Source organism: Eleutherodactylus coqui, chromosome 4 (genome assembly GCF_035609145.1).
Source record: "Eleutherodactylus coqui strain aEleCoq1 chromosome 4, aEleCoq1.hap1, whole genome shotgun sequence".
NCBI lineage: Eukaryota > Metazoa > Chordata > Amphibia > Anura > Eleutherodactylidae > Eleutherodactylus > Eleutherodactylus coqui.
The window spans coordinates 267,525,410-267,589,222 of NC_089840.1; the positions used below are offsets into that span (position 1 = coordinate 267,525,410).

General features: G+C 43.9%; 1 protein-coding gene across 1 annotated transcript; it reads right to left on the minus strand.

Moving 5' to 3' along the window:
- Positions 1-1,069: 1,069 nt before the first annotated feature.
- On the minus strand, positions 1,070-57,931 carry LOC136626681 (killer cell lectin-like receptor subfamily B member 1C). Its single transcript, XM_066601700.1, has 6 exons — positions 57,853-57,931; positions 46,336-46,413; positions 29,756-29,854; positions 20,097-20,245; positions 19,887-19,999; positions 1,070-1,193 (listed from the first exon to the last, which is right to left on the minus strand). Exons 1-6 carry the CDS (start codon positions 57,929-57,931, stop codon positions 1,070-1,072), a joined length of 642 nt encoding a protein of 213 aa, XP_066457797.1.
- Between the last annotated feature and the right edge of the window lie 5,882 nt (positions 57,932-63,813).

Genomic DNA, 63,813 nt, shown 5'->3' on the forward strand with positions numbered 1-63,813 from the left:
CATGTTATAGTGATACATGTCAGATTTCCAAAATTTTGCCTGGTCATTAAGGCACAAACATGTTTGGTCATTAATGGGTTTAGACAGTTTTCAGTCTATATCTATAGTTGTATTTGCACTTGTTATTCAGAAGGTCAGTACTAGAGAGGATGATCAGATGGTCAAAAAATAAACGGGGCGAGCGTTCCCCATGTAGATCAATAACAACAAATAAATTCTCCTAGCTGGAGGTACAGGGAAGCCTTCAGAGCACTGTCTATAGCATCTGACTAAATGATCTGATCATCAGAACCTGCTACATTATCCTCCAACATTTAACATGGAAGGAAACTGCATGACTGTCTAGCTATATTCTGAGTAATAGCAATGCCCCAAAGGGTTAATAGCATGAGATAGCATACGGATATCCGAAGATAGAACAGAGCTTCTCCAACATGTTTCACCATGTAAGTGACGTCTTCAGGTGAATGTAGGAGCTATGAGGACACTGCTCGATGATGTCAGTATTTAAATAGGGGAGGGTTGGGTCAATCCTCAGAGTATTAGTCTCTGATTGTCGGAGCTCTGGAGATGTCTGCAGTATATATTGGGCTTTTAAATATTTTTATTTCCATGAGCAATATTAGTATAATTCAATAAGTTATACTTTAAAGGGATACAATTCCTAGTTAATGCTTATGGCAAGAGCGCCACCTCTTGCCATAAGCATTAACTAGGAATTGTATCCCACCTCTCTCCCCAAGGGAATTCCCTATAGCAGGGAAAGAGAGAGAGAGGGGGGGGGGGTTGCAAGGCTTCCTCCGAGAGCGTGTGAAGTGGGGGGCAGGTCTGTCCCCCTGTGGCCCGCCCATCAAGGTGTAGCCTTCTTGATGGACAGACATGTAAATCTGGTACTGATTGCTGTATGTTGTGTATTGCTTGTTTTTCTATTTTCATTGATACTTTCTTACACATGTATGAACCATAAATGAGGTTATCAAATCTTATTTTCTTTCATTTCACATGTTCAAAGATCCAAGGACAAACATTTGTGTTTTATTCAGTGTCATGTACATTATATATAACAAGGTCAGATCCTCACAGCTTTCTTCACACAAATCCATTTATTCACAGACTCACAGTCTCGCTGATAATAACCAGATCCAGTAATCATTGATATGCATCGTCCTGATGACTGTGTTTCTATCTGGAACCTGAGTAACGAGAGAACAAAACAGGAAAATACCAGAAATCAGTAATTATCAGGGAGAACAGACACAGGTTATTTATATTGGGTTATTACAAATGTTCTTTCCGAAGAAAAACCCTCAGCACTCTGCTTGTCAATGGCGTAGTGAGCTGATAGTTCTGTGAGCTCCCACTACTACACTGGCTCATTCCGACTCACCAGGCACCTTTATGCCTCATGTCCACAGGGAAAATAAGGCCTGCGCGGATTTCTGCTGCAGTTTTTGCTGCGGATGAACTATAATTGTCTTTTTTTTTTTCATGTGGGAGATCAATTGAGATATGAGCTCTATGAGGTCTCGCACGTGTGATCCGCACTAAAATGGAGCATGTCGCGTTTTTTTACGCGTGTGAAATCCGCAAATCACTTAAAATACCATCTGCAGCCATTTAATTACCTGCAGGTGGTCAATGCTTTCCTATGGAATGCGGATTTGCTTTTTTTTTTCACGCGTGGATTTGCTAAATATAATTACCCAGTGGACATGAGGCCTTAGGGCCACCCTAATTATGGGCTGTAAGAAAGGCTTCGCCAGACCGCCAGCTGATCCAGAGCGCGATATGGGAAATTTCAAGCGCTTTTTTGGCACTGAATGGAACTGGAAAGCACATATTGGAGCCATGCATACTTGTAGAGATCTGTATTCCCTCTTTTGACATGTCAAAGCCTGTAATAAGCAGGCAGAGGCACTTATTCAAAAAGAAGTACAGCAAATTGGGCACAGGTTATCTCCTGTAGAGGAGTCTCAGGAAAAGACTTTTACTCTCTTAGGCCTCATGTCCACGGGGAAAATCGGGCCCGCTACGGATTCTACATGTAGAATCTGCAGCTGGTCCCTCCTGCCCCGCGGACATGAGCGCTGAAAATACAAATAAATAAGAATTTACCTATCCGTAGCGGGCGGCGAAGCTCTGCTCTTCCTCACGGCCGGATCTTCTTTTTCGGCCGGCGGATGAATTCCTGACGCCGGCGGCACGTCGCCGACACGTCGTCGACGTGCCGCGCGCATGCGCCGGGCACATCCGCCGAGCCGAAGCAAGGGAGATGCGGCCGTGAGGAAGAGAAGAGCTTCCCGGTCCGCTGCGGGTGAGTAAATGCTTTAAATTCCTATTTTAGGTCTCCCGCGGATCCGGACGGCTTCCATAGGCTTCAATAGAAGCCCGCGGGAGCCGTCCCCGCGGGAGACCCGCACGAAAATGGAGCATGGTCCAGATTTTTTCATGCTCCATTTTTAAAAAAATCCATTTTATTGACGATCCGCGGGTATTTATCTACCCGCGGGTGGTCAATGCATCCCTATGGGGTGCGGATCCGCGTGCAGGTAATCCGCTGGGGATCCTAAATCATATTTTGCCCGTGGACATGAGCCCTTATAGGCACACAGTCAGGTTATACAGGCTCAGTCAATCCAAATCATTGATATGCTATCGCACATTGACGACATGCAAAAAAATCGGCCGAGTAGGAATAATATCCGCGTGTGCAGTCTCTCTGAAGATACCTTGGCTAATCAACTAGAAACATGGGCCCAAATCTTTTCCTACTTACTACTACAACGTCATGCAGATAAACCTGTAGCGTCCGACCACATTCATAGGGCTATAGGCCCTGGACTCAAAGCACCCTAGACATGTCATTCGTCGTACCCACTTTTAGAAAGACAAAAGCGCTATCTGGAGATGTGCCTGGGAAGCATCAAGGATCTCCTATTATTCTCATGCTGAATGTGGCTAGCAGCACTACAACTGCACAATGCCCTTAAAGCGTAACTGAAGGAGAGAGACGTATTATATCGATGGGAGTATCCATTTCATTTTATGGCCAAAAAAAAAAAGGCAGGTCACCGATATTCCGCTCTCTGGGAGGCCTGCCTAAATTTTTGGGCATTTTTGAACTGTCCATGTTTCCATCTCCAGATTGTAGTCTCTTCCCTCTCTTCCGATTTCAACACCTGAGGCTCAATGGCATTATGTGCAACCAAAACTTCAAAAGGAGTAACAACGCTTATGTGGCCAGAAATCCCTGTGGTGATTTCTTGACCCTATTGCTACTTAAATCCTTCAATACCAAAACCTGTCCTCCACAAGCCCTGCAAGCCATAATAACAGTATTTCCCAAACCAGGTAAGGACCCTCTGTCCTGTAACAACCACCATTCCATATCCTGACTCGACAGACACAAAATTGTTCTCTAAGATTCTAGCCTCCCGTCTACAAATACTTATTCCATCTTTAATCCATAGAGAATAGGTAGGATTTATTCCTGGTCGTAAGACAAGGGACAACTCCATAAGAACTATGTCTCTTATGTGGTGAGCCCGCAACTCCGGAAACCCCCTGAGCCAATTGTCGGTGGATGCGGAAAAAGCATTCAGTAGGGTTCATTTGGGGTTCCTAGAGGCAACTTTGCGAGAAATAGGGCTAGGCTCCAAGTTTCGAAACTGGATCATGGCTCTTTACCACCACCAAGTGATCTGGGTCCAAATAAATGGGACTTCATCTTCCTCTATAAAAATTAAAAATGGCACTAGACAAGGCTGTCCTTTATCATCCTTTATTTATACCCTAGTAATGTTGTCACTAGTAAATGCCCTTAAAAAGAACTCAGATATACAGGGGATCGAAAGAGAAAATTTCACAAAATTCACACAAGTAAAGCAGGCTTTACTTCCTGACGAACTCTTAATATATATGACGAATCCCGGGATTGCCTTGAAATACGGGAATTCAAAAAATTTGTCAGCGTTAGCAATTTTAACCCCTTAAGGACGTGGCCTATTTTGGGCTTAAGGACGCAACGATTTTTGGCGGATTTTCATTTTTCAAAAGTCATAACTAGAGATGAGCGAACGTGCTCGGCCCCTTTTTCGCCCGAATACCGCGATTTTCGAGTACTTTCGTACTCGGGCGAAAAAATTCGGGGGGCGCCGTGGCGGCGCGGGGGGTAGCAGCGGGGAGTGGGGGGGGGAGAGGGAGAGAGAGAGGGCTCCCCCGTTTCCCGCTGCTACCCCCGCTCCGCCGCGCCTCCCCCCGCCCCCCGAATCTTTTCACCCGAGTACTGAAGTACTTGAAAATCACGGTGCTCGATCGAGTAATTACTCGAAACGAGTACGTTTTTAAAATCGCTGCATTCAAAGTCCTGTAATTTTTTTATTTTTCTATGTACGGAGCTCTATGAGGGCTTATTTTTGTGAGACATGCTGTAGTTTTTATTGGTACCATTTTGGGGGAAATATGGCTTTTTTGATCACTTTTATTGCATTTTCTGTGAGTCAAAATGCTAAAAATTAGCATTTTGCCTCTGTTTTTTAGCGTTTTTTTTCACGCTTTTTGCCGTGCAGAATAAAAACTGTGTTCATTTTATTGTACATGTCATTACGGATGCATCGATACCAAATATGTGCCATTTTAGGTTTTTTTAACCTTTTTTTATGCTAATATGAGAAAAAGCATAAAAAAGGTGTTTTTTTTACATTTTCTTTTTCGTACATTTTTCTTATCTTTTTTTACACCATCTATGTCCCTCTGGGGGACTTAAAGCACAGCTATGATGATCGCTGTGATAAAGCATTGCAGGATTTCTCTCCTGCCATGCCGTATTGCTTATACAGTGATCATAGGCTCTGGCAATATAGGACGCCAGTATCTGGCGTCCTGTGGCCATGGGAACCAGCCGGGCTGTCTGCGATTATATCGTGAGAGCCTGGCAACTTCACAGACGGAGCGCTCTCCCTCTGTGAACCCCTCCCATGCCACGATCTACATAGATCGCGGCAGGGAAGGGGTTAACAGCGAGGGCCGCATCTCCGATGCACCCCCGCTGCTGCAGCGGGAGGACGGCTATGACTGACAGCCGGCTCCCGCTGTGGGATAGCGCGAGATCTGTCATGATCTTGCGCTATGCCTATGACGTAAGGGTGTGCCTTTTTGCGGGAAGTACTCCGCTCACATGACGTACCCTTACGTCATGGGGAGGGAAGGGGTTAAAGTCAACGTGCACAAATCTGAGATCCTCAATGTTACCCTTCTGATAACTGAAGTTTCTCAAATAAAATCAAAATTTTCCCTTAGATGGTGTGATGATTCTATTAAATACCTGGGGATCTCTTTAACATCCAACCTGGACCAGCTATTGGACAAACTATAAACCTTTGCCTTCTTCCCTGGAGGCAGATCTCCAGAGTTGGCATCCCCTTTTTTTCTCATGGTTTGGTAGGATTAACATCCTAAAAATGGTCACCCCTCCCCCCCAAGTTCGTTTATTTATTCCAAACTCTCCCTATCAAATTAACCAGATCCTATTTGTTACAAATACGTAGGACTACTTTAGCTTTGTACTTCACAGTTTAGACATAAATTAAAATCAATTCCTTTTATTAGATAGTTTAAAAAACACAATAAACAAAGAACAGGGCACTACGGATAGCCCTCTGAATAGCCAGAGGTATATAACCTTAACTAAAGGTAAGCGACTAATACTGCTTCACTGCTATTAACGTACCCTTCCTGTGTATGGAAAGAGCACTATATATTAGGCAGTATAGCAGCTGTCGCTATATCAAAGAACTCAGATAAGGAAGAAATCAGATTTGTTTCTTATATCTCTCTTCCCATATTTTTTATCTTATAATAAAGATTGGTCACTGTTGTTGTACTCAGTTCATGTGTCACAGCAGCTTTGTGGGATCCCTTTTACACTGTGACACTGAGCTAGTATATAAATTTATTTTATATCCAATATTATAAGAGGGAAGATTTCTCAAGTACAGAGATTATGCACCCTATATCTTGGCAGTGCAAACATATAGTTCTTACTCCAGGTAAGATACAAATATATAGGGGCTCATAATCTCTTTGTACCAGAGAGTGTAGTGTCAAAACAGTTTCATTGGTATTGGGGAAAACCCAAGTTGTTTCCAATGGTTGTAATGTGACTGTATGAACACGAATTTACTCAATAGATAGTGTTTGTTGTTTTATATTTTCAATTGTAGCCTCCATAGGCTCCAATTTCATTATTTTTTGAAAAAATCAAATCTCGACGCGTTTCACCGCTAGTTTAAGCGGGTCATCAGGAGATGAATTGAGTATTCTTATAGTTTTAGATACAGTTTGATGTCTATCCCAGAGTCTTAGTTGCTCAATTTGGGTTGATGCATTACTCTGTCAGAAGCATTACAGGCAGCATAGGTATTTCTTTTTTCTAGAATAGGATTTATGTATTCTAACAAGGAGACAACCTTTGATGTTTAGGTGGTCTCTCTATATATAAAAGATCTGAGATCTATATATTTTTCTGGGAGGGCAGTCTGTGGTAAGTAGACCAGCTCTCTGTATAGTATAGATCTGTTATAGGAGGGTATTCCTATTCATATCCGAGATTTGTATATTTAAAATAGAGGGCAGCCTTAGGTATATAGGCAGACCCTCTATATAATATGTATCTGGGATATTTATAGCGAGATGGCGGTCTGTAGTAGACAGACAGCTTCTCTATGTAATTCAGATCTTAATAGTTGAAGCAAAAGTGTAGTCAGCCGCAATAATGTATAAAGATAAAGGTCAGAGACCAAGGATTCCTTGAGTCAGATAAGAGTCTGTCTCATAAGGGATAAAGCAAAGCTGACTACAATTGCTTTCTTAGTGATACTGCCTATAGCTAAGATGCAATTTTTTCTGATCTAGAGTGAGAGCAGCAGCGCCTCTGGCCTGGATGGTAGGTCAGGGCTATCAAATTAACCAGATCCTATTTGTTACAAATACATAGGACTACTTTAGCTTTGTATGGGGAAACACTAAAGCTCTATTTATGACCTTGGTCACATGGGCGTTTTTTGCCGCGATTTGCGGATCGCATGACGGATGCGCATCCGCAAGTCGCGTGACCGGGGCCGAAAACCCCCCGAAAAATCTGCTCCTAGCCGCGTTTCTTTTGAAACAGTCCCGAGCAGTGGAGCGCTGTCCAGCCCATTGAATTCAATGGAGCCGGCAATACAGCCGGCTCCATTGAAAGCAATGGGCTGCGGGCGATCTCAGGATGAATTTTCGGGAAGGGCTTAAAAATATAAGCCCTTCCCTGAAAATCATCCAAAAATGTGTAAAAAGTAAAAAAAATATATACTCACCTTGTCCCTGCAGACGGAGTTCAGCCGCGGCCGGCCGGCAGTTCTCCTGAACTGCTGTGAGTAGTATTCAGCGCAAGGACCAATCAGGGGCAGCTCTCAGCTATTGAATGACAGCTGAGAGCTGCCCCTGATTGGGCCCTGCGCTGAGCCAATCAGAGGCAGCACTCACTCACCCATTCATGAATTCATGAATGGGTGAGTGAGAGCTGCCTCTGATTGGTGAGGGCTGTGACCAATCAAACGCAGCCCATTCGGCAGGCGGGGATTTTAAATCCCCGCCTGCTGAATACTACTCACAGCAGTTCAGGAGAACTGCCGGCCGGCCGCGGCTGAACTCCGTCTGCAGGGACAAGGTGAGTATATATTTTTTTTTACTTTTTACACATTTTTGGATGATTTTCAGGGAAGGGCTTATATTTTTAAGCCCTTCCCGAAAATACATCCTGCGATCGCCGGCAGCCCATTGCTTTCAATGGAGCCGGCTGTATTTCGTCTCCATTGAATTCAATGGGCAAACATCATTCTTCTCTGCCACAGCTGTGGCAGAGGAGAATGATTCGTGTTGTATATGTTCTCAATGGGGTCAACGCTGCTGCCGCCGGCCCCATTGAGCGCATATAGAGAAGACCAGAAATCGCAGATCGCAGATAGGCGCGATCTGCGATTTCTGTTCTATAATTAATCGGACAAGTGCATAAAAAGCGCTCATGTGTCCGATAACATTGCAAAGCAATGGTTCTATAAAATCGGCGATCGCATGCGCATGCGCAAATCGCGCGAAAAATCGCCCGTGTGACCGAGGCCTTACACGTAACGATTATCGTTTGAACAAATGTCTTAATGACTTTTTTGGTTTCAAGTACTGAGCATTTACATGTAAAGATATAATTGTTTGAAATCCTGCCCATTTTCCTCATTAGCTATGTAAAGGCTGTATATGTTGTTTGCTCAGGTGGCCGAGTATTTATGCAAAGAATCTGTAGCCAGGAGGTTTTTAATTGGTGCAAAGAAAAAGAATTAGCCCCGCCCCCATCCCGCCTCTCCCCATTATTGTTGCATGTAAATGGGCCTTAAGTCACATTTGAAATTTAAGGCTCTTCTACAATGATTTGGGGGCAGTGGGCCTGCCAAATTTCTCCTTATACTACAAAGCTATAAGAGGTAATTATGTGCTTGACCTTTTCCATAAGCGTTCTTACAAGTTGTGGGTGGAACTAGAACAAAATTCCACCCTCCATTAAGCCAAGGGGGTTTTCTAGCTCAGTTACCATTCAGACCGACGAATCCCTAATCTCTCACCTTTTATTACACAACTTCTTGACGTTTGGTATAGCTTTGCGACGTGTTTACACCTGATTTCGAATCCAGTTCCACCTACTCCCCTGGTGAGACAACCTGAGCTTTCATTATTGCTTGGGGGCTCATCGTTGCTTACAAGATTGGAGCTTCCCTTGCCTCATGTATGCAATCTGATTTCTGGCCTGGGTGTGAGATTCCTGTGCGAGTTATTGGATGAGGATGCACTGGCCGGGGCATGGTTTCAATACCTCCAAAGTTGTAATTTTATTCACTCCCTCAGCTCTACAACACAACTTTCAGACCCTTTATTTTATTTTTATGCTTAACATCTATGACCACACAAGACACAAGACGACCCATTGGTCTTTAAACAGGGTTGGGAGAGAAAAGTAAGAAGATCCATCACAGAAGAGTTGTGGACCAAGTCCTTTGCCTTAAACCACAAGTTTTCCATTTCCTGCAGACACCAAGAATTCCATTATAAACTACTGTCCCAATGGTACAGGAGGCCAGAACATAGGCTCTTTTATTTATATTTGGTGGTCCTGCCCCTTGATTTCTCCATTATAATGGGAAATAAACATCTTGTTTAACATGATATACAAAGCTACAGTTATTGTCACCCCAGAAATGGCCCTTCTTTCTATGATTGCAGGCTCCACCTCTAAAGTTAGTTAAAAAAAGCTTGCTCAGATTTTTTCTCCTGGCTATGCACCAGATTATCGCTAGACTATGGAAATCAACATCACCCTCCAACTACCGGTAGATTGATGGAAGCTGGAAGCCTTGGACTTCATAGTGTATATGGAGGAGCTCAGTGCCAATGACGACAATAAATACTTCAGCTTTTACTCCCCATGGGCATCCTGGATTAGGTTCCGAGCTTCTTCCCACCTAAATAATTGGCTACTTACTGTTTTTTTTAAATTCGTTCTATTTAAAACAGAAATGTTTTGCGCAGTACAAAAATCGAAAAAGGTTTGTTAAATACATATCAAATTGTACATAGGTATTACATTGTACTTGAGTTGGTATTGTAAATAATATACTAATTTCTGAATACTTTTTTAACATTTATATCAATAAACTTAACATATAACCATCGTAACCTGTCTGTGTCGATCCTTTGAACTTGTATAATAAAACTTCGTGTGTTTAATGATGTAAAAAAGGGGGGGGGGGGGAAGGAGGGGGGGTTCAGGGTTAAGAATTTATTCTGCAGATAGGGTGGATTGGGTGTCCAGCCAGGGAGCCCATACCCGTTGAAATTTGTTCGGGCAGCCTCTATTTTGGTAAATAACTTTCTCGTAGGAGATTATTGTGTTCACCATTTGAATCCATTGTGGGACTGATGGGGCTTCGGCAGCCATCCATTGTATGGCTATCGCTTTCCGCGCCAGAAATAGCACCTTTTCGAGGAAAGTACGGGTGTGACACGGCCATACCTCCTCCTCCAGTAGACCAAATAAAGCTATTTTTGGGTCCAGATCGATGCTAAATGGGGGTGGTAATATTGAATTTATAAAGTCTATGATTTGGGACCACAAGTCATTAACTGGAGGACATTCCCAGATCAGGTGCCAGAACTTTGCTTCCGGTTGGCGGCATCTATGGCAGGAATTTGTCGAGGCATTGCCCATTTTATAGAGACGGCTGGGGGTAAGGTAAGCCTGGTGTATTATGTATAGCTGTATCAGTTTGTTGTTTACGGCGGGGGAGACAGACAGATGGGATTTAATAACGTCCAGCCATTCTTCAGATGATAGGGATGGGATAGAAAGTTTCCATTTGTCCCAAGCTGGGAGTGGATGAATATCCATTTTGGCTGAGAGGAGGTGCGTGTAGAGTGCTGAGATCAGACCTTTGGGCCCTTGTGATTTTAGGATACCTATTGTGGGAAATTTTGATATTCGAGTGGAGGGACGTGGGAATTGGGAGTTTAGTGCATATCGCAGCTGAAAAATCTAAATAGTTGGGGTTGTGGGGCCTGCAATTTGTCGCGCAGCTGGGTAAATGTGGGAAGTGTTCCGTCCGTATAGATATCTGCCAGTGAGCGTACCCCTTGGGATATCCAGTATTGGGGGTCTGGGACCGAGTGTAAGGCCACTAAGCCAGGGTTGTTCCATAAAGGGAGCTCGGACACTATATCTTTGTATCGTTGTAGAGTTTTGGCCTCCTTCCATATGCTTAGGGCTAGTCTGTGAAGTGGTATTGTGTCAGAGGAGTTTGTGCATTCTGGAAATTCTAGGTAGGCTAGTAAGTTGTTTGCGTTAACCTGTTTTGCCAGGTATTGATCTGCTATTGGCATTTCGCGGTCCAGAACCCAGGCTCGGATGTTTCGTAGCTGGCCTGCTAGGTAATAAAGCCGTAGGTCCGTGAGGGCCATTCCGGCTTGTTCTTTAGATCTTTGTAGTGTTAAAAGACTTAATTTCGAACGTGAAGAGTTCCATATGAATGAAGTGATGAGGGAGTTAAAGGTTTGGAAGATGCGTTTAGGGACACTCACTGGCATGTGTTGTAGCACGTACAGACACCTTGGCTGGACAGCCATTTTAATCAGGTTTATGCGTCCTGCTACCGACAGTGACAGCTTGGACCACTTTTTAAGCTTATATTTTATATTTTTTAACAGTGGGTCAATATTATCCTCTATGGCCTTATTATGGTCTTGGGGCAAAAACATCCCTAGATATTTAAATGTAGTGACTACCTTCAGCCCATACCTGGATACGCAGGGATCGTTTTCCGGGGTGAGGTTTGTGTACAGGATCGTAGACTTGGACCAGTTGACATACAGTCCGGATAGATGGGAGAATCTGTCTATTTGGACCATGGCCTGGGAGAAAGAGTTTATTGGGTCTGATAGAAAAAGAATTGTATCATCTGCGTATAGCCCTACTTTACTTTCAATCCCCCCCCATCTGATGCCGGTTACGCTGGGGGTACCTCTCAGGCGGATCGCCAACGCTTCAATGGCTATAGCAAATAGGGCAGGGGATAGTGGGCATCCTTGTCGGGTGCCCCTTGCAAGTTGGAATTCGGCCGATGGGATACCATTTACTATCACATTAGCGCTTGGATGTTTATATATGGTTTTAATCCACTGTAGGAACTGGGGGCCAAACCCGAAACGAACTAGACAGGCTTCCAAAAATACCCATTCCAGGGAGTCAAAGGCCTTCGTCATGTCCAGGGAAACCAAGGCCCATGGCATGTTATTCTGCCTGCCCAGCTGGATAGCTGTTTGGACTCTGCGTATATTAATTGTTGTGGATTTCCCTGGCATGAAACCAGTCTGGTCGGGGTGTATGATGGATAGGATTACCTGGTTCAGTCTAATGGCTAAGATTTTTGTCAAGATTTTATAATCTGCATTTACCAATGAGATGGGACGGTAGGAGCCGCAGTCTGTGGGGTCTTTATCTGGTTTTAATATGACTACAATGGAGGCCTTATAGAAGGAGGATGGGAGTGCTTTATCTAATTGAGCCTGCTGTAATGTCTCATATAGTTGTGGGGCTAATTGTTCACTGTATTTGCGATATACCTCTATTGGGAGGCCGTCTGGGCCAGGGGATTTATTAAGTGCCATTTCTTGGATTGTCTGTTTAATTTCGTCCAGGGTGATTGGGGCCTCCAGGAACTCCATCTGTTCTGTGGAGAGTGTTGGGAAAGTCAGGTCCTGTAAGTAGTTCAATACGTCTGCTATAGAGTCACTTGTGGAAGAGGTATATAAGTTGGCATAGAATTCCTTAAAACAGTTTGTAATAGATAGGGCATCGGTCAGTTCCGCGCCGTGATGGTTTTTGATCTTGAGGATCGTGTTAGTTTGATTTTCATGTTTAATTAGATTGGCGAGTAAGTGACTGGATTGATTTCCCAGTTCGAAATAGTATTGTTTAGCAAAGAATAGTTTACGTTTAGTCTTAGTGTGTATATGTTGTTTATAGAGGCGGGAGAGGCTGAGCCAGGCTATTTTATTAGCATTTGTAGGGTCGGAAATATATAGCCTTTCGGCGTCTAATGTCTGGGCTTCCAGCTCTCTGTCAGTCTGGGATGTTGATTTTTTGATGTGTGTAATAGCGGATTTAAGGCATCCTCTAATATAGGCCTTAAGAGTGTCCCATTTTAGGGCTGGGTGGGTGTTGTTATTATGTGCGTCTAGAAATAAAAATATGTGAAAGGGCGTTTGGTCATCTGACCCGATTAATTTAAGCCAGAATGGGTGCAATTTCCAAGTGGGCAGTATCTTGTGTTGGGGATATTTTAGCGTTATTAATATTGGGCTATGATCAGATATTCCTCGTGGGCAATGTGTAATATTGGAAAGACAGACTGCAAGTTCCATAGAACTAAATATATAGTCAATTCTCGCTAGGGCGTTATGTCCAAGAGAGTGGCAGGTGTATTCTAGGGTTTCGGGGTGGCGCAACCGCCAGAGGTCGACCCAGCCAACACCCTCGATCAGTTGCCGCAGAGGGGAGCTTGTGGTGGTGGTGGTGTTTGAGGGTACGCGAAATCTATCTTTTGTTGGGTCCATTACTTGATTAAAGTGGCCCATGCAGATCACTCCTGCCATAGGGTATTGATGTGCAAATGTTATGGCAGTTTGCAGGAGATGTAGATTGTTATGAGGGGGATCATAGATACACAGGATAACATACGGTTTAGAGTCTATTTCAGCATAAATGAATATGGATCTGCCTTCAGGGTCTTTACGGATGTTGATGGGATTCCATCTCAGTGTTCTGTGGACAAGTAGTGAAACACCCCTGGAGAAGGAGGTGTGGAAGGAGTGGGCCATCCACTGAACCCATGGTTTTTTGAGGGCATCAGCTTTATCTATGGTGAGGTGTGTTTCCTGCAGGCAGACGATGTAGGGATTAATTTGCTTAATGTAGAAAAACACTGCCCTTCGTTTGAGAGCAGTGCCTAGGCCTCGCACGTTCCAACTGAGACATGTCACAGTCATTGGTATCCGCGTGGGTATGGGGCTTTAAACGGGTTATCTGCACTCGTGAAGTGAGGATAAAGAGAGGGGCTTTGCATATACTGGGAAAAAAATCGGATCAGCACAGACTTGTCAAGAAAAATAATAAAATTCAATTTAAAACAATTTAAACTATCAACCATTGACATCTTGCTTAAATTTCAGCGTAGATGTCAAACAACAGAAAAAGAACAAAAGAGAAGTTAGCTACAGTCTATCTCGAAAGTAGCAGATGTTGTCGTTAGGGGATATCCCTTTGGCCTACAGAGGGTCAAATCTTTTGCCAACTGGGTTTTACAAATGTTGTAACGATGGCATCGAAGCAGAGAGAGACTAAGAGAAATTTGTCTTGCTTCATGGCTTTCTATTTTTTGCCCTCCGTGGGTCAGGGGAACCTCAAATTCTATTAATCACAGCTGAGTTCAGGGTTTTGCCGCCTGTGTGTTAGGGCTAGGCATTTTTGGCGGTTCAGGGTGCATGTCGAGCCACTCCAGTGCCTCGGTGGCAGAATGTAGAAAGGTCACTTTCCCTTGTGTCGCGATGCGTAGCCGAGCTGGGTACGCCATTGAGTAGGGGATGTTCCTGTCCTTGAATTTCCTCTTGACTTCCGTAAAGGTGGCCCTTTGTTTTTGTAGGTCCGCAGAAAAGTCTGGGAATATGGAGATGGTTGCGTTATTGTGTTTGAGTGGCCCTCTTAGTTTGGCTTGGCGTAGAGCAGCATCTCGGTCCCTACAATTTAGGATTCTTGCCAGGAATGGGCGCGGGGGAGCACCCGGTTGCGGGGGTTTTGCGGGGACGCGATGCGCTCTTTCTACTGTAAAATGAGTCGAGAAGGTGTCGTCTCCTAGTAGGGATTTCAGCCAGGTTTCAGCGAATACTTCCGGTTGGGAGCCTTCTGTCTTTTCAGGGAGACCTATTATGCGTAGATTATTGCGACGCGAGCAGTTCTCTAGGTCATCTAGCTTAGACTGGCAGAATTCAGTTAGTCTTTCGACTTTCTTCACCGCCGCGGGGAGCGGACGGAGAGAGTCCTCTGCATTAGAGATGCGGTCTTCCATCTCTCGCATTCTGCCCCGTATGTTTTGTAGATCCTGTCTTAGCAAAGTGACGTCTGACTTGACTTCTTCTATTTTGTTAGTAAGGGAGGATTTACAGGTGTTAATAGCCTCCAGAAGTTGCCGCAAGGTTGGTTCCGGGGCTTGTCTTGTGTCGTCTTCGAATTCTCTCGCTTGAGTAGGTCTTATTGTTCGCGGAGAGTGGTCGGGGGTTTCAGTGCGGGAGAATTCCTTTAATTTTTCGGCTGCAGAGCCACTTTTAGCGTGTGTGCTCATGGTGAAGAATATCAGATATGCGCGTTAATTTAGGGAGGTCGGTGGACGACTGTTTCTGTGTCCCCCTCCAGTTATGCAGCACGGGCGATATCGGGTAGCGTTGCTTATGGAGGGAATAGGTTAGCGATTGAGATAGTGTAGAATGTCTACTTTAGAAGTTTAGACGTGTGGGTCTGCAGAGTTCTAGAGATTTAGTAGTCACAATTTCCAGATAGCGGGAGTCCAATAGATTAGATAGCTAAAGGGGATCCAGCTAGGGCTTGATCTGGCCTTGGCGAGAAAGTTAGTTAGTAGTGATGTCTCTAGCTAGTCGCCCCGTCAACTAAGGTTTTGAGTTTCGGGCTTTCAGCATATATAATGTAATTCAAGGGTCCAGGAAAGATTAATGTCCCAGATGGGCCTTAGTGTTTTGCCGGTCCGGCTAGTTGTGTTCTGGTTAGATTTAATGCAGAATAACGTCTCCTTCCCCCCAGAGGGTCACTATGTGATTGCGTTAAGTAATAAAGAGGATGCTTCTCAAGGGTATAGGGGTGTCCTCAGAGCCAGTTCTGTCGGGCTGGGGTGTTACCCCCCCGTTGCCCTTCAAGAGGGAAACTCACGGTTTGTTGCCGGCTCTGCAGGGCCGGGTATGGGATCGTGATCTCTCAGCCTCGGAGTCCGATGCGATGTGGGTTGTCGCGGTCCAGTGGCAGCAAATAGTTTCAGGTTGTAAGGCTGTTGTTGGACCCGTTGGGTGGCTCGTGATCTTCAGCAGGGCTGCACCGTGGGTGTTTTCCTCCGGGGGTGCTGCGGTAGGTCTCCCACCTCTCAGGAGCTGTCTTCCGCTCGGTGGGTCTTTTAGCGGTTTTCCCGCCACAGAATATAGGGTTCCCGCGGCCCAGTAGTAGTAGTAGAGCGTCCCCGGGGGACAGGCCAGTCCGGGAGTTCGGGCGAGGGTGGGACGTTCCTCTCCACAGATTGGTGTAAGTGGAGGTTACACCGCACTCGGGTCCCGGCACGGGGCCGCGCGGCTGTCAGATGTCCCCTGATCTCGGTGGGGCGCAGGAGCAGGAGGGTGAGCCGCTCACCTCTCCGGAGCCAGGTCCGGGCCGCTCCGCAAATAGCCCGCGGCCAGGTGTGGTGCGCTGCAGCAGCCGCCGGGGGTCCGGAGTCGGAGCAGTACCAGCGCGGGGTCCGGCGAGCGGCGGGTCTTCCGGGCGTCTCGCGGACAATCCGCGACCAGGTGCGATGTGCTGCAGCGGCTGAAGGAGGTCCGGGGTCGGAGGAGTGTCGGCGCGAGGTCAGGTAAGGAGCAGTTCTTCCAGGCCGTCCTGCCGATCGTCTGCAGCAGGATATAGTGTGCTGCGGCGGCTGAAGGGGGTCCGAGGTCGGGAGGGTATCAGCGCGGGGTTCGGTGAGTCGCGGGCCCTCCGAGGCGCCCCGCGGATAGTCCACGGCGGGGTGCAGCACGCCGCAGCCGCCGAGAGGGGCTCGGGATCAGAGGGGTGTCAGCGTTGGGTCCGCTGAGCGGCGGACCTTCCAAGGGGTCTTCCGCTGTGTCAGCCGCGTCCAGAGCGGGGGGGTCGGTCCACCCGGGTCCCGGTCCGGCACACCGATAAGGTGGGGCAGCGAGGCAGGGGCCACCTGCTCCGAGGATGAGCGGGAAGGCAGCAGGGCGTTGGCGTGGCGTTGCTTCTGCTCCGACGGCGTCAGGAGGAGTTATTTTCTTTTAGCCGTGGTTTGGTCACCTCCGCAAGGTTCTAGAGGTCCAGTTGGCTAATTTGCAGCTCTTGGTGACATGTTAAGGCCAGGATTTTGAAGGATTTTGTAGTTCCCCTGGGGAGCTCCTCTCAAGTGCGACTGTACATGTCGGTCGCTGGCTCCGCCCCCTTGGCTACTTACTGTTGTTGTGATTTCATAACTTCTTTATAATACCTTCTTACAATTCATATATTAGGATGTAGATGCATCTTCCATGATGTCGGATATGCACTTTCCCCTCACTCATTTTCCCCCTTCTTTTTTTTTCTCTCTTCTTTTTGTCTTATGTCTCCTCCCCTCATTCTCTATTTCCTAAATTGGGGTTAGTTACAAAGATAAGGCTTTGGCCGCTTCAGCGGTGGTCAGTGACCTCTATTAAAGTTATAAAGAATTAAATCGGGACAGCTTCTTTTCATGGACCATATAGAAGAAATATTTTTTCACTCCAGCAAAACATATTGTATCAACATGTTGCACAATTGTTCTTCTTTGTAACATGTGGCTAACTAATTGTTACGTATTTAGGTGTGGAACCAATGTGTGGAAACTAGGACTGAGCTAGCCCTGCACTGGTGAGAAATAGGGAAATCCCTGCCTGACACAGAGCAGGGTAATCATCCTAACAAGGACGGCCCTGAGCTGGAACCTGAGCACTGACTAACCCTGTCATGACCCTAACACCAGAACCGGTTGTACCAAGCAGGAACAGAGGTCGAGGTGAGAATAGGTAACAGAGAACCTGGAAGGCACACAAGTAGCAAATAGCTACAGCATACTGGAGATCAGTAGCAACAGAGATCACTGAAGGAGCAGTAGCCACAAGCTGTCATACAAGAACAACAACACTGCAGCACTGATGACCAGGTCTGAGGGAGCTTTATAGCTGTGTGATTGGCAAACAGCTTCCAGCTGAGTGGAGGAGTCAGGAAGTGTTAACTCCAGAGACGCTGGAGCGAAATAAACACCAACTAGATAACAGAGCAGAGCAGCAGACATGTCTGCTATACCTAACACTAATACAATATTTTTTAACTATAATGACACTCAGATGCATAAATTTGATAAATGGAAACAGAAAAAAATTTTCATTTAGCAAAACTGTCCACCATACGACAATCAATATTGTTCTTAGCAACCAATCACAGCACAGCTTTGATTTCTCAAACTGCTGAGGTCAGAAAGCTGCACTGTGATTGGTTGCTATGGGTAACAAGGACAGTCTTATTGTTAGACAGTTTTACTAAATGAGGCCCAAAAATTTCATTCTGCTCTAGTCATCTCTAGTCTCATTCTTAGCGTGCTGATTGTGCGGCCCATATACTTTAGGCCACACGAGCACTCTAGGAGATACACAACATAAGCTGCTCAAGTATGTAGGCCTTGTATGTATTATTATGATGCAGTGGTTTAAGAGATCCATCTAGTACAGAATTTTAGTCCAATTTTTTAAAGATTCCTATATACAAGTCTTTCCATAGAATTATCAGCTACGAGTCCAAGGATAATACTATCATTTCGCAATGGTATTAAATTGATTTCTATGAACTGTTAGATTGTTAAAGCTTGTTGTTATTTAATTAGATATCTATGAATGTACTATTTATCAATCACTCATTAATTGCACATAATTCCTCCTTTTTATTATTATATATGGTGCACATTTATATTAAAAGGTTTTTTAAATCATCCATGGTGCACATCTATTCATGAAGTTTAAATGGCAATATCCCCTTGGTCACAAACACCTTCCCTTTAAAATGAATATATATCATTTTTTGTATGTGATACATATTTGTATCCTCGGAAGATAGATAATGCTTCAGAGTGAGACTCTGCGCAAGCATAGAGGGTGGAGCACATACAGTGTTCCACCAGAAAGTAGTTTCATTCTATCCACAATTAATACTACGCATGTGCAATGGCTGATGCGCACGGTGCGTTCCATCGGGATGCCCGCCTTAGGCTGCACTATTTGGAATGGGGAGAGGCGGGCCGGGGGCAGGGCTAATTCGTGTAACTTAGCCCCGCCCCGGCCCGCCTCTCCCTATTGCAAATAGTGCAGAGGGGCGAAGAGGAGGCAGAGAGGGGGCGGGAGCTCAGTTCCTGCTCCTGGCTCTTCCATCCTCCCCCCCTGCACACAAGGACAACGTATATCGGCTCGGCGTGAAAACCGAGCTGATATACTTCGTCTGAATGCAGCCTAAGTGCAGATGCAGACGTGGAATGCATGTTGCGTTCCAAACAATATCCATGACGGCCTCTATCAGATTGCCATCCTGTGACGTCTCCCCCCATCCCCCTGTGGCGTTGCTCTTCAGGTCCGGCGTCCTGGTTGCGGCCATGCAACACCGGTCCACATTGAACGACTTATTACTTCCAGGTCATCTGGATAAACTTTCTTACATATATGTATCTGTATACCCTGTCATGTTATGCATGAAAAAGGGTCCGTTCAGAGCGCAGAAACGCATTGCATTTATATCTACAGCGAGTTAGTGGATGAGCGTACCCTCTATTCACACTCTGGCTATTTTTTATGTATTTGTTGTTTGTTTTGACCTTATTTTCCCTGATGGAGAAATACACCACCTGGCATTAACAAATGTCAAGAGCGCAGAGTTTTGTACTGCTCAGACAGTTCTTATCCTCCTCTTTTTGGATCACTACCCCTGCACCTACCAGTGTTGGGGGCCCCGCTACTGCCTCTTGAACCCTTGGAATTCCAGAGGACCAGGAGTGATTTCTGTTTATCTGCAAGTGCACCTGGACTACAGGTGCTGAGCGGGAACAATCCCCACACTTGGGGGTCCCCGCTCAGTGCCAGGTGAGTCTACATTTTATATAGAGCACCTTTCATACGTATATTTTAATTGAAGATCCATCTGACGCTTTTCTGCTTATTCTATACTCTACAACATATATGACAGAAACTTGACCACAGGCTTCATGTGTGTTCAGTGACAAAGGGGATCACATCGATCAGCTTCAATGGGGAAAATATTTTTTATATTATGCAACAAAGTTTCGGTTTTCATTTATATCAAATTTATGTATCAGAGTCTCATTAAATGGGAGTTATAAGAGTTTCAAATCGGGATGATCATTTGTAATGACCCTGTATATACTGTAGTCTCAGTAAAGACCAGTGTATACTTGTGTTAAGAAGTCACTTACAAGCTGCTGTTGAAATGTTCTCCATCCACCCATCTCCAGTCATCTCCATCACGGTAAAGTCCTATCCAGTATGTTTCCTCTCCTCGCTGCTTGAGAGTTCTCTTTATAAACTCCTGTAAGAAATAAAGGGCATTCATCATATTATATGTATAATAAATCAGATAATACAGCAGACTGCAGCTGGTCTACTATTTAATATGGACCCCATACCTGCTGTTCCTGGTCCTTTATGCCCAGTAGATCAGCTCCCATCATCCTACAATGAGCCTGACTCTGGTTCCATGTTCTGGATGTTACATCTGAGTAGTAATAACAGTCATCTCCTTGTAGAAGCCATTTAAGAGGACACAGGTGACATCCTACAAAGTTTAAAAATATTTTAGGGTAATGTTACATTATCGTTAGCAGCTGCCAGTACGCTGCTAACTGCTGAGCTGAATTTGCAAGACCAGATACAGCCCAGCAATTAGTGATAAATCGTTAGTGTTAGCTTCGTCCACTAATGCTCATGTAATAGCGCCCTTAGGGCAAAGTCAGACTAGTGTTTTTTCAGCGTGCGCCTATGTGCGCAAAAAAAGGGTTTCCTATGATGTGTTCACATAGCCATCTTTTACAGTCGCAAAATACCCACACCTGCAAAAGATAGGACATCCGTGCGCCGGGAAGGTCCGTGCTGCACATAAAGATTTCCCATGGGGAGTCCCCTCATCTTCAAACACTGTGACAGCACTGTCACAGTGTTCAATGACAAGGGAACTCCCCGCCGGGATGAAGAATTCCCCTGCAACAGCTATGAATGCTGTGGCAAAGGGACGCAATATTCTCCCATTGAATTCAATGAATGGCCGAGCACTGCATCTGATTGGCTGAGTGCCGTGACCAATCACAGGCAGCGCTCAGCCATCATTCAATATATGGCTGAGCACTCAGCCATTTAGACCAGCACTTTCAAAAGGTGGGGATTTTTAAATCCCCGGCAGGAGAAAGTGCGTCAGAACAGTGCCAAGGATGCCAGAGAAAAGACGCGCCGGAGCCCGGACAGTGCCGCTAGGTGTGTAATGTTATTTATTTATTTTTATATTTAAAGCCCTTCCCTGAAAATCACTGTGGGGGTTGCCTGCATCCCACTGCTTTCAATGGGGCCAGCAGCAGTAGTGTTAGCCCCATTAAAAGCAATGGGCACGGAACTACGGTCACGAGCATTTTGCGTGGAGTGCAAAAGACCCCTGGTCTGACTGAACACTTAAAGTGTCGGTAATAACAGGAAAACCATTTATATACATTCATAATAAGGGCTCTTAACCGCTTGCGTTTTTTTAGCGCTGCAATATCACTGCGTTTTTTTACCGCGATTGTCAATGGGTCTTTCTAATGTTAAAAACGCATTGCAAGTTTGTGCTTTTCGTTTTTTGTGCGATGCATTTTTAACATTAGAAAGTCCCAATGACAATCGCGTTAAAAAAAACACAGTGATATCGCAGCACTAGAAAAACGCAGGTGCGTATTCACCCTAAGTATGCTGCTGCTTTCTTTGAAGGTCTTTCGAATTCTACACATAGATGTATACAGTAGCATAATGAAGGATTCCCTTAAAATCAATGCTGATTGCTCAACCTGTATTATTTTGAAATTTAAGATACAGAAACAAACTGTGTCCCCTAGTGGTGTTACCCATTACTACAACAATAACATTTAGATGATAACATTGTGATCAATCTATTCTATTGAATCTAAATTTGCGGTGCCACTAATCTGTCAGTTGTGTGAGGGGTTAATTCTAGATTTTCCCCTGCAGTCAAATTAAATAGAGGAAAAATACGTTTAATTCTCCTTTCAACTTTCTTTTTATCTGCCTTTCTCTCACTATATGACCCTGAATCTTGTTTTCACATATCTTATATTTACTTTCCCAAATCATCCTGTTTTAAGAAACTTATTTCTGAGAAACTTATCCTAGGACACATTTTTGCTTTGATACAGTTGTTACAGAGTGTTGATATATTGTTCTTGTAGGAGATGTCTTTGAAAGAAGTATTATTGATTATAATCTCCAGATGTCCAGCGACCTGGGCCATGCGCAGTGATTAGATCTTACGCAAGCAACCTTTCTATATATCCTGTACTTTGCAAATAAAACTTCACTTCGCTTTTGATAATTCCATGGTGCATGTGGCTGTCCATTTGCGTCGTCTGAGTACTCATACTCAAGACTAATTCGGAAGCAGACAGCATCAGCTGAATGGTCTATCAAAGACCCCCCTAACAGTTGGTATCAGTGGATATCCTGCCTCCTGCATGTGATACATTTCTATCTGTCAGCTCTTATAACCAGAAGCAGTGGGAAGCAACTCTTGTAAAAAGGGGTGAAGCTGGCTTTGGGGGGGGGGCGGCTAGAAATGTCGCAGACACCAGACGGGTCTTGCAGAGTAACACTGATTTCAATCGTGCATGAATCTTGAACAGGTTACGACTGAACATTACAGTACGGCTATATAAACACAGAAGATTTCGCCGTGGATTTGATGCAGTATCCACTTCCACGCTAATGGCACATCAAACCCACTGCTAAATCCATATCTAAAACAGTTTGATGCTTTGTAATGTAGATGTATGCCATATGGCGCTGATTTTCTCTTTTCTTTTGGAGGGGGGAGTGGAGAGGTGTGAGTGACATTTTACTTCTTGATGTGGATTCCATGCAGAATCCACATTGGGAAATCTGCATTTTGATTTACCCCACTGAAAAAGGTTAAATCCACATGTTGGGGTGCAGCCTGACTGCTGAGCGGTATGGAGGCTTGAAGTGAGAGCTCCTTTACAATGGCACTCCTGAGGACCTCTGCAGCTGCTATTTCTAGCCAAAGATGGGGAAAACTACTAGAGATCGAGGGGGAGAGGTGCTGGGGACTCCCCACCAGCACAATGGACAAGCCGACATGCAGCAGTATCTGAAAGAGAGAAGTACTAGGTCACCACATGCTGCTCCTAAGATGGCACTGCTGCAGGAGAAGAACACCAGCAATAGTAAGGAGACTGTGGAGGAAGGAGATTCATCTGGGGGAGAGGATAGTGAGCCTGTATCGAAGGGCCATATGAAGGCTCTGATCACCAATGCCTTACAACCATTATGGCAGATTTATCTGAAAAAAGGACGAGATTAAGCATCTGGGGCGCCGTGTTGAGGACTTAGAATCTTCTACCTCCGCCATTATCACTCATTCCCTTGAACTGGCCCAAGTCATTAAAGAACAACATGCTCAGCTAAACAGAGCATTACTAAATGCAAGAAGACTTAGAAAACAGCAATAGAAGATGTACTATACATCTTAAGGGGCTCCCCGAATCCTGAGCAATGGGCACTACCAAAAGTAGCTACTGAAATTTTTGGCTCCTTGGTTGGGGGAAGAAAAAGATGGCAAATCCACAGGGTGCTCAGACCGCGACCCTTGGCCTCTTATCCGCTGAGGGATGTGATCTGTAAAATACTCTCTTTTCCAGATGCAGTAGCTATTTTACAAGCTGCCAGCTCCAATTGAAAGCAATGGGAGAACATTGCAATCCTTTGCCACACGGGGAATATTTACATAGCAGTGGCGGAGATGTGAGTATAATTTATATATATATATATATATATATATATATACATATATACACATATATACATATTATATTATATATATATTCTTTTCTTTTTTTTTAAACACAAACCATGGCTGATTTTCAGGGAAGGGCTTATATTTCAAGCCCTTCCCTGAAAATCACTGCAGGGGTGCCGGCATCTTATTGCTTTCAATGAGGCCGGTGAGCCCCATTGAAAGTGATGCTGCATGGACCTGCATTCACGCTTGTTTGTGCACGTACGTGGGTGCGCGGTTTTGCACGCACCAATGTAGGCATACGCACATGTTCGTGTGAATGTACCCTTACTGTGCAAAAGTGGGAAAAAAATAAAATATATATTGTAATCGTACTGGCCCGAAGAAAAAAGTTACCATGTCATTTATACCTAATAGCAAACGCTGTTGAAAATAAGAATGACAGAATTGATACATTCTTTCACCCTGCCCCCTATAAAATTCATAAAAGTTACACAATATATTATGTGTTCCCCAAAATCACACTAATAAAAGCTACAGCTCAACAAGCAACGGACAAGCTGGGGACAGCAATGAGGGATCCTAATGCTACTGGGGACAGCAATGAGGAATCCTAATACTACTGGGGACAGCAATGAGGGATCCTAATACTACTGGGGACAGCAATGAGGGATCCTAATACTACTGGGGACAGCAATGAGGGATCCTAATACTACTGGGGACAGCAATGAAGGATCCTAATACTACTGGGGACAGCAATGAGAAATCCTAATACTACTGGGGACAGCAATCAGGAATCCTAATACTACTGGGGACAGCAATGAGGAATCCTAATACTACTGGGGACAGCAATGAGGGATCCTAATACTACTGGGGACAGCAATGAGGAATCCTAATACTACTGGGGACAGCAATGAGGAATCCTAATACTACTGGGGACAGCAATGAGGAATCCTAATACTACTGGGGACAGCAATGAGGAATCCTAATACTACTGGGGACAGCAATGAGGAATCCTAATACTGCACTGGCTGCCCGTTAAATACAGAATTCAATTTAAACTCGCCACCTTCATCCACAAAGCCGACCACAGTGCAGCGCCCCCCTACATCGCCTCCCTCATCTCAATCCATCAAACAGCCCGGGCTCTCCGCTCTGCTAACGAAACCAGATTGAGCGCCCATTTAATTCGAACTTCTCATTCCCGCCTCCAAGACTTCTCCAGAGCAGCATCGGTCCTCTGGAACGCACTACCAAAGGATACCCGAGCAATCCAGGACTCGCAGAACTTCAGGCGTGCTCTAAAAATGCACCTCTTCAGGGAGGCATACCGAATTCCCTAAACAAACCCCTTTGTACTCCGCCTGATAACATGCCCCCTGACCTACTGACTGCAATCCCTGTTAGCCATCATAAACTGCTCCTGCAGTCATACTGTTTCTGCCGTCACACGGCTAAATGTCTGACCATTGTCTGTGTGTATATCACCCCTCACTCTCCACCTCGCCATACAGTGCACATCTCCAACCCCTTTACCTTCTGTATCACCCCATTACTTGTAGTATGTAAGCTCGTTGGAGCAGGACCGGCACCCCTATTGTTTCCATCAATTGATTACTATGTAACTGTGGTTCTGTAATGTTTGTACTTTTGTCTTTCTGTATTCCCCCCTGTCTATGTAAGCGCTGCGGAATATGTTGGCGCTATACAAATAAAGTTTATTATTATTATTATTATTACTGGGGACAGCAATGAAGGATCCTAATACTACTGGGGACAGTAATAAGGAATCCTAATACTACTGGGGACAGCAATGAGGAATCCTAATACTACTGGGGACAGCAATGAGGAGTCCTAATACTACTGGGGACAGCAATGAGGAATCCTAATACTACTGGGGACAGCAATGAGGGATCCTAATACTACTGGGGACAGCATTGAGGGATCCTATTACTACTGGGGACAGCATTGAGGGATCCTATTACTACTGGGGACAGCAATGAGGGATCCTAATACTACTGGGGACAGCAATGAGGGATCCTATTACTACTGGGGACAGCAATGAGGGATCCTATTACCACTGGGGACAGCAATGAGGGATCCTAATACTACTGGGGACAGCAATGAGGGATCCTAATACTACTGGGGACAGCAATGAGGGTTCCTATTACTACTGGGGACAGCAATGAGGGATCCTATTACTACTGGAGACTCAATGTGGGACCCTATCACTATAGGGGTGGCAAGGGGGCAGCCTATTACTACTGGGTCGGCAATGAGGGCCATTATCACTATTGGGGCTACAGTGGGGGAGCCTATTACTACTCGGGCCAATATAGGGGTCGCTATTGGTACTGGGGCCTATATTGGGGATGCTATTACTACTGAGACCGATATAGAGGATGCTATTACTACTGGGACCAATATAGGGTATGCTACTACTACTGTGGCCACCAATATAGGTGGTCACTATTACTACGTGGGGAAGATTTGCTGTGGAATTTACAGTAGGTGTAGCAGCAAAGTAGATAAGATTTTGAAAATGTCATCCACACTAGGTTAAAAACAATGTGCACAAAACCTACGGATATTAACATGTGGTGCAGGATTTAATTTAGCAGCATGTTAATTTTAAATATAATGTATATCAATAGCCATCCAGTGCTCCGGCATTCCTCCCTGTTTTTTTTTTTTTTTTAAATAGCCCTGTCCTTTTTATGATGGAGCTAAAAATCATGTTGTGATAAACCATGGCTCTAACCCCTCCCGCAGACATACGTTCTGTGGGGCTCCACGAAAAACCTTTGGTTCAAAAAAGGGCTCCATGGCTGAAAAAGTTTGGGAATCACTAATCTAGATCAATACGTTCCCAGCGTGATTTTCTCAAAACCTTGCTACCCTGTCCCCTCACCTATTACATGACCTGTTTATACTCAGGACTATGACTGTAACAAGAGGGCATCCTCTATGATTAGAGGAAAGAAGGTTTCATCACCAACACAAAATCAATGGAGGAGTTTAAGAGGGGACTAGATGTCTTTTTGGAGGGCTATGACATTGTAGGATATAGACATTAAATAACCAGTGGGGTTGTTGATCTGGGTATCTTCCGACTGCTTGTCTTGGAGTCAGGTAGGAACTTTCAAATGTTGATGCAGGGATTATTTTAACTGCCATTATAGATTCGGGAAGGAATTTTTTCCCGTAAAATGGAATAAAGTAGCTTATGCCTCATTGGGGTGTTTTTGCCTTCTGTGAATCAACAAGGGGGCGTGGAAACAGGCTGAACTAGAAGGACATTTGTCTTTTTATAGTCTTGCATACTATGTTACATCATGTTTCTATCCTTGTATTCACCTAATCCTAACTATGTTTTCCTACTCCCTTAGTATCATCCAGACATTACATCCCCTCCGCTCGCTCTTATAGCGGTCTCACTATACCCTCCACCATCCGCTATTTTTCATCCCTAACAACAATTTATTTATTCCTGTAATGACACTTTCATTTCTACTCCTTATCCCTAATCTCTGTGTCAGCCCTTTCCTATCCAACCAGCCATTTCTTGATGTACACTATTTGTGTATAATTGTAGTCCCATTATTTTGCCCAGGCTTAGCAGAGGGAAAAAAGAAATATGGAACTGGTTCCATATCATGCATGTAGTAAAGCGTTTGCCATGTCTCATTTCGTCTTTGGCACAGAGCTCTTCCATATATTTTAGGTGAACTAGTGCTTCTAGCCACATTAATCTTGAGGGTGGTGTTGTAGATCTCCACCTCCAGGGGATTATCTGATGCATAGCCAGTATGAAAAATCTGAGCAAAGAGCCCTTAGAATTTGCTATTGAACCTGGGATCATAGACAGTAACGCTATTTCTGGCGTGAACTGCATTTAGTTTCTACATACTGGGGAGTAAAGGGTGTTGACCTCCTGCCAGAGGGGGTAAATCAGAGGGCAGGACCACCAGAGGTGGATAAATGACCCTATCCCTGAGAGGCACCTCAAACAGTTGAGGGAATATCCTGGCCAACCTTGTCGGGGTCTGATACCATCTTGTCAGAATTTTATAATTTAACTCTTGTATCTTACTGGATACATTCATTTTGTGGGTTACAATATACATTTTTTTCCACGACTCCTCTGGGGGTGAGCTGCCCAGGTCCCGCTCCCATTCCTGCTCCAAGTCCTTACTGCTGTTGCGAGTGTCTTCTTCCAAAGACATCCGATACAGTGTTGATATCTTATGTTTATAGTATTATTTTAAATGAATATCTGACTGTATGGTTATGTTATCTTTCAATTTCATCCTAAATTACTAGCTCCCCATTTGTGGTCTCAAATTTCTGCCATAATTTGTTAATTTTAACATGCAATGTCTTATGATCATTTTTCACATTGATCTAGATACATGCCGTTGTCACCTTCTCTTGTACAGTTTTTACCATAACTATGACTAGGACCATTCTCCGCAAATATTTATATTTATCCACTTTATATACCATATATTTTATACTGTGTGTATACATATTCATTAACTATATGCCATATGTATCCATGTGCTTTATTTTTATGATTATATTTAAATTCTTATTCCCTCATTCCAAGTTTTTTACCAACTTTTTATTCTGCACTTTTATCCTTCATTTTTACTCCCCACCTTGAATCTTACTTTTTACTAAGTATGGCCGCCTGCAGACAGGCGGGATTTCCGCCGCTACAAGCCTGCATAGGATTGTGTTAACAAACGCAGTCCTATGCAGACGGCCGCGGTTTTGGCCGCGCAATATAACGCGCGGCAAACAAACCGCGGCAAGCTCTGCGAGTCCCGCACAGAGACGTCACTCACCCGCCGCCGCCTCCGGTCTGCGTATGCGACACATGAAAGAGCCAGGGCCGCGGGGCACGGGTGAGTACGCGACGCTCTCTGCAGGCGCTCGGGTCGGGTCCCGCAGTGAGAATCCTCACTGCCGGATCTGACCTGCCCGTCTGCAGGCGGCCTATTGCTTAGTCTGCAAGCTTTTACCAGCTGAACTGATGAAGGGGTTTTCACCCGAAACGTATTTTCTTATGCTGGCCATGCACTATATTTATTAGGACAGTGATAGGCAACCTTTTAAACTCGGTGTGCCAAAATTTGCCAAAAAGCTGAGCATAACTCGGGTGGTGTGTCACTTCGACAAAAAATCCATAAATTTGCGATATTTATAGTTTAAAAAAAGTATAATTGTAATGTATAACTGTATTTAGTAAACCTAAAACACCCATAGCACAGGCCCTCGCCTCTCCCAGCCTCCCCCTCACTCATCTTAGTAATGATGACCCCCAGCAGTGACAGTGCCCCCCCACAGCAGCCCCCAGCGGTGACAGTGCCCCCCAGCAGCGACAGCGGCCCCCCCAGCAGCGACAGCGGACTCCCCCAGCAGCGACAGCGGACCCCCCCAGCAGCAACAGTAGCCCCCACAGAGGACCCCCCAGCAGCGACAGTGGCCCCCACAGTGGACCCCCCAGCAGCGACAGTGGCCCCCACAGCGGACCCCCCAGCAGCGACAGTGGCCCCCTCAGTGGACCCCGACAGCGCCCCCCCCCAGCAGCGTCAGTGGACCCCCCAGCAGCAACAGTGGACCCCCCAGCAGCGGCCCCCCCAGCAGCGACAGCAGACCCCCCAGCAGCGACAGCGGACCCCCCAGCAACGACAGTGGACCCCCCCAGCAGCAACAGTGGTCCCCGAGACCCGTGTACTCACCCCATCCACGTCCTGAAAGCTCCGCTGGCCTCCACGCCCTCCAGCAGCGATGATCTCCAGTGCACAATGTGACGTCAGTGTGTTGCAGGACGCCTTCTCCCCCGGACGCTCCCGCGGAACCAACAGGTAGGAGACGTCAGGGGACGGGGGAAGGAGGATCCTGGCTGCACACTGACATCACAGTGTGCGCTGGGATCAGCGCTGGTTGGTGAATACCAGCAGGGGAGCCGCGGCCCCTGCTGGTATTCACCAACGGGGTGAACGGCCGACAGCGGCCGCGTGTCAGCGACTATGGCCACGCGTGTCAGTGCTGACACACGTGTCATAGGTTCGCCATCACGGTATTAGGAGAACTTTTGTACAACATTGTTTTAAATAATTCTCTCATGCTGGGAATGCTGCGCCATTACCACAATGTATAATGGCACTTTTTAAGGTCTCTATATCATTGTAGCACTACAGTAAAGCACAGTCTCATTAGTAATCTGAATATTTATGCATGTCAGAGAGATAATAATTTACTTACCTAAAGAACCGTCAGTCTTGTTCAAACAGAGTTCCTGATGTAGATTAAGTAGATGTCGATCAAGACTTCTGCATTTCTCATTATCAATATGATGATAAACTGAAAGAAACCAAGTAAACCTTAAAATGGCAGAATCAAGCAGAGACTGGTTTTCTGGCACTTAAAGATCCCCATACATGTTAGTGTTCAGTCGTCGGAATCTGCTGATAATGGTGGGACCAGACAACTCTCTGATGTGTATGGGGGTGACTCAACTTTCACCTAACAGATGATGTCGGGAAAAAAAGGTTCCAGGATGAAGAATTTTCAACACCTGATCCTTTTCTTCGCTTGGGGAGAACTCTATACCAAAGATGTCTGACTGCTGCTTACCTCCCTAAAAACATAGGTGCTCGGTGGAGTTGAAGATTCATGTGCACGGGGAAACAGCCAACATTAATTTAATATGTATGGACACCTCTCCTTCCTCCACTGACATCACAAGTCTTACAGTGACAATAATATAATATTCACTTATCCTGACCAACATCTAACATTGCAGCAGGTTAGAGTATAAAAATGTCAGCACACATATACATTATATACACTATATGGACAAAAGTATTTGGACACTACAGAAAATCAGAAAATATGCAAATACTAATTTTTCCAAACGGTATGCTGGGAAGGGCATGGGTAAAATAAAAAGCTGCTCATTTTGCAATAACTATTCATTTATCCGCTCGAGCAATGGTGCGTCTGGTACGACACCGCCACCCACGCCCATCTTCACAACAATCTCTTCTTACAGCCTTGCACGAGGAATGGTGAGTTATTCCTGCCCAGACTTACAGAGAACTTGTGGAAAGTATGCCTCGATGTGTTGCCGCTGTAAAACAAGCAAAAGGAGGGCCGACGCGTTACTAAATAGAATAATAAAGCACTTTTTCTGAAAAACATGCAGTGTCCGAATACTTTTGTCCATATAGTGTATATGTGTGTATAGGTATAGACTGACAGTTTGAAGATTAGTCACTTACTGCGATCTTACACCTCTCTTTATAAGAGGGTTGGCGCACAATAATCTAATTCCACACTAAAGTTTGTTTTTACAGGAGTTGTACAGGACTTTTTGAATTTTTTCTATTGATGACCTGTCCTCCGGACAGGTCATCAATAGATGATCGACGGGGGTCTGCCACTCATGATCACCACCAATCAACTGGTTCTTAGTCACTACAGACAGTGCAGGAAGCACATTGTGCGGACTATAGCGCTGTCTGGTATTGGAGGTGACGCTCCCATTGAATTCAATGTATTACCAACCTGGTACTGTACCAGGTTGGTAATACATTGAATTCAATGGGAGCGTCACCTGCAATACCAGCCAGCGCTATAGTCAGCACTAGCTGCTTCCTGCACTGTCTGTAGTGATAGTGACACTGGGAAACAGCTAATTGGCAGGGATCCTAAGTGCAAAACCCTTGTGGATCATCTTTTGATGACCTATCCTGATGATAAAGTATACCAAACCCTGTGATATCCTGCACCTATTATTTTTTACGTTTTAGTAAAAATCATTATTGCTGCAATGAACATTCTTTGCCTCCGCCTCTTTCCCTCAATGTAAGTGTTCAAACAAAGGCTGGACAAATGTCTGTCTGGGATGATTTAGTGTGCACTGAGCAGGGTTTTGGACCCCATGGTCCTTAAGGTCCCTTCCAACTCTACCATTCTATGATTCTTTGTGACATAAGTAGACAGCAGTACATTATATATAGAATAGATGCAAAGCAGTACAGTACATGCAGAGATCAATACACTACATGCACGGTAGTACAGGTAGAGGGCAGTATGATATGCAGCCATGAAGTACATGTAGAACAGATGTTGAGCAGTACAGTGCATGAACATGGCCTTACTAGACAGTTAGTAAATGTATATCACATATAGAGTGCCAAATGATTAACCCTACTTGCACATAATGTGATCTGTTACCTTCCAGGATTTAAGGGGAACCTGACACCCTCTTTCATCACCATAAACTAAGTTATGGTGCTGTAAGAGAGGTGACAGGGAGCCAGGGGATATAGTTTTTTAGATTTGTATAGGGGAATGGGCACAAAGATTGGAATCTGTCTCTTTTCAGATTGCCATGAGCACTCTCTTCTCTATACTTGAAAAGAGTCCGGCTTTTATGTGGCTAGTAAACTTCAGCATGTGACAGTGTGGGAACCAGGCAGTGGGTGAGTATAAAAAATACATCCCTCTGTTCCCTGGCACATTCCATAACAACATCATAACTTAGTTTATGGAGCTTTGGGGACATGACAGGTTCCCTTTAACTTTCTTCCCCTTCTTTTGATGACCTATCCTGATGATAAAGTATACCAAACCCTGTGATATCCTGCACCTATTATTTTTTACGTTTTAATAAAAATCGTTATTGCTGCAATGAACATTCTTTGCCTCCGCCTGTTACCACTGTGCCATCACAATGTTGATCCTACTTCTGTTTTTTTAAATGTAGCACAGGTACAGAGCCGTCTTGTACATATCTAAAGAAGAATATAATGCGGTCTGCAGAAACTGTAGGACAAGTGTCAGAAAAGCTAAAGTTAATAATAAATTAAGGCTTGCAAGAGAGGCCAAAAGCAATAAAAAGGATTTTGAGGGTCAAAAGCAAAAGAGAAGTCAAAAATGCTATAGGATGTTTACACAATGAAAATGGCGAATTGGTTAAACATTATATTGAGAAAACCGAACTTTTAAATTCCTATTTTGTATCTGTTTTCTGTCAGAAAGTAGATGGAACATCAACTGATCTTCCCTGTGCTATTGGAGGAATAAAATACTGCAGGCTATCTATAAGCAGAGAGATGGTGAGGAAAATACTTAACTAACTTATATGAATTCAAGTCTCCAGGTCCAGATGAGTTATATCCTAGGATACTAAAGGAAGCAGTGGAGGTAATTGCTGAACCACTCGCCATAATCTTTGAAAATTCTTGGAGAACAGAAGTTCTAAAAAATTGGCAAGGGTAAATGTTGTCCCCATCTTCAAAGAAGGGAAGAAGGTTGACACAGGAATCTACAGGCCTGTGAACCTGACTTCTATACTGGGACAGATCTCTGAACAAATGATTAACAGCCAATATGCAAATACTTGGATGAGAATAGAATAATTAGCCAGAGTCAGCAGGGGTTTGTAATAAACAAGTCATGCCAGACTAATCTAATTTCATTCTATGACAGAATCACTGACTGGGTTGATCAGGTAAATACGTTATATATAGTATATCTTGACTTTAGTAAAGCAGTTGACAAAGTATCTCATACCATTCTTATTCAAAAAATGACCAAATATGGGATTGTCAAGGCAACTGTTAGGTGGATTCACAACTGGCTGAGTGATCATTCTCAAAGAGTGGTCATAAATGGCTGCACATCCAAGTGGAAGAATGTATCAAGTGGAGTACCACAAGGCTCTGTCCTTGGCCCAGTGTTGTTCAGCATTTTTATAAATGACCTAGAGGAGGGAATTAAGGGAAAACTGATCACGTTTGCCAACAATACATATCTATGAGGGATAGCTAACACTAGAGACGAGAGAGAGGATTCAAACGATCTGGACAAATTTGAACAGTAGGTGGCAACTAAAAGAATGGTATTTAACAAGGTGAAATGCAAAGCCCTACATCTGGACAAGAACAATGAAAAAAAGCACATATAGAAGGGGAGGAATTGAGCTAAGCAGCAGCACATGTGAAAAAGACTTGGGTATACTAACAGATTACAGACTGAACATGAGTCAACAGTGTGATGCAGCAGAAAAAAGGCAAACAGAATTATGGGATGTATTAACAAAGCATAGAGTCTAGATCCCGTGAGGTAATTTTTCCCCTCTACTCTTCCTTAGTCAGACCTCATCTGGAATACTGTGTCCAGTTCTGGGCACTCCAAGTTAAAAAAAAAAAAAGCATAGACAAACTAGAGCAAGTTCAGAGAACAGTTACCAAGATGGTGAGTGGTTTGTAAACCATGTCCTTTGATGAAAGGATCTCGGAATGCTTAGCTTGCAAAAAAGAAGGCTTAGAGAAGACTTAATAGCAGTCTACAAATATCTGAAGGGCTGTCACAGTGCAGAAGGATCAGCCCTATTCTTATTTGCACAAGGAAAGACTAGAAGCAATGGAATGAAACTGAAAGGGAGGAGACACAGATTAGATATTAGAAAGACACCTTTTGACAGGGTGATCAATGAGTGTAACAGGTTACCATGGGAGGTGGTGAGTTTTCCCTCAATGTAAGTGTTCAAACAAAGGCTGGACAAATGTCTGTCTGGGATGATTTAGTGTGCACTGAGCAGGGTTTTGGACCCCATGGTCCTTAATGTCCCTTCTAACTCTACCATTCTATGATTCTTTGTGACATAAGTAGACAGCAGTACTTTATACATAGAATAGATGCAAAGCAGTACAGTACATGCAGAGATCAAAACACTACATGTACGGTAGTACAGGTAGAGGGCAGTATGATATGCAGCCATGCAGTACACTTAGAACAGATGTTGAGCAGTACAGTACATGAACATGGCCTTACTAGACAGTTAGTAAATGTATATCACATATAGAGTGCCAAATGATTAACCCTACTTGCACATAATGTGATCTGTTACCTTCCAGGATTTAAGGGGAACCTGACACCCTCTTTCATCACCATAAACTAGGTTATGGTGCTGTAAGAGAGGTGACAGGGAGCCAGGGGATATAGTTTTTTAGATTTGTATAGGAGAATGGGCACAAAGATTGGAATCTGTCTCTTTTCAGATTGCCATGAGCACTCTCTTCTCTATACTTGAAAAGAGTCCGATTTTTATGTGGCTAGTAGACTTCAGCACGTGACAGTGTGGGAACCAGGCAGTGGGTGAGTATAAAAAATACATCCCTCTGTCCCCTGGCACATTCCATAACAACATCATAACTTAGTTTATGGAGCTTTGGGGACATGACAGATTCCCTTTAAAGGGGTTGTCCCGCGCCGAAACGTTTTTTTTTTTTTTTGCATAGGCCCCCCGTTCAGAGCAGGAGAAACTCAAGGGATGTGTTGAAATTAAAAAAAAATTTTTACTTACCCGAATCCCCTCTCTGCAACTTCTTCCTTCTTTTCCTCCAAGATGGCCGCCGGGATCTTCACCCACGATGCACCGCGGGTCTTCTCCCATGGTGCACCGTGGGCTCTGTGCGGTCCATTGCCGATTCCAGCCTCCTGATTGGCTGGAATCGGCACACGTGATGGGGCGGAGCTACACAATGACGCATAGAAGGGGGCGGGGCCAGAACGCTGCTCGTGCCCGGACCGACCAGAAGGGAGAAGACCCTTCTGCGCAAGTGCGGCTAATCGGGTGATTAGACGGCACCATGGAGACGGGGACGCCAGCGCAGGGAAGGTGAGTATATAACTTCTGTATGGCTCATATTAATGCACGATGTATATTACAAAGTGCATTAATATGGCCATACAGAAGTGTATAACCCCACTTGCTTTCGCGGGACAACCCCTTTAACTTTCTTCCCCTTGTTTTTCATTTCCTCTCCCCTCTCATTTGTCATCTCTTTCCCCATCTTTCTCATCTCCTCTGCTACATAAAAAGACAGTAATACTCTAAATAGAAAATGTGGGCCCCTGTTACAGATGTTGCACTGGGGCCCAGGAGCTACAAGTCATATCTGTTTTGATGGCTTTTTTAGGAGTCTCTATTGCAGATTCCTTCAAACAATAGTAGAATAGTAGCTCAGCATGCTGCATTATTTTTTCCAATTCTTCAGCTGCTGTTGGTCTCTTCATGGAAGGGATCCGGCACTTACAATATTTTCATTTGTTCTACTCCTCTTACAGGACAGAGTAGAAATAATAATCCCGGTGTGAACAAGCCTTAAATAGGACACTGAAGTTACTGTTTGTTACTCAGAAACAGATCATTTCAGCTCTATAGATACATTTATGTCATGTTGCAAACTGGTGCACTTTGAAACTTGGCAGAATGTCATATGCAACAAGTGTACGGGTGATAAGAGCTAATTCTATAATGACCTACCGGTAAATCCAAGAGCACCACAGAGGAGAATAATGATAAGAATTAGAACTCTGCTGACAGTTTTGTAACTGCACTTCGTTGTATTTTTTTTCTGAACTGCTGCAAAAAAATATTGAAGAAGTTTTTAGAATCTGGCACACAAGGTTGCTAAGATGATGCAGGCAGGCTTAGCATCTATAATGATAGGTCAGGCAGGTAATGTACATTAGAAATATAGACATTTCAAGAACTTGCAATAAGATGCCTTGGCTGATACTGAGGATATGCTCACTTCTACGCTCTGTCAGGTAGTATTTTCATGGAGACCTTGTATGGATCCAAATCACCATCTACACCAGTGTTTACAGTCTGAATACTTGCAATTATGTGTACAATGATGTGGATTGTGATTTAACCCCTTGCTGCTGCAATCAGTTTTAGCTATTACATTTTTCAACCCCACATTCCTAGAGGCATAATTCTTCCTTCACACATACTTTTTTGGCGTTGTTTTTTGCTACTTAAAAAGCACATGTAAAGAAGCTCACATTTTTAAAAATGATATATTTTTCTTCATTTTTACTAGAGATGAGCGAACGCGTTCGTCCGAGCTTGATATTCGTGCGAATATTAGGGTGTTCGGGATGTTCGTTATTCGTAACGAACACCATGCGGTGTTCTGGTTACTTTCACTTCCTTCCCTGAGACGTTAGCACGCTTTTCTGGCCAATTGAAAGACAGGGAAGGCATTACAACTTCCCCCTGCAACGTTTAAGCCCCATACCACCCCCCTGCTGTGAGTGGCTGGCGAGATCAGGTGTTCGCCTAATATAAAAGTCGGCCCCTCCCGCGGCTCGCCTCAGATGCGGTGTGAGTTAGATGAGGGACAGTGCTGTTTATACCGGAGCTGCTGTAGGGAAAGAATTGGTAGTTAGTGTAGGCTTCAAGACCCCCCAAAGGTCCTTATTAGGGCCACTGATAGCTGTGTGTTGGCTGCTGTTAGCAGTGGGATTTTTTTTTTTCTCAAAATCGCCTCTGCAGACCGTTGCACCTGGCATTAGGGACAGAAGTGCTGCATAGGCAGGGAGAGTGTTAGGAGTGAGTGTAGCCTTCAAGAACCTCAACGGTCCTTTCTAGGGCCATATTTATCCGTGTGCAGTACTGTCCAGGCTGCTGTTAGCTGTGCTGCATTTTTTTTGGGCTTCTCAAAATCGCCTCTGCAGAGCATTCCACCCTCCATTGATACTGCAGGGAAAGAATTGTATAGGCAGGGCCACAACACAGTTATTATTCATAGAATATACGCAGTGCTGCCTTTTGGTGGGAAAAAACTGAAAACAAATCTATTTGTCCAGCCTCTGTCCGTCCTTACGCCTGTGGAGACGTGTGAGCTGCGCGAAAAACATTGCTAAATCATACGCACCCAGCTGCGCTTTACTGCTGGCTTCGCCATTTGCTTTCCTTAATTGGGAAAAAAAATACCTGCTCTGCCAGAGTTATAATAACTCTGCTACCCTCACGTTCTGTGACACATAAGCAGGGACACAGCACAGTTATTAAACTTCTCATGTTCATAGAATATACGCAGTGCTGCCTGTTGGTGGGAAAAAACTGAAAACAAATCTATTTGTCCAGCCTCTGTCCGTCCTTACGGGCTGTGGACACGTGTGAGCTGCGTGAAAAACATTGCTAAATCATACGCACCCAGCTACGCTTTACTGCTGGGTTCGCCATTTGCTTTCCTTAATTGGGAAAAAAAATACCTGCTCTGCCAGAGTTATAATAACTCTGCTACCCTCACGTTCTGTGACACATAAGCAGGGACACAGCACAGTTATTAAACTTCTCATGTTCATTGAATATACGCAGTGCTGCCTGTTGGTGGGAAAAAACTGAAAACAAATCTATTTGTCCAGCCTCTGTCCGTCCTTACGCCTGTGGAGACGTGTGAGCTGCGCGAAAAACATTGCTAAAGCATACGCACCCAGCTACGCTTTACTGCTGGCTTCGCCATTTGCTTTCCTTAATTGGGAAAAAAAATACCTGCTCTGCCAGAGTTATAATAACTCTGCTACCCTCACGTTCTGTGACACATAAGCAGGGACACAGCACAGTTATTAAACTTAGATAATTCATTCACTAGAGGCAGTGGGGCCTTTCGTTTTCCAAAAAGGGCAAAAATTATATTTGGCCTGCAGTCTTGCGCCAATTTATTTCCTGCCTGTGAAATCAAATCACTGGTAATACAGCATGCTGAGGGGTAGGGGTAGGCCTAGAGGACGTGGACGCGGCCGAGGACGCGGAGGGCCAAGTCAGGGTGTGGGCACAGGCCAAGCTCCTGATCCAGGTGTGTCGCAGCCGACTGCTGCGCGATTAAGAGAGAGGCACGTTTCTGGCGTCCCCACATTCATCGCCCAATTAATGGGTCCACGCGGGAGACGGTTATTAGAAAATGAGCAGTGTGAGCAGGTCCTGTCCTGGATGGCAGAAAGTGCTTCGAGCAACCTATCGTCTACCCGCAGTTCTGCGCCGTCCACTGCTGCCAATACGAATCCTCTGTCTGCTGCTCCTCCTTCCTCCCAGCCTCCTCACTCCACTACAATAACACCTGCTCAGGAGCGGGAGCACTCCCAGGAACTGTTCTCGGGCCCCTGCTTAGATTGGGCAGCAGCGGTTCCTCTCCCACCAGAGGAGTTTATCGCCACTGATGCCCAACCATTCGAAAGTTCCCGGGGTCCGGGGGAAGAGGCTGGGGACTTCCGCCAACTGTCTCAACAACTTTCTGTGGGTCAGGAGGACGATGACGATCAGACACAGTTGTCTTGCAGTGAGGTAGTAGTAAGGGCAGTAAGTCCCAGGGAGCAGCGCACAGAGGATTCGGAGGAAGAGCAGCAGGACGATGAGGTGACTGACCCCACCTGGTGTGCAACGCTTACTCAGGAGGACAGGTCTTCAGAGGGGGAGTCAAGGGCATCAGCAGGGCAGGTTGCAAGAGGCAGTGCGGTGTCCAGGGCCAGGGGTAGAGGCAGGGCCAGACCGAATAATCCACCAAGTGTTTCCCAAAGCGCCCCCTCGCGCCATGCCACCCTGCGGAGGCCGAGGTGCTCTAAGGTCTGGCAGTTTTTCACAGAGACGCCTGACGACCGACGAACAGTGGTGTGCAACCTTTGTCGCGCAAAGCTCAGCCGGGGAGCCAACACCAACAGCCTCACCACCACCACCATGCGCAGACATATGATGGCCAAGCACCCCGCAAGGTGGGACAAAGGCCGTTCACCGCCTCCGGTTTGCACCCCTGCCTCTCCCCCTGTGCCCCAACCTGCCACTGAGATGCAACCCCCCTCTCAGGACACAGGCACTACCGCCTCATGGCCTGCACCCACACCCTCATCTCCGCTGTCCTCGGCCCCATCCAGCAGTGTAGTTCAGCGCACCGTTCAGCCGTCGCTTGCGCAAGTGTTCGAGCGCAAGCGCAAGTACGCCGCCACGCACCCGCACGCTCAAACGTTAACCGTCCGCATCGCAAAATTCATCAGCCTTGAGATGCTGCCGTATAGGGTTGTGGAAACGGAGTCCTTCAAAAGTATCATGGAGGCGGCGGCCCCGCGCTACTCAGTTCCCAGTCGCCACTACTTTTCCCGATGTGCCGTCCCAGCCCTGCACGACCACGTCTCCCGCAACATTGTGCGCGCCCTCACCAACGCGGTTACTGCCACGGTCCACTTAACTACGGACACGTGGACAAGCACAGGCGGGCAGGGCCACTACATCTCCCTGACGGCACATTGGGTGAATTTAGTGGAGGCTGGGACAGAGTCAGAGCCTGGGACCGCTCACGTCCTACCCACCCCCAGAATTGCGGGCCCCAGCTCGGTGCTGGTATCTGCAGAGGTGTATGCTTCCTCCACTAAAGCACCCTCCTCCTCCTCCTCCTCCTCCTCTGTCTCACAATCAAGATGTGTTAGCAGCAGCATGTTGCCAGCAGTCGGTGTCGCGCGGTGTGGCAGCACAGCGGTGGGCAGGCGTCAGCAGGCCGTGCTGAAACTACTCAGCTTAGGCGATAAGAGGCACACGGCCCACGAACTGCTGCAGGGTCTGACACAGCAGACCGACCGCTGGCTTGCGCCGCTGAGCCTCCAACCGGGCATGGTCGTGTGTGACAACGGCCGTAACCTGGTGGCGGCTCTGCAGCTCGGCAGCCTCACGCACGTGCCATGCCTGGCCCACGTCTTTAATTTGGTGGTTCAGCGCTTTCTGAAAAGCTACCCACGCTTGTCAGACCTGCTCGTAAAGGCGCGCCGGCTCTGCGCACATTTCCGCAAGTCCCACACGGACGCTGCCACCCTGCGCACCCTGCAACATCACTTTAAGCTGCCAGTGCACCGACTGCTGTGCGACGTGCCCACACGGTGGAACTCTACGCTCCACATGTTGGCCAGGCTCTATGAACAGCGTAGAGCTATAGTCGAATACCAACTCCAACATGGGCGGCGCAGTGGGAGTCAGCCTCCTCAATTCCTTTCAGAAGAGTGGGCCTGGTTGGCAGACATCTGCCATGTCCTTGGTAATTTTGAGGAGTCTACCCAGGTGGTGAGCGGCGATGCTACAATCATTAGCGTCACCATTCCTCTGCTATGCATCTTGAGAAATTCCCTGCAAACCATAAAGGCAGCTGCTTTGCGCTCGGAAACGGGGGCGGGGGAAGACAGTATGCCGCTGAATAGTCAGGGCACCCTCCTGTCTATTTCTCAGCGCGTACAGGAGGAGGAGGAGGAGCATGAGGAGGATGAGGAGGAGGGGGAAGAGACAGCTTGGGCCGCTGCTGACGGTACACCGGCTGATTGCCTGTCATCCTTTCAGCGTGTATGGCCTGAGGAGGAGGAGGAGGAGGAGGAGGAGGATCCTGAAAGTGATCTTCCTAGTGAAGACAGCCATGTGTTGCGTACAGGTACCCTGGCACACATGGCTGACTTCATGTTAGGATGCCTTTCTCGTGACCCTCGCGTTGCACGCATTCTGGCCACTACGGATTACTGGGTGTACACACTGCTCGATCCACGGTATAAGGAGAACCTGCCCACTCTGATTCCCGAAGAGGAAAGGGGTTCGAGAGTGTTGCTATACCACAGGACCCTTGCGGACAAGCTGATGGTAAAATTCCCAGCCGACAGCGCTAGTGGCAGAAGGCGCAGTTCCGAGGGCCATGTTGCAGGGGATGTGCGTAGATCGAGCAGCATGTACATCCCAGGCAGTGCAACAGTCTTTAAGGGCCTGGCCAGCTTTATGGCTCCCCACCAAGACTGTGTCACCGCTCCCCAGTCACGGCTGAGTCGGCGGGAGCACTGCAAAAGGATGGTGAGGGAGTACGTAGCGGATCGCACGACCATCCTTGGTGACGCCTCTGCCCCCTACAACTACTGGGTGTCGAAGCTGGACACGTGGCCTGAACTAGCCCTGTATGCCCTTGAGGTGCTTGCTTGTCCTGCGGCTAGCGTCTTGTCGGAAAGGGTGTTTAGTGCGGCTGGGGGAATCATCACAGATAAGCGTAGCCGCTTGTCAACCGACAGTGCCGACAGGCTAACACTCATCAAGATGAACAAAGGCTGGATTTCCCCAGACTTCTGTTCTCCACCAGCGGACAGCAGCGATACGTAAGCAATACGTAGGCTGCACCCGCGGATGGAAGCTACGTTCTCTCTCACCATCCAAAACGGGGACATTTCTGCTTCATCAATCTGTGTCTAATATTCCTCCTCCTCCTCCTCCTGCTCCTCCTCCTGAAACCTCACGTAATCACGCTGAACGGGCAATTTTTCTTAGGGCCACAAGGCTCACTCAAATAATTTTTCAGAACAATTTTTATAAGTTTCAATTAGCTTAAAAGCGTTGGAACTTTAACTTGAACCAATTTTTCGTTACACTGGGCTGCCTCCAGGCCTAGTTACCACTTAAGCCACATTAACCAAAGCGATTCACCTGCCATCTTGGTTGGGCATGGCCAATTTTTACTGAGGTACATTAGTACTGTTGGTACACCAATTTTTTGGGGCCCTCACCTACAGTGTAATCATAGTAATTTCTATGTTCTTCGCCTGCACTCATGGTACAGAAAGGTGTGTGGGGTTGGCCTACACTTTAGCTACATAAATGTCACTTGTGCCTTGGCTATACTAAGGCTACTGAAATGGAACTAAGACTGCGCTCCCGCTATACTGCTGCTTCAGAATTGTTACTGGGGCCTGTCTTGAGTGCTACTATTGCTTACATGGAACGAAGACTGCGCTCCCGCTATACTGCTGCTTCAGAATTGTTACTGGGGCCTGTCTTGAGTGCTACTATTGCTTACATGGAACGAAGACTGCGCTCCCGCTATACTGCTGCTTCAGAATTGTTACTGGGGCCTGTCTTGAGTGCTACTATTGCTTACATGGAACGAAGACTGCGCTCCCGCTATACTGCTGCTTCAGAATTGTTACTGGGGCCTGTCTTGAGTGCTACTATTGCTTACATGGAACGAAGACTGCGCTCCCGCTATACTGCTGCTTCAGAATTGTTACTGGGGCCTGTCTTGAGTGCTACTATTGCTTACATGGAACGGACACGTGGAGAGGACACGTAGTGCCTCAAAAACATCCCCCTTCTCCTCCAACAGGGAAAACATTGTTGGCAAATGCCTGTGCATTGGTTCGTCTGGTGGCAGTCCAAGAATTTCACCTTTACCGACACTACAAGAGAGCCCCCCCACCATCCCCCCACCACGGCCCACTTAATCCTGGCCACATTCCGAAAACCAACAAAATACAACCGTGGTACTAGGTCCGCAGTCACCACCACATTACCACCAACGCGGTTACTGTTAAGGTGCATATAACCACGGACACGTGGAGAGGACACGTAGTGCCTCAAAAACATCCCCCTCCTCCTCCAACAGGGAAAACATTGTTGGCAAATGCCTGTGCATTGGTTCGTCTGGTGGCAGTCCAAGAATTTCACCTTTACCGACACTACAAGAGAGCCCCCCCACCATCCCCCCGCCACGGCCCACTTAATCCTGGCCACATTCCGAAAACCAACAAAATACAACCGTGGTACTAGGTCCGCAGTCACCACCACATTACCACCAACGCGGTTACTGTTAAGGTGCATATAACCAGTCTGACTGGGGCATGCAGACACCTTGACAGAATGAATAGTGTGTGGCACATAGGTTCCCCATTGCTATGCCCACGTGTGCAGCTCCTGATGGCGGTGGCACAGGATTGTATTTCTCATTGCTTCTGTACAGCATTGTGGGCTATCGCCCCGCCCCTATTAAAGAGGGTCGCTACCTAGCCGTGCCAACCCTGTGCAGTGTGTGCCTGCGGTCCCTCGTCGTGGCAGACGCACTTCTAAATAGACATGAGGGTGGTGTGGCATGAGGGCAGCTGAAGGCTGCGCAGGGACAGTTTGGTGTGCGCTGTGGGGGGGAGGGGGTGCGGTTGGGCAGCATGTAACTCAGGAGAAGTGGCAGTGGAGTGTCATGCAGGCAGTGATTGTGCTTTGTTGGAGGTAGTGTGGTGCTTAGCAAAGGTATGCCATGCTAATGAGCGCTTTTCAGAAGTAAAAGTTGTTGGGAGGGGGGGGGCCCACTCTTGCCGCTATTGTGGCTTAATAGTGGGACCTGTGAACTTAGGATGCAGCCCAACATGTAGCCCCTCGCCTGCCCTATCCGTCACTGTGTCATTCCCATCACTTTCCTGAATTGCCCAGATTTTCACACATGAAAACCTTAGCGAGCATCGGCGAAATACAAAAATGTTCTGGTCGCCCATTGACTTCAATGGGGTTCGTTGTTCGAAACGAACCCTCGAGCATCACGGGAAGTTCGTTACGAATAACGAACACCCGAACATTTTGGTGTTCGCTCATCTCTAATTTTTACTCATTTTTAATATGTATTTTTTTGCTGAAAACACCTGGAAATGCTGAAGGTTATTCACATAAGAATTACTTGTGGAAAATCTGCAGCATTTCACAGTACCAGTAGTGTGGATAACAGTTCAAGAAATCGCATCCACACACCACAAAGAAAATCCACAGTGTAAATTGACCTGTGGTGTGGATTTAAAATTTGCAGCATATCAATTTCTGCTGAGGATTTTCACTGTGGATTTCACCTCTTCAAATGGGGAGACAAAATCAGTGTCAAAAAGGGGGACAGAGCCTGGATGGAAACCTGAGAGGATGCTCATTAGCGAGCTCTGGGGACAGGACCTCTAGGGAAAGAACATGACTTCGTAGTGGTGGCCAGCAAGCCAGAGAAAGATAAGAAGCAGCTTATCTTTGGCGGAGAGCTGCAAAAGTAGGACTGAAGAAGGCTTATTAACTTCTTTGTCCTGTGGGAGAACGGAGGAAAGCAGAAGATGGAGCAGCAAGATGGCGGAGGGATGGATATGTTAGAATGAGGATCGGGAGCGACGGACCAGGGGGATTACTCGCCAGAAGATGTGAGTAAAGGGGCTTCCCCTGGACCCTCGCGCTCTGATCACAATCAACACCATAGACAGGGAAGGGAGAGAGGAGGAGAGCTCCCATTCTACCCCTGCTGCAGGAAACTCTGCCATGCAGGGGGATTTCAGGTTCCGAAGACAGAGACACAAGCTCTGAGAGCAATAGCCCAAAGAAGAGGAGATCCAGGAGAGAGTTAACCCCCCAGCTTCAGGACCCCAAACAACCAGGGAAGCAACTCAATCACACAAAGAGGAATGATCCTTTATTAAATATAGCCTGCACTGATCAAGCAGCATCTGAGAACTTTAAGATGATAGTAGCACTGCGGGGTTCACTGCAGAAAGAGCTGGCGGCAGATACCTTGTCCTGGTATGCAAAGTCAACGGCGCTTTATTATCATTAGTAAATATTTATGCTTCAAATTCTGCACAGATTGGCTTTCTCAACAAAAGTATCAGACGAATAAAGAAGATCCAAAAAGGAACTTTAGTTTTGTGCAGATACTTTAACATCTGCGCCCACCCTATTTTGGTGGCTGATTAAGGAACTGTATGATTCCTTCAGATGTCTAAACGCAAACTCGAGGGACTGCACGTTTTACTCTACAAGAAATAAAAGAACATTCTCCAAGATATATATGTTTTTAGTGGGCTTTTTTCATGCTTCCTAGATTCCAAAGATCCTCAATAGGCACAGCATCTTGGTGAGACCACTCCTATTCTCCTATCCCTCTATGATGTCTCTTCACCACCACGTCCCCTCAAGCTGGTGTAATAACACATATTTAATCAAAAGTCCTGATTACCAGAACAGGAGGCCTTAAAAGAATATTTTTAAAATAACGATTACCCAGAAATAGACCCCTTTGTAATATGGAATGCCCATAAGGCAGTAATAAGAGGGGTGATGATCCAACAGGGTGCTATATATAAAAGAGAAAAAAATCTAGATTCCATCCTGTTCCAGATAAAGGAATTTGAAATTAAGCTACAAATAAACACAAGAACAGAGTCACGTGATAACTTATTGAGGAATTATCATAAGCTAAGGGACGTATTACTGGAAGAACAAGAAAAACAATTTAAATCCATAAGAGCATCCTACTCCTAAAGGATGTGATTTTCCTTTCACCAAAGGGGTTTGTTGTAGGTTGAGTCAGCCTATTATAATAGTTTAGCCATGGTAGCCAAGAGGCCTAATAGCTAGGTAATTTACTATTTCTAATGGCTATCACTTTTTCGTAAGCTTCGTGCTCATACATCCTCTCCATTTTATTTTGTAGGAAAGCCAGTGTATCCTGTTACTAACAGCAGACATTGCCTGAAAAACCCCTTTCAGTATGACAAAAAGGAAGATGTAAGGCAGTTTGGTATATCTTTCCACACTTATACTTTTGCTAGCTTATATATGTCTTTTTACAAATCTCTTTGTGCTATTATTGCTATTTGATTATTTATTTCAGTGCCGCGCATCTCAACACAATTTCCATTTTCTACTTGCATTTCCTGTGCGCCTGCTATTGCTTTTATTCTTGCTTGTGCCTGTCTATATATAATTTACAAGCTGCAATAAAAGACACGAGTGATGGACAATGTTTTTGGAAGATCACAGCCATTTTTTTCCTATTGCTGGACAACCCATTTAAGTGTCATCCCTGGTAGACTGGTGTCTTCACCAACACTGCTGTGCTCCAATGTCATATAATTACTTACAGTCTATTGAATGCCAGGCTACGAAAATAGTGTAGCAGTGCTACAATAATGATGTAGCATGCCACGTAAGCCACGATAAGAAGAGTACAAGAATTATATCTCTACATGTTCCCCACTTCCATGTTGCTACACACCTTTTATGACATTATAACGAGTTGAGCAGATATACCTCTGCTACTAAAATCAGTAGAGGATGGAAGAAGAAGATGGAGTATCCTTTATCAAGAAACAGTTTATGGTATCTGTAGGACCAAGTACTTCCAGTGATTCCTGGAGTCAAAGCTGGTGTTTTACCATAATCCATACTGAATATTTGAACCTACCCGGTACTTGATCATCAACTGGTAAAGGACACTGGGACGCACCCGTCCTGATGTCGGCATAAAGACTAGTCAAGCCATCTGAGGAAAAAGCAATAGACAACAATTATCAGTCAAGTAGGCCTCAGACACACAACCATTGTGGGCCACATAGCTCCATGTGAGATGCTGAGTATCATATACTCCATCTGATGGGGTACGCTACCAAAAAACGTAATTTACCACCATATTATTATACAAAAGTTTGGAAATAATAAAACCCATTGCTGCAGTATTCAGGATCTGTGCAGTACGAATCCAATGTACAGTCATGAGCTAAGGCCTTTTTAAGGACTTCTCCAGAAGATTTTGTCTCACCTTGCGGCCGTGACAGCGCAAGATGAGGCTAATGATTTCAATGGTTAAATTTTCACTAGTAGGATTCTCACCCGTTAATAGTATGGGTGAGAAAAAAAGAGACTTTTTTAAATCTTTCTCACACATAGTTTTTCTACGTGCAAGAAAGATAGGGCAGGACCTGTCTTCCCGCTTTTTTTTACTAGTGAAAAAAAACAAACTCTGGTTCATGTGCTAATATGCTCCATAACGGCGAGCGTATTAGTGCATGCACCCATCTGTTTAGGCCCTTAATAATGCATTACAGGTCAGTGATGAAACATTTGGATGGGATGATTTTTTTTTGCATTAGGTCAAAATACATCTGGCCATAGAGAAAAAAAAACAGCATTGACCAATAAAAATGTGCTCTTATCTGTCACACTTTGAAAATGTTTATTGCTCAATGAAAACACATATAGGACAGTACAAGACAGTCAAGAAATATTCCATGACTAGTAATTATTAGGAAATTATATTACCAGTGATTTTGGTGGCGCAATGCACCACACAGTTTTGCTACATGCACGTCACACACAAAACTGTGGTACATGGACGTGTGACAGACACACACAGCTGTGATACATGGTCATGTAACAGAAACACACAGCTCTGCTACATGCCATGTGCCTGACAGACACAGCTCTACTACATGACATGCACGTCACAGACACAGTTCTGCTACATGGTATGCGCGGCAGAGAAACAGCTCTGCTACATGACATGCGCGTGACAGACACAGCTGTGCCACAGTACATGCGCATGTTACAAACTCAGCTCTGCTACATGACACGGGCATCACAAACACAGCTTTGGTACATGGCATATATGTTACAAACACAGCTTTGGTACATGAAATGCGCCTGATAGACATGACATGCACATGGTACAAACACAGCTCTGCTACATTATATGTGCGTGACAGACACAGATGTGCCACAGTACATGTTCACGTTACAAACTCAGCTCCGCACCATGACATGCGCGTCACAGCACAGACACAGCTCTGCTACATGACATGCACATCACAGCACAGACACAGCTCTGCTACATGACATGCACGTCCCAGCACAGACACAGCTCTGCTACATGACATGCGTGTGACAGACACAGCTGTGTCACAGTACCTGCGCATGTTACAAACTCAGCTCTGTACATGATATGCACATCACAAACACAGCTCTGCTACATAACATACATCCACCCTGACTATACCCATTACATCCACAGCACATTAGACAAACAGCCACTTGCAGCTCTACTACATTTATGCTGACTGCACACATGACACACACAGCCCTTGGATACAGTGATGAGCCCCTGGTCATGTGATCCCTGACTCCACCTACACAGGTGATCACATAATGGTGACATCATCACAGGTCCTGTACTTTCTGTCAGCTTATGCAGTATAAAGTACTACCAAACCCCAGAATGGCTCCTCCCACAGCTGTGATATCACAGGTCCTTCAGCCCGCTGGATCTCTGTGGTGATGGTGGGTCAGAGTCTCCTGTCAGGACCGTTGAGTTTTCTCTGACATAATAATGGCTTAGTTGTATTCTCAGTGTGTTAGGACCTGCAATGATGTCTCCAGGGGTGGGGCTATGATGTCACCAGGGGTGGGGCTATGACATCTTCAGGGGCGGGGCTATGACATTGCCAGGGGCAGAACTATGACATCGCCAGTGGCGGAACTATGACATCACCAGGGAGCCGAGCTATGAGACTCACATACATACATACTAATGGACAAGTGGTCGTTAGTAGTTTGATATGAAGAATCTATATATATAAAATTGAATGTATGTCTGCGTGTCTGTCTGTTTGTCCTTTATGCGCTACTACACCATTCATCCGATTGCCATGAAACTTTGGGAAGTTGTTGAGTACACTCCTGGGAAGATTATAGGCATAGTACATTTATGCTACGATAAATGGCGCGCGTGCGAGCGCCGTCGACAGTTACGACCCCCCCACGTAGATCGTTCGATTTCCATCATTGCCACTAATTCTCTCACTTCCCAATGTTGTAGAAACATGAAATTTGGCACGAGTATTGATTATGTCATAAATAGGAAAAGGTAATGGGTCCCAACTCGATTATTCAATTCTAAGCGCCAAAGAATTAGCGTCCAAATTTTACGTACAGAATCTAATTTTCTCACTTCCCAAGGTAATAGAAACTTAAAATTTGGCATGGGCATTGATTATGTCATTAATAGGTAAAGTTGAAGGCTCCCAACTCGATTATTCAATTCTAAGCGCCAACGAATTAGCATCCAAATTTTACGTACGGAATCTAATTCTCTCACTTCCAACGTAATAGAAACTTGAAATTTGGCACGAGCATTGATTATGTCATAAATAGGAAAAGTTAATGGGTTCCAGCTCGATTATTCAATTCTAAGTGCCGAAGAATTAGCGTCCAAATTTTACGTACGGAATTTAATTTTCTCGCTTTCCAATGTCATAGAAACTTGAAATTTGGCACAAGCATTGATTATGTCATAAATAGGAAAAGTTATTGGGTCCAAACTCGATTATTCAATTCTAAGCGTCAAAGAATTAGCGTCCAAATTTTACGTACGGAATCTAAATCTCTCACTTCCCAATGTAATAGAAACTTGAAATTTGGCACGAGCATTGATTATGTCATAAATAGAAAAAGTTAATGGGTCCCAACTCGATTATTCCATTCTAAGCGCAAAATAATTAGCGTCCAAATTTTACGTACAGAATCTAATTCTCTCACTTCCTGATGTCATCTATATATATATAAAGGAATGTATGTCTGTCTGTCTGTCCTTTTTACGCTACTACACCTTTCCCTTTCATCTAATCGCCATGAAACTTTGTGAAGTTGTTGAGTACACTCCTGGGAAGATTACTGGCATAGTACACCTATCCTGCGAGCATCGTCGACAGTTATGCCCCCCAGACAAAGATCGTTTGATTTCCATCTCAAGCACAAAAGCAAAAGGCATTACGAGCAACGGGATGTGTGTTCAACTACAAAATGATGCATCCGCCGAACGTTTCGCTAGACAATTGCTGGATATTGAGAATGCTAAGGTAAAATGAAAGCTGTGCTCTGATTGGTTGCAATTTCTTATACTGCTGAGGTAAAATGAAAGCTGTGCTCTGATTGGTTGCTATTTTTTATACTGGTGAGGTAACATGAAAGCTGCTGTGCTGTGATTGGTTGTTATATATTATACTGCTGAGGTAACTTGAAAGCTGTGCTGTGATTGGTTGTTATCTAGATATATAAAAACGAATGTATGTATGTATGTCTGTCTTCGCAGCAACTTCCCAAAGTTTCATGGCGATTAGATGAATGGTGTAGTAGCGCAAAAAGGACAGACAGACATACATTCCTTTTTATATAAATAGATGACATCAGGAAGTGAGAGAATTAGATTCCGTACGTAAAATTTGGACGCTAATTATTTTGCACTTAGAATTGAATAATTGAGTTGGGACCTATTAACTTTTCCTATTTATGACATAATCAATGCTTGTGCCAAATTTCAAGTTTCTATGACATTGGGAAGCGAGAAAATTAGATTCCGTACGTAAAATTTGGACACTTATTGTTTGGCGCTTAGAATTGAATAATTGTCTATATATATAAAGACGAAAGCCCTCACTGACTGACTGACTCACTCACTCACTGACTGACTCGCCAAAAGTTCTCCAACTTCCTGATGTCGTAGAAACATGAATTTTGACACAAGGATAGATTATCTCCAAAATAAGAAAAGTAATTGGGTCCCAACTCGATTATTCAATTCTAGCGCTAAAGAATTGGCGTAAAAATTTAACGTACATAATCTAAATCTCTCACTTCGCAATGTCATAAAAACTTAAAATTTGGCACGGGCATTGATTATGTCATAAATAGGAAAAGTTAATGGGTCCCAACTCGATTATTCAATTCTATGTGCAAAAGAATTAGCGTCCAAATTTTGCGTACGGAATGTAATTTTCTCACTTTCCGGTGTCATAGAAACTTGAAATTTGGCAGGAGCATTGATTATGTGATAAATAGGAAAAGCTAATGGGTCCCAACTCGATTATTCAATTCTATGCGCAAAAGAATTAGCGTCCAAATTGTACGTACGGAATGTAATTTTCTCACTTTCCGGTGTCATAGAAACGTGAAATTTGGCACGAGCATTGATTATGTCATAAATAGGAAAAGCTAATGGGTCCCAACTTGATTATTCAATTCTAAGTGCAAAAGAATTAGCGTCCAAGTTTTACGTACGGAATCTAATTCTCTCACTCCCTGGTGTCATAGAAACTCGAAATTTGGCAGGAGCATTGATTATGTCATAAATAGGAAAAGCTAATGAGTCCCAACTCGATTTTTCAATTCTATGCGCAAAAGAATTAGCGTCCAAAGTTTACGTACTGAATGTAATTTTCTCACTTAGAAACTTAAAATTTGGCATGGGCATTGAATATGTCATAAATAGAAAAAGCTAATAGGTCCCAACTTGATTATTCAATTCTATGCGCAAAGAATTAGCGTCCAAATTTTACGTACGGAATCTAATTCTCTCACTTCCCGGTGTCATAGAAACTCGAAATTTGGCACGAGCATTGATTATGTCATAAATAGGAAAAACTAATGGGTCCCAACTTGATTATTCAATTCTATGCGCAAAAGAATTAGCGTCAAAATTTCACGTGCGGAATGTATTTTTCTCACTTTCCAGTGTCATAGAAAAGTGAAATATGGCACGAGCATTGATTATGTCATAAATAGGAAAAGCGAATGTGTCCCAACTCGATTATTCAATTCTATGCGCAAAAGAATAAGCGTCCAAATTTTACGTACGGAATCTTATTCTCTCACTTCCCGGTGTCATAGAAACTGGAAATTTGACAGGAGCATTGATTATGTCATAAATAGGAAAAGCTAATGAGTCCCAACTCGATTATTTAATTCTATGCGCAAAAGAATTAGCGTCCAAATTTTACGTACGGAATGTAATTTCTCACATAGAAACTTAAAATTTGGCATGGGCATTGAATATGTCATAAATAGGAAAAGCTAATGGGTCCCAACTCGATTATTCAATTCTATGCGCAAAAGAATTAGCGTACAAATTTTATGTACGGAATCTAATTCTCTCACTTCCCGGTGTCATAGAATCTCGAAATTTGGCACGAGCATTGATGATGTCATAAATAGGAAAAACTAATGGGTCCCAACTCGATTATTCAATTCTATGCGCAAAAGAATTAGCGTCAAAATTTTACGTACGGAATGTATTTTTCTCACTTTCCAGTGTCATAGAAACGTGAAATTTTGCACGAGCATTGATTATGTCATAAATAGGAAAAGCTAATGGGTCCCAACTCGATTATTCAATTCTATGCGCAAAATAATTAACGTCCAAATTTTACGTACGGAATGTAATTTTCTCACTTTCCGGTGTCATAGAAACGTGAAATTTGTCACGAGCATTGATTATGTCATAAATAGAAAAAGCTAATGGGTCCCAACTCAATTATTCAATTCTATGCGCAAAAGAATTAGCGTCCAAATTTTATGTACGGAATGTATTTTTCTCACTTTCCGGTGTCATAGAAACGTGAAATTTGGCACGAGCATTGATTATGTCATAACTAGGAAAAGCTAATGGGTCCCAACTCGATTATTTCATTCTATGCGCAAAAGAATTAGCATCCATATTTTACATATGGAATGTATTTTTCTCAACTTCCGGTGTCATAGAAACGTGAAATTTGGCACGAGCATTGATTATGTCACAAATAGGAAAAGCTAATGGGTCCCAGCTCGATTTTTTAATTCTATGCGCAAAAGAATTAGCATCCAAATTATACGTACGGAATGTAATTTTCTCACTTTCCGGTGTCATAGAAACGTGAAATTTGGCACGAGCATTGATTATGTCATAAATAGGAAAAGATAATGGGTCCAAACTTGATTATTCAATTCTATGCGCAAAAGAATTAGCGTCCAACTGTTACGTACGGAATGTAATTTTCTCACTTTCCGGTGTCATAGAAACGTGAAATTTTGCATGAGCATTGATTATGTCATAAATAGGAAAACCTAATGGGTCCCAGCTCGATTTTTTAATTCTATGCACAAAAGAATTAGCATCCAAATTATACGTACGGAATGTAATTTTCTCACTTTCCGGTGTCATAGAAACGTGAAATTTGGCACGAGCATTGATTATGTCATAAATAGGAAAAGCTAATGGGTCCCAAATCGATTATTAAATTCTAGTGCAAAAGAACTAGCGTCCAAATTTTACGTACGGAATCTAATTCTCTCACTTCTTGGTATCATAGAAACATGAAATTTGGAACGGGTATTGATTATGTCATAAATAGGAAAAGCTAATGGGTCCCAACTCGATTATTCAATTCTATGCGCAAAATAATTAACGTGCAAATTTTACGTACGGAATGTAATTTTCTCACTTTCCGGTGTCATAGAAACGTGAAATTTGTCACGAGCATTGATTATGTCATAAATAGAAAAAGCTAATGGGTCCCAACTCAATTATTCAATTCTATGCGCAAAAGAATTAGCGTCCAAATTTTATGTACGGAATGTATTTTTTTCACTTTCCGGTGTCATAGAAACGTGAAATTTGGCACGAGCATTGATTATGTCATAACTAGGAAAAGCTAATGGGTCCCAACTCGATTATTTCATTCTATGCGCAAAAGAATTAGCATCCATATTTTACATATGGAATGTATTTTTCTCAACTTCCGGTGTCATAGAAACGTGAAATTTGGCACGAGCATTGATTATGTCACAAATAGGAAAAGCTAATAGGTCCCAGCTCGATTTTTTAATTCTATGCGCAAAAGAATTAGCATCCAAATTATACGTACGGAATGTAATTTTCTCACTTTCCGGTGTCATAGAAACGTGAAATTTGGCACGAGCATTGATTATGTCATAAATAGGAAAAGATAATGGGTCCAAACTTGATTATTCAATTCTATGCGCAAAAGAATTAGCGTCCAACTGTTACGTACGGAATGTAATTTTCTCACTTTCCGGTGTCATAGAAACGTGAAATTTTGCATGAGCATTGATTATGTCATAAATAGGAAAACCTAATGGGTCCCAGCTCGATTTTTTAATTCTATGCACAAAAGAATTAGCATCCAAATTATACGTACGGAATGTAATTTTCTCACTTTCCGGTGTCATAGAAACGTGAAATTTGGCACGAGCATTGATTATGTCATAAATAGGAAAAGCTAATGGGTCCCAAATCGATTATTAAATTCTAGTGCAAAAGAACTAGCGTCCAAATTTTACGTACGGAATCTAATTCTCTCACTTCTTGGTATCATAGAAACATGAAATTTGGAACGGGTATTGATTATGTCATAAATAGGAAAAGCTAATGGGTCCCAACTCGATTATTCAATTCTATGCGCAAAAGAATTAGCGTCCAAATTTTACGTACGGAATCTAATTCTCTCACTTCCCGGTGTCATAGAAACTCGAAATTTTGCAGGAGCATTGAGTATGTCATAAATAGGAAAAGCTAATGAGTCTCAACTCGATTATTCAATTCTATGCACAAAAGAATTAGCATCCAAATTATACGTACGGAATGTAATTTTCTCACTTTCCGGTGTCATAGAAACGTGAAATTTGGCACGAGCATTGATTATGTCATAAATAGGAAAAGCTAATGGGTCCCAAATCGATTATTAAATTCTAGTGCAAAAGAACTAGCGTCCAAATTTTACGTACGGAATCTAATTCTCTCACTTCTTGGTATCATAGAAACATGAAATTTGGAACGGGTATTGATTATGTCATAAATAGGAAAAGCTAATGGGTCCCAACTCGATTATTCAATTCTATGCGCAAAATAATTAACGTGCAAATTTTACGTACGGAATGTAATTTTCTCACTTTCCGGTGTCATAGAAACGTGAAATTTGTCACGAGCATTGATTATGTCATAAATAGAAAAAGCTAATGGGTCCCAACTCAATTATTCAATTCTATGCGCAAAAGAATTAGCGTCCAAATTTTATGTACGGAATGTATTTTTTTCACTTTCCGGTGTCATAGAAACGTGAAATTTGGCACGAGCATTGATTATGTCATAACTAGGAAAAGCTAATGGGTCCCAACTCGATTATTTCATTCTATGCGCAAAAGAATTAGCATCCATATTTTACATATGGAATGTATTTTTCTCAACTTCCGGTGTCATAGAAACGTGAAATTTGGCACGAGCATTGATTATGTCACAAATAGGAAAAGCTAATAGGTCCCAGCTCGATTTTTTAATTCTATGCGCAAAAGAATTAGCATCCAAATTATACGTACGGAATGTAATTTTCTCACTTTCCGGTGTCATAGAAACGTGAAATTTGGCACGAGCATTGATTATGTCATAAATAGGAAAAGATAATGGGTCCAAACTTGATTATTCAATTCTATGCGCAAAAGAATTAGCGTCCAACTGTTACGTACGGAATGTAATTTTCTCACTTTCCGGTGTCATAGAAACGTGAAATTTTGCATGAGCATTGATTATGTCATAAATAGGAAAACCTAATGGGTCCCAGCTCGATTTTTTAATTCTATGCACAAAAGAATTAGCATCCAAATTATACGTACGGAATGTAATTTTCTCACTTTCCGGTGTCATAGAAACGTGAAATTTGGCACGAGCATTGATTATGTCATAAATAGGAAAAGCTAATGGGTCCCAAATCGATTATTAAATTCTAGTGCAAAAGAACTAGCGTCCAAATTTTACGTACGGAATCTAATTCTCTCACTTCTTGGTATCATAGAAACATGAAATTTGGAACGGGTATTGATTATGTCATAAATAGGAAAAGCTAATGGGTCCCAACTCGATTATTCAATTCTATGCGCAAAAGAATTAGCGTCCAAATTTTACGTACGGAATCTAATTCTCTCACTTCCCGGTGTCATAGAAACTCGAAATTTTGCAGGAGCATTGAGTATGTCATAAATAGGAAAAGCTAATGAGTCTCAACTCGATTATTCAATTCTATGCGCAAAAGAATTAGCATCCAAATTTTACGTACGGAATGTAACTTTCTCACATAGAAACTTAAAATTTGGCATGGGCATTGAATATGTCATAAATAGGAAAAGCTAATGGGTCCCAACTCGATTATTCAATTCTATGCGCAAAAGAATTAGCGTCCAAATTTTACGTACGGAATCTAATTCTCTCACTTCCCGGTGTCATAGAAACTCGAAATTTGGCACGAGCATTGATTATGTCATAAATAGGAAAAGCTAATGGGTCCCAATTCGATTATTCAATTCTATGCGCAAAAGAATTAGCGTCCAACTTTTACGTACGGAATGTAATTTTCTCACATAGAAACTTAAAATTTGGCTCGGGCATTGAATATGTCATAAATAGGAAAACTTAATGGGTCCCAACTCTATTATTCAATTCTATGCGCAAAAGAATTAGCGTCCAAATTTTATGTACGGAATGTATTTTTCTCACTTTCCGGTGTCATAGAAACGTGAAATTTGGCACGAGCATTGATTATGTCATAACTAGGAAAAGCTAATGGGTTCCAACTCAATTATTTCATTCTATGCGCAAAAGAATTAGCGTCCATATTTTATGTACGGAATGTAATTTTCTCACTTTCCGGTGTCATAGAAACGTGAAATTTGACATGAGCATTGATTATGTCATAAATAGGAAAAGCTAATGGATCCCAACTCGATTATTCAATTCTATGCGCAAAAGAATTAGCGTCCAAGTGTTACGTACAGAATGTAATTTTCTCACTTTCCGGTGTCATAGAAACGTTAAATTTTGCATGAGCATTGACTATGTCATAAATAGGAAAAGCTAATCGGTCCCAACTCGATTATTTAATTCTATGCACAAAAGAATTAGCATCCAAATTTTACGTACGGAATGTAATTTTCTCACTTTCCGGTGTCATAGAAACGTGAAATTTGGCACGAGCATTGATTATGTCATAAATAGGAAAAGTTAATAGGTCCCAACTCGATTATTTAATTCTAGCGCAAAAGAATTAGGGTCGAAATTTTACGTATATAATATAAATCTCTCTCTTCACAATGTCATAGAAACATGAAATTTGCCATAAGCATTGAATTTTTCATAAATAGGAAAAGCTAATGGGTCCCAAATCGATTATTAAATTCTAGCGCAAAAGAATTAGCGTCCAAATTTTACGTACGGAATCTAATTCTCTCACTTCTTGGTATCATAGAAACATGAAATTTGGAACGGGCATTGATTATGTCATAAATAGGAAAAGTTAATGGGTCCCACCTCAATTATTCAATTCTAGACGCAAAAGAATTAGCGTCCACATTTTACGTACGAAATCTAATTCTCTCACTTCCCGATGTCATAGAAATTTGAAATTTGGCACGGGCATTGATGTCATAAATAGGAAAAGTTAATGGGTCCCAACTCGATTATTCAATTCTAAGTGCAAAAGAATTAGTGTCCAAATTGTACGTATGTAATCTAATTCTCTCACATCCTGATGTCATTTTATATAAAGGAAAAATCGCATGGTTACCTCCACGTGGTGTTTCCTGGGTAACGCAGAGAACTATGCAAAATGGTGAACATGTTTTTCCGGTATCTCTAAAGTAACCACGACTTCAGAAGATTTTCCGTGTGAACACCAGATAAACACCAGTACCAAATTAACTCGGGCGAAGCCGGGTATATCAGCTAGTCTTCTATAAAATGTAGTGTTTTGGCTGCAAGTGAATCTATTGTCATATCAGAGGACCATCTTTATATCTATGCTTGACTTAGTCAGGCAAGTCTTCATGTAGTAGTTCAGGAAACTGAGATTTGAGTTGCTGTTCAGCAAGACTTCTGCATTGGATGCTGCTGGTCACCACCGACTTTCTTTCACTGCAAGGTGAATATGTTTGTTTTGACCTATTAAACTGTATAACCTACTTTTTATTAGTTGAGGGAAGTATGAAAATCACCAGTGACCATCTAATCTGCAATATAAGGAATCCTGCCAAACCATACTGAGGAGTGGTAGAATATTGGGGTTACTCGCAGCCAAGTCTATCACCGACATTCCTTATATTTGTTGCATCTTACCTTCTTCAGCAGAATCTATTTTGGGTGGAAGTCCATGATTTTTCTTGACCTTTACTTTGCAGTAGATAACTTGCTCCATATTTTTCAGTGTCACTGTGTCCGCGTGCCCTTTAATAGACAGACAGTAAGTGAGAGAAAAGGAATACAAATATATATATATATATGAAGCTAGGGAGATGAGAGAAAGATCCCGAGGAATTGTCCATTCTGATATTATCTTCAAGCCTCTGCAACTTTCACATCTACTATTACTAAGCCGTTAATAAACCAAGCCGTTACCAAACAGTTTGCATGAGGCCGCCAACATAGCAAAGTCAGTGACTTTTACTTCTTTTGAAAAGTGTTGAGAAATGGAGTTGTGCTTAGTGGGAGGGAGCGTGGCGTCCAGTGGCCCATAAGACTTACAATAATTTACATCACAAGGCCCAAATATGTGTTTGTACCTTTCAATACATTTGACACAGCTCATGCCAGTGCAGTCTTTCTTTAGACCGGTCTAGGTAAATCTGCCCCTTATGATTTTATCATGCAAGTTTTGTGCAAAACTTACATGATAATAGAACCTACTATTTGGTATTAGTGTAATTACTTGGGCGATTTTTTTTTTCCCCTCATCAATGCTGCCGGATAGAAATTTTGCAGTATGTTCAATTTTTTAGGCAATCCCGCTGATTATTTCCTATAGGAGTAAAAAAGAAAAAAAAATTGCATGCAGATGCGACTTTCATGCAAGTGTGGTGTGATTTTTAGTTTTCCTATTGATATAACGTGATTTTCCTGCATGTAAAATACACACGCAAAATAATGGGAGCTCATTTTGTATTTGGGGTCATTTGAGTGCATTTGGGGTCAACATGGATGTTGGGATGGCATTGCTATGGAGACAACCTTTGAAGTATACGGAAGTCCCTTTATGATGTAAGGCTGCTGTCACACCTGCGTTGGGGTCAGTTAAAAGTTTCCATCGCTCTGCTTTGTTTTGGGAGGAGGAATCTGAAATAAAACGGAAAAATAGGGATCAGTTTTTTTCTCTCATTGATTTTAATGTTGTTCAACCCCTTCCCCCCCCCAAAAAAAGAAAGCAAACGTAAAGTCTTCCATTTCGTTAGGTTTCTGTGTTTTTTTATAAGAAAATAGTCTGCAGCAGACTTTCAGTTTGCTTGCTGTCTTTTTGAAACCCCATTGAAATCAATGGAAAAAAATGGATACGTTTTATTTCTATGGCTGTTTTTTTTTTTTTTAAAGTGTGCAAAAAAAGGGAGGGGGGGGAGGTTAACTTTTTTTTTACATTTTTTATCTCCCTATAGGGGACTTGAACCATAAAATCCATGGACTTTTCAACTAACTCTTGACTTGGAGAGATGGGAAAACCCACTCTTATCGTGGATCGGTCGCATTCACAGCATTAAAATGACTCTACTTCCAAAGTTGCTATATCTCTTTAGAACCCTCCCCATACCAGTCCCAACCCCAGAACTACGCTCCTTCCAAAAGAAAATATCCTCATTCATCTGGGCACACAAACGCCCCAGAATATCCAAACCCATAATGCATCTCCAAAAGAAACACGGGGGATTGTCAGTACCCTGTATTATAAAATACTATAAGGCCGCGAGACTGGCCCAAATACCACCCGTATATGCAGGCCCCCAATCGCCATTATGGACCACCATAGAGGAAACCAAATTTAAACCATACACCTGCCCATCACTTCTGTGGACAAAAGTCCCCCTCCCACCCAATTTAAAAACCAACTCTCCATATACTTTCTTCTCCATACTATTATGGAGACAAACTAGATTTAAAATAAACTTACCCGCTACCCCATCACCATTGACACCTTTGTGCCATAACCCAGACTTCCCACCCGGGCTAGAAGAGACTCAATTCATATGGTGGAAAGCAAATAATCTGAATACTTTATATGACTTTCTGATCCATGGCAAACTGATATCGATGTCCACTTTTAACAGCCACTACAACCCACCACCTGGCGAGTGGTGGAGAAAAATGCAGGTCTTCCACTTTTGGACCTCAAAACTAAAGCTATCAACAAAGATAGAATTAAATCGGATGGAAGCCATATGTAAATTTTGCCCCACTCACCCGGGAACCTTATCCCACTTTTATGCCATGCTAAACAACACACTATCAGACCACAAGCTACTTTGCATGCTACAGTGGGAAACGACTTTATCACACAACCTTATCATTAGCCCGTTGGCACCATTGTTGTGAAACCCTCAGCAAGAATAGCTGGCAAATATCATTAACCAAGACCTCCCTAAAGGTACTACACAGAGCATACCTAGTACCTGAAAGACTACACAACATATACCCAGATATCTCACAATTATGCTTTAGAGGATGCAATGACACGGGCTCTCATAGACACATATGTTGGTCATGCCCAAAAGCCCAGGATTTCTGGAAAAGAGTCTCTCATCTCATAGCTTCGGTAACAGGGACAGATATTGGACTAGACCCATTCATCCTATTACTGGGAAATAAACTCACAGGAATGCGCAACCCTCCATTTAAGTTACTCCAACATATAACTATGGCAGCTCGCATACTAATAGCACAACAATGGAGAAAACCTACACTACCCTTCGAAGCCTGCATAACACGAATAAATAAGATTTTTGTAAACGAAAAGCTTGTAGCCATCCGGCAAGACACAACCCCCCAATTCGAGAAGATATGGAATCCCTGGATAACGCACATCAACATCCCTAATCTATACAACCACATGAGAACATAAGTGGAAGATCCTGCTAGTTCCATCTAGTTATATTCACTAATCTAAAAATATCCACAATGAAGGTGGCAAAGACATCTAAAAAATAATGATTCTCTCAGTCATGACCAGAGCTGGAGGACATCGAGATCTGTTTTACCCCCTCACCCCCGTATCATTCTAATAAAAACATGTAAGACTCATAACACCATGATGTAACCCTATCTATGCAAACTGAATAAATATTTTAGTTCTGTTAATTGTTATCTATAGTACTGTATATAAGTTAAAAACAGGCCAATGACTCTGTACTTCATTGTCAAGACTTTACCCCCCTGCGTGGGGAAATTGCGGCAGAGTGTTGCCACCCTTAAGATTTTATTTCAATAAAAACCGTTGAAACATAAAATCCATGGACTTTTTCTGCAGTATAAGGGCTCAGTCACACGGGCGCCGATCCACCCCTTGTTTCTGCACGATAAGACCGCTACACTGCAGGTGCGGAAGAAAGAACACATGGCCGGCAATGGAGCCGGCCATGCAGAGAGTTGTCCACACGTGGTGCGGCCGTCTTATCGTGCAGAAACACGGGCGGATCGGCTGTGCCCTAAATAAAAATCCGCATGGATTCATTTTGCATGTAAATGGTATATAAAACTCCATTCAATTCCGCGGGATGCAGAATGTTAGCAGAAGGAACTCATGCCAAAATCTGATATGTGTGAAAATACCCTAATCGATCCGACCAACTGAACTCAGGAACATTCGCAAAAAGACTGGATCATTGACTGTCACAGTGACATGGGTGTCTAGCACAAATATTTTCTCTGCAGCATTTCCTACAGATTTTGGCAAAAGTAAAAAAATAAATCTACAATTCTGTCTACAAGACACGCGGAGTACCTGGATATGATCTTGGTGGATGAAATGCTTCTCGGACTGGGTATCCGTATCATCAGGTTGAATGCAATCACTAAATAGGAACTGCCCAAGGAGTGCCCGCAAGGTTAATTAAAAGAGAAAGAAATTAGTCCATCAGATCAAGATTTCCGGGAGCTTAAATAGCTAAGGAACTCTCACATACAGTATAAACCTGCTTGTTGTGTTACGGTTTTGTAAGACTATTTCCTCTGAGGTTTTAACAATTAGAAAAGGGGAGAGACTAGGTGTTCGGCCGCTTTCACATCTGCTTTAGGGTCAGTTCAGGGTTTCCGTCTCTCTGCTCTGTTTTTGGAGAAAAGAAGCAGAAATAATATGGAAAAATACAGACCCATTTTTTCCCCATTGATTTCAATGGAGTTTAAGAAAAACGGAAAGCAAACAGAAAGCCTTCCGTTTGCTTCCATTCCATCAGGTTTCCATTTTTTATAGACAAATAACACTGCAGACTGCGCTATTTTCCCGCCCAGTGAATGGGATCTACAGAAACAGTGTAGCACAGCACACTACGCTCTTTCCATAACGCTATACTATGCTGCTTCTGTAGCTCCCATTCACTTCAATGAGCACTATTGCTGGGTTCCCACGGGACGGCTTCACCACGGAAAGCTTGCGGTTTTGCTGCAGCGAAAAACCGCGAGATTTCCGAGGGATGAGCATAGCTTCAAAACCCACGGTACTTAGCTGTGGGTTTTGGAGCAGCTTCGCCACATGCTTTTTCGTTGTGGCCGGCTGTCCTATAGAGAGGAGCGAGTCCACAACAAAAGAAATAAAAGAATTGACATGCTGCGTCCCAGGAATCTAATGCTGGCTTTGCCACGATAGATTGTCCGCCCTATATGGACGAGATTTTTGACAAATCTCATTCATATGATACACTTATCTGTTTTTGCTTCTGATGCATGTATTACGTATAACACTTGCTTTGCCTTAAGTCTTCTACTGAGATTTGTTCTGGGAGGCGTTTCTAGCACTGATCAGCTGGTCTCTCTCATAAACCAACTCCCCCTCCCTTCTTCTCCTTCAGAGGCTATGTAGCCACACACCGTTAATACTACACAAAGCTATCTGTCCATTTACTAGTGGGGGATAGATTGGTGGTGGAACAGATAAGCACAGGTGTAGTTGATTGCAATACAGTGCTACCTATAGATCAAATGACAAGGAGCAGAGAGATAGGCTGGCCTAAAAATGGAGTCTAAGGCCTCTTTCACACGAGTGTTTTGATTTTCGGCCACTCGCATCACTTTTTCTGGCCCAATCACATGGCTGGGTGATTGGGCCTCCTCCTCTGTCAGGATTTGACCTCCTGAACCCTGAGCGGAAGCCAAACCTATTGAGCTGTTCAGCATGCTGGATAGCTCCCCTGAGTCCTGATACCTTGTTCTTCATCCCTTGTTCTTTGTTCTGTGTCTTTCCTGTCTAGTTCACCCCGTGTCTTGTATCTTCCCCAATTAGTCTTCTACATAAATCTGGCCCTGTTTCTTCCTTCCTTGCATGTCTATTGTGCCCTTAGCCTCTAACCAAGCCTGAGAGCTGCCGGCAAAGGGACGGGGAGGGAGGTGGGAGAGAGTTTAGCAGTGCGAGCTACTGATAAAGTCCCTCCCCTTGCGGGCAGCTCCCAAGGGTTCTGTGGGAGCTGACGGCTAATCGCGGCCAACAGATAGGGAAAGACTTGTCTTTTCTGACCGTGTGTAAAAGCAGACGGATGGAACCCACCGGAAAATCGCGCATCTAAACAAGTGCATTAGAATCCAATGCTTCAGATGGTCGTGATTTTCAGCCGATGTTTTACCATGGCAAAATAGCTGCAATAAAACATATGTGTGAATAAGGCCCAATTGTATTGTGGGCAGGTGGGTTGGGGGTAGATGATTTAGATGGAGAGCAGACCATAGCAAAACAACAATATTAAAGGTGCAGGATGCTAAATCATGGGACCTGATGAGATGACCAATGCAGTGGCCCGAAGGGCGCTACAGGGTAGTCAAAACGGTTACTAAGTCCTGGAGACCTTGCTATGGGCTCCTATGGGGACATAGAAGCCATCATTCTGGGGAAGAGCCCCGTTTCTCTGGTATAATGAGTTAAGAAAGCTAGTCTGTCTAGCAACCGCTCAGTTCTGATTAGCTGTTGGCATATAATTTGCTGACTGGTGGATTGGGTGGAGTCCAGTGAATTCCGGGAAAAAGCCAGGGTGTGGAAGAGGAAGTAAGTCAGCAGAGTAGGCAGAGTAGCGTCGGAAGTAGGAGAGAGCAGGTGCGGGCGAGGAGCTCGTCAAG

Bases quoted from the DNA above. Each gene is read 5' to 3' on its own strand.
- LOC136626681 (XM_066601700.1), bottom strand. From the start codon at position 57,931: ATGGAGCAAGTTATCTACTGCAAAGTAAAGGTCAAGAAAAATCATGGA. The intron at 20,000-20,096 runs GTATGGGGTCCA...TATTTCTTACAG, and splicing joins TAAAGGACCAGGAACAGCAG to GAGTTTATAAAGAGAACTCT. The intron at 1,194-19,886 runs GTAAGTGACTTC...CTCGTTACTCAG, and splicing joins GAACATTTCAACAGCAGCTT to GTTCCAGATAGAAACACAGT.